Source organism: Podarcis tiliguerta (assembly GCF_965153285.1).
Source record: "Podarcis tiliguerta genome assembly, chromosome: 11".
NCBI classification, from domain to species: Eukaryota; Metazoa; Chordata; class Lepidosauria; order Squamata; family Lacertidae; genus Podarcis; species Podarcis tiliguerta.
In genome coordinates, this window is record NC_139544.1 from 40,660,126 (window position 1) to 40,721,073 (window position 60,948).

The 60,948-nt window shown below is 42.6% G+C and overlaps 1 protein-coding gene across 2 annotated transcripts; it reads right to left on the reverse strand.

Moving 5' to 3' along the window:
- Positions 1-36,930: 36,930 nt before the first annotated feature.
- Positions 36,931-59,151, reverse strand: GPBP1 (GC-rich promoter binding protein 1). Of its 2 annotated transcripts, XM_083404152.1 has the most exons (14): positions 58,661-58,849; positions 56,476-57,490; positions 51,832-53,233; positions 48,960-51,347; positions 48,589-48,709; positions 44,404-44,527; positions 43,440-43,663; positions 42,650-42,716; positions 41,625-41,809; positions 41,102-41,239; positions 40,754-40,903; positions 39,872-40,059; positions 38,803-38,905; positions 36,931-37,811 (listed from the first exon to the last, which is right to left on the reverse strand). In XM_083404152.1, the coding sequence occupies exons 5-14, from the start codon at positions 48,649-48,651 to the stop codon at positions 37,653-37,655; spliced, it is 1,401 nt and encodes a 466-aa protein (XP_083260278.1). In that variant the 5' UTR covers positions 48,652-48,709; positions 48,960-51,347; positions 51,832-53,233; positions 56,476-57,490; positions 58,661-58,849; the 3' UTR covers positions 36,931-37,652. The 2 variants fall into 2 exon arrangements, with proteins under 2 accessions (XP_083260278.1, XP_083260277.1); XM_083404151.1 differs by lacking the exon at positions 48,960-51,347 and having other exon boundaries at positions 53,164-53,233; positions 58,661-59,151.
- Positions 59,152-60,948: the final 1,797 nt, after the last annotated feature.

A 60,948-nucleotide genomic window follows, 5' to 3' on the forward strand; every position in this document is an offset into this window, starting at 1 on the left:
GGCAACAAACATGATGCTGGAGCAAGTCTGATATTGCTACCTGAGAGGACACAGTGATCCACATGCTAATATCTGCCCAAGATTTAATAATATTTTTTTTATTGTTTATTCCCCGCCCATCTGGTTTGGTTTCCCCAGCCACTCTGGACGACTTCCAACACATATAAAAACATAATAAAGCGTCAAACATTAAAAACTTCCCAATACAAGGCTGCCTTCAGATGTGTCATAAAGCTATGACAAGGCACCTCTTTAATTTTTCTCCATGGTTCAGCAGGAAAGGAAGGCATCAGAAGGTACTCTGCTTCCTTGGGAGAAAATTGCTTTCATTCATAAAGTTTCTCGGGGGAGGAGGGGAATGCAAATTACACCATTTCAGGACCACTTCATACTTGTCAAGCCTAATAATTTGTGTATTTCTATGGGACGTGGGTGACGCTGTGGGGTAAATCACAGAGCCTAGGACTTGACAATCAGAAGGTCGGCGGTTCGAATCCCCGCAACGGGGTGAGCTCCCGTTGCTCAGTCCCTGCTCCTGCCAACCTAGCAGTTTGAAAGCACATCAAATTGCAAGTAGATAAATAGGTACCGCTCCAGCGGGAAGGTAAACGGCGTTTCCGTGCGTTGCTCTAGTTCGCCAGAAGTGGCTTAGTCATGCTGGCCACATGACCCGGAAGCTGTACGCCGGCTCCCTCGGCCAATAAAACGAGATGAGCACCGCAACCCTGAGTCGGTCACGACTGGACCTAATGGTCAGGGGTCCCCTTTACCTTTATGTACATAGCTAAAGAGTGTAAAGAGTGACCGTGATAAATGCACATTTTGAAACAGATGTCATCATGCAGATACATACATAAGAAAGCAACAAAATTTATATTCTGGCCAGGAGGGTTTCTGGGGTTTGCTACTATGTGCAGTGGCCCTCAGCAATTTGCCATCATCAATAAGCTGGCTTGATCTCTGTTTAACTTTTCTGATTCTGAAGCATTATTTTCAGTCAAGTATCAGGAAATATGTCCCTTATCTAAGAGATGTATCTAAATCAGGCATGCTGGATGATGGGAAGTGTCCCTCTACCTGGGGTGCTGCATTTTGTGAGACATACCTCCCTGCATTAAATGAACTGAGGCTGAGTGTGAAAAAACTGTTTCTCAATCAGAAGCACCCTTGAAAACCAACCTGCAGCAGCGATGCATGATCACTGTGGGTGGGAGTAATCAGAATTGTCCATTGTCCCCCTGGCAAGGCAAGTAATTGATTTCCATGGGCTTCAGAAGCCTGCAATGACTACTGTCTCAGCCGGAGACAGACTGGTTATAATTGATATTGATTTGCCAACAGCTAGAGTAAGAAAAAACTGCCTTTCCAATGTGAGCCCACTGTGGAAAGACTGCCCATTTCTTTTATGTTCTCAACAATGCATATTGGCAGAGAACCGCTGTCAGACTCCTTTCTAAAGCCAACAGTTCCATCAAGCTGGGTGGGAAGCTTTTAGCATTATTATGAAGGAGAGGGTTTTTTTGATGTCACTGAATGATCCTTTCTTGCCAAGACAAGAAACCCATCTTATATACACAAACTGCTTATTCTTTCTCTCCTGTTAGGTAGATGCAGAATCCGGAGATTTGCTAGGTGAGGCATATTATGACAGTCTTTGCCCATGTCAGTTGTAGGAACTAAATTAGCATTAGCAACATGCTTTTAAGAGTTTGGTGACAATCCCTTTTGTGCAGATGTGATCCAGGAGACAGGGAACTCTTCTGTAATACTACAGTGACATGTTTCCTGTGGAAGGCGGAATAACTTTGATCTCCTTAGTAGTTATCACAACAAGCCAACAATGTACTGCTTCAAGAGAAATGCCAAACCATGTTGGATGAATGCAGTGCTCACAGGTTGTCAGTTGGGGGAGGGGGGGACACAAATCAGGATGGTATATTTTAACACAGTAACACATTCATTCTTTTCCAAACAAATTCATCCGCTTGTCAGCCTTGATGTCTCTCTCATTAGAAGTACAGTTTCCTTGTGGACATGTTCCTTATCTGAGATGAGGGAACCTGATGCTAGTATCATTGCATGAGTTTCACATTACAGTGGTACCTCAGGTTACATATGCTTCAGGTTACATACGCTTCAGGTTACAGACTCTGCTAACCCAGAAATAGTGCCTCAGGTTAAGAACTTTGCTTCAGGATGAGAACAGAAATCGTGCTCTGGCGGCGCGGCAGCAGCAGAAGGCCCCATTAGCTAAAGTGGTGCTTCAGGTTAAGAGCAGTTTCAGGTTAAGTACGGACCTCCAGAACGAATTAAGTACTTAACGCGAGGTACCACTGTATTTGTGAGCCATGATATTGTATGCTCACACACACCACCAAAAAACCCCAGCATATTTCACTTAATTTGACATTCTGGTCAACACAGTTATTCTACTTTTTGTATAGGAAATGTGTACCTAGTCTGCTTAGTTCATTTGTTTACTTCACATATATTCTGTGTCATCCATTTGTAGCCATGCTTTAAATTTGTATACAGATACTTGAACTCAGAAATAGCCAGCATAGTTCCCCCCCCCCCCGCTCCAATGTTTTGGACTCCCAATTTCCACCAGCCCTAGCCAGCTCACCAAATAGTCAGAGATGATGAAAGTTGTAGTCTACCATCTTTTATGCAGTAACCACGGGATAAGCATCTCATTAAACTCAGTGTGTCTTGACTTCTAAGTAAATAATGTGCAGTAGCTGTTTCTTCATAATGAGCAATCTGAGACAATTTCGGGAGGGAGGAAACACGCATGTATTAGTCTATTGGTTCAAATAAGTGCTTAATTCAAAATCTCTCGCACACACTTCCATTCAATGCCAATCTTCTCTTGCTACCCAGCTCCTTGCTTGCCCACTGCTGTGACCAACCAGAATGGCCAGGGACATTGAATTCCATTTCTGCTCTTCTGTTAAAGCAGAAATAAATTTCTCCGGGACTGTGAACTCCACAAACCTTAACTGAAATGTGGGAATGAAAGGACTTACAGTTGCAACAATCTTGTTATGTAAAACTAAACTACTCATTTATTTCTTCCATGACGGTAGAATTTAGAGATACTAATAGGAAATGCACATTGGAAATGCAGGGTGATCCTTTTACTGGAAACCCAAAATAGCTGAGCCACCTCTTACAGTGGAATCTTTCTTTCTTTTTTTGCTAAAGTTATTATTTTTGATTTGTTTATCGATTCTACCATCATGACCATTTCTGAAGTTTATAAATCCAGGCAAAGTTTCAGATTTCTTTCTGGGTTTGATGGGGATCCCATTGCATCTGTTCCATGTGGGTTGGATCATAGAATCATAGAATCATAGAGTTGGAAGAGACCACAAGGGCCATCGAGTCCAACCCCCTGCCAAGCAGGAAACACCATCAGAGCACTCCTGACATATGGTTGTCAAGCCTCTGCTCTGCTCTGGACATTTTTGCAGCATAGGATCTGGACTCTATTTGGGGAGCTGGTTTTTGGTTTTTTCCCCAGCACCTTCTCTCTCCACCTATCCATCAGAACAGAAGTGTTTTGTTCTATTGTTTAATAGCTTAATTGCTCTTCAGTCAGTTAATCTTTGCTCGGAGCACCGCGGAAGGCACTTCCAGGCGGATATTACTCATTTGGAGGGGAAAGAAAAGCAAGGAGAAGCCACCGACTTGCTTCCGCAGAAGGCTTTTATGTTCATGTATCAGAGCAATAAGCCCTTCTGGCTGTTAACTGTCCCCTCTGATTCAGTACACAGGATTAGATGTCAAGATTAAGAAAGGCACCTGGTTGCTTTTATTTCAGATTGTTAAACAATAGAGTTAAAGAGCTGCTGCACACACACACCAAGAACTATTTTTGACCCAACACTGCTCTGCTCTCAGTGTTAAAGAGCCAAGAATCTGGAAAAGAGATGTTAAATACTATCATCCAACTATCCATCATCTCAATCCTTTCCATCCACAGCTCTCCTTCTCGTGCTATTCCATGTGACACTGAAAGCAAAGTGCAACTCGCTTATTCCAAAGCATGGATAGAGCAAAGCTCCTTCAGCTACTGCAGCCCAGTTATGGAATGCCCTGCCCCTAAAGGCATAGCTGTCAATGTTTCCCTTTTTTTAATGGAAATTCCCTTATTCCGAATAGGATTCCTCGCAATAAAAGGGAAAAGTTGACAGCTATGCCTAAAGGTCCACCCAGTCCCTACATTACAATCTTTGGGGTAGGGGGCAGGCAGGCAAAAGCATTGTTCCTTTCCAGGCATTTTCAACTGCTGATGATTTCAGTTCCTTAAGGGTATTCATGGCCTAGTTCGCATGTCACATTAAACCATAGTTAAGCTTAGCTATGGTTTAAAGGGGAATGTGTGGCATGCTGGTGCAAGGAATGAAAATTACAGCCATTCCACTCATCTTTCCACTCTTGCTGCTTCACTGCCAAGAGGTAAGCCATCATTTGGCTTGGCCTTGTGTCTGGACCTGGAAAGACGCAATGAAGGTTTGCTCTTAGAATCCAAAAAAATGGGGTTCTAACTTGAGCAGGAACCTCCAGCGGTAGAAGAGTCTCCCCACTGCAGACATTCACCGTCCAGCTCATGAAGAGCAACAGTCATAGTCTTGTGGAGCCTAGAGATGATGCTGCTGAGTTGCTTTTTTCCAAAAAAACAGGTCACTCAAAGCAGCTTACAAAAACCATCACTAAAAGCAAGTGTAAAAGCAAAAGCAAGAATGGAAACAACCTAAAAGGCTTGCCAAAAATATGTGTAAAAGAGCAGGTCCAATTCACCCCTGTTAAAGGCAAGCAGAAAATGAAGATCCAAAGAAGAAGAAGAAGAAGAGTTTGGATTTGATATCCCCGCTTTATCACTACCCTAAGGAGTCTCAAAGCGGCTAACATTCTCCTTTCCCTTCCTTCCCCACAACAAACACTCTTCGAGGTGAGTGAAGCTGAGAGACTTCAAAGAAGTGTGACTGGCCCAAGGTCACGCAGCAGCTGCATGTGGAGGAGCGGAGACGCGAACCTGGTTCACCAGATTACGAGTCTACCCCTCTTAACCACTACACCACACTGGCTCTAGGTGACTAGATAAGTTTAGATTAGATAATTTATTACGGTCGGAGACCAGCTTATAACTAGATAAGTTTTTGCTTGGCATCAAAAAGCAGATTGTCTTGGCACCAGGCATGCCTCCCTTACTGAGCTCAGCCTTGCTTGTGCATAGTCTTCACCTTACTGTATGGTCTACTCTATATTATCTTAGAGTGAAATTCTACATGCCCCACATATAAAGGGCATTTGAAGCTAATTGCTCCCACCACCACCACCCCTGCAGGAATCATGGTAATTGTAATTCGTTAAAGGTGCTGGGAATTGTAGCTCTGTGAAGGGGAAACTACGGTTTCCAGGATCTACCCAGAACTAAGTCGTATTGAATTCAGTGGGGCTTGCCCTGAGGTTTGTGAGGTTAGGACTGCAGTTTTAAAGTTTCAATAGACATGCTATGATCCTGCTGTTAAGAACGTTGCCTGTTGTCTGGTGTGTGTCAATCGTTGCATTGTTCATATTACAGTTTCTCTGATCAGTCCATGTAATGTTGATACTGGAGACACTTGAACTCTTAACTACTCCACTGTCAGTTTCTTATGGAAGCAGAACATCTTGATAAATGGACTCTTGGGCCTCTGGGATGACACCCTGACTAGTTCTGAGTTTGTTCCAAAACAGATAAACAGAAGAGGTTACTTCTGAGGTTCCTTAGTAAGAAGAGGTTACTTCCTAAGGACAAAGACAAATTACTTGGAAATATCAATGGTAGAAGGGCCAAGAGCATTTGACTGGAAGATTTATGAACTTGAGAGGGGGGAGAACATACACTGAGATATCCTTGATTCATAAATCTAGCAACATGCCAGAGATGTGGGCGGCAGCCCTGGCTGAATTTTGTTAGTTGTAGGCTGTGTTTGGAAAAAAATGGAGAAAATGATGAGCTGTGAAGTTACTGCATGGTGTTTATTCTGCTCTTGTTCTGCCTTTGTGGATACAAACATGTTCTTTGTGGATGATTGGGTGCTCTTCCTGTTCCTCAATGACAGCATGCTTTGTTGTAGCTTAGTGAGTTTCTTAGCTGATAAACTAGGATCATTGTGGCTGCTTAACACTTATGGTTGATCGGTACATGTCATTAGTGGCAATGTGCAAATGCCTTCCATATTGTTATGTTCTTGTTTCTTCCTATATAAATGAAAATGTAAGGCTGTTGTCACTCTGCAATTTATGTGGCAAATGGCAGGCAGGCAGGTGAGCAAACAAGCGGCACAGGTGGCAGGCAGTCTTGGTGGGCCAATCAACAGTGTGGTGAGGTGCTTCACAGAGCAGTTTGGCAAAGCACTCTGTGACGTGCCTCCTCCTTCTCTGTTTAATTGACTGAAAAGAGTGTAATATAAAGTAAGGTTACTTTATAATCTTAGGTCCAGAGCAAGAAGCTGAACAGGCTAGCAGCACAACAGTGCAGTAAAATGAAAGTAACTACTCTAGCAAGTTACATGGAGGTGTCTTGGATCTAACCCATAATAGAGACAATACTGGAGACAATATTGAACTCTATATTTACCAATTTCTACATGTGCACCTAGATGTGTTTTGGATCTTCTTGGGGCTGTCAAGAGGGTTTAGGCCTCCAGCTGTTTGGGGACTACAATTCCCATCATCCCTGACCTCTGGTCCTGTCAGCTAGGGATGATGGGAGTTGTAGTCCAAAAACAGCTGGAGGGCCAACTTTGGCCATGCCTGGTTTAGGGCCTCCACAGTCATAAACCAGTTTAGATTTCCAAGAGGTTGCAGTGGAATTAGGGTACAGTGGCGGCCGGGGAAAGGGGGACGGACAAAAGATTTAGCAAAATCTACCTTTGTTTCCAGTTCCAGAAAGACATCTACTTCTGCTTCATTGACTATGCAAAAGCCTTTGACTGTGTCGACCACAGCAAATTATGGCAAGTTCTTAAAGAAAAGGGAGTGCCTGATCACCTCATCTGTCTCCTGAGAAATCTCTATGTAGGACAAGAAGCTACAGTTAGAACTGGATATGGAACAACTGATTGGTTCAAAATTGGAAAAGGAGTACGGCAAGGCTGTATATTGCCTCCCTGCTTATTTAACTTATATGCAGAATTCATCATGCGAAAGGCTGGGCTGGATGAATCCCAGGCCGGAATTAAGATTGCCGGAAGAAAAATCAACAACCTCAGATATGCAGATGACACAACCTTGATGGCAGAAAGTGAGGAGGAATTAAAGAACCTTTTAATGAGGGTGAAAGAGGAGAGCGCAAAATATGGTCTGAAGCTCAACATCAAAAAAACGAAGATCATGGCCACTCGGCCAATCACCTCCTGGCAAATAGAAGGGGAAGAAATGGAGGCAGTGAGATATTTTACTTTCTTGGGCTCCATGATCACTGCAGATGGTGACAGCAGCCACGAAATTAAAAGACGCCTGCTCCTTGGGAGAAAGGCGATGGCAAACCTAGACAGCATCTTAAAAAGCAGAGACATCAACTTACCAACAAAGGTCCGTATAGTTAAAGCCATGGTTTCCCCAGTAGTGATGTATGGAAGTGAGAGCTGGACCATAAAGAAGGCTGATCGCTGAAGAATTGATGCTTTTGAATTATGGTGCTGGAAGAGACTCTTGAGAGTCCCATGGACTGCAAGAAGATCAAACCTATCCATTCTGAAGGAAATCAGCCCTGAGTGCTCACTAGAAGGACAGATTGTGAAGCTGAGGCTCCAATACTTTGGCCACCTCATGAGAAGAGAAGACTCCCAGGAAAAGACCCTGATGTTGGGAAAGATTGAGGGCACAAGAAGAAGGGGACGACAGAGGACAAGATGGTTGGACAGAGTTCTCGAAGCTACAAACATGAGTCTGACCAAACTGCGGGAAGCAGTGGAAGACAGGAGTGCCTGGCATGCTCTGGTCCATGGGGTCACGAAGAGTTGGACACAACTAAACGACTAAACAACAACACCTTTGTTTCCAATCTTCTTTTCCACCTTGGAGGGTCTCCTGGGGCTACACCTGCCCTCTGACCTGATCCTATGCAGTTTGGGATGCTGGAGCTGGCTAGTGTTCGCTTATTAAAAACGATCTGTTGCACAAGAGCTTCAAATCCATTGTAATTGTGTGATCTGGATTTGGAAATATGCCACTGAATATCGCCCACAAAGTAGCATCAGATGATCACAGGAGGACCCCCCCATCCAGTGCCTTGAGTTCTGTGGAGAAAGGGTGAGATGTACATGTTTTCAATGTATTAGTTGCAGCTCCCAGGCTTCTCTAAGCATTCTCCTGCTGCACTTTACCCAATGTAAATCATCTACCACCAACCATAAAGTGTGGGTCATATGCATTAAGAGAGTAGGAGCTGGCTCAATTAAATTAATATGTTTCTGTAAAGACAGGAAAATAAGCAGTTCCAGGAATAAAGGGTAGGGGGACCACTTTCATTTTTTAAAAAGGAAATAATTAATTATGATGATGCTTTTGTTCAAGGGGTATTTTTAAATCTTCTGGGGGAGAAATTTTTAACTGGATGCTAGCTTTCAGTGTCCCTGCTATGAGCAGACTAGTAACCAAAAGAGTGTTTGTGCCATCTGGCGGTTTGTGAAACAATTACACAGATCATCGCTTCCAAGACTTTCATAGAGTTTATTATTGTTAACAAGTATAACCTGGGCATTCTCCACGGGGTTCAAGATGGCACAAGGTGGTGGTTCTTCCCCCATTTGCATTTATCTCCACAACAAACCTGCGAGGTAGGTTTGGGGCTGGCTCAAGGTCACCCAGTGAGCTTTTCCCCCAAAAAAAGAAAAGGAAAAAACCCATTGATCAAGAGTGCCTCAAGGTGTTTTCTGTTCTGTTTGGAAGCACTCCAGGAAATCTTCATGCAATAGGCTTGTTCACACTTTCCATTGAACCCAGGTAAAAGTTGTGGGGCTCCAGTCACAGCAGTCCAAAGAATAAAGGTAAAGGGGACCCCTGACCATTAGGTCCAGTCGTGACCCACTCTGGGGTTGCGGTGCTCATCTCGCTTTATTGGCCGAGGGAGCCGGCGTACAGTTTACGGGTCATGTGGCCAGCATGACTAAGCCGCTTCTGGCGAACCAGAGCAGCGCACGGAAACGCCGTTTACCTTCCCGCCAGAGCGGTACCTATTTATCTACTTGCCCTTTGACGTGCTTCCGAACTACTAGGTTGGCAGGAGCAGGGACCAAGCAACGGGAGCTCACCCCGTCGCGGGGATTTGAACCACCGACCTTCTGATCGGCAAGTCCTAAGCTCTGTGGTTTAACCCACAGCGCCACCAAAGAATAGTAGGCAAATTAATGGAGGAGAGTTCTATCAATGGCTACTAGCCATGATGGCTCTCCTCTGCCTCCATGGTCAGAGGCAGCAATGCTTCTGAATCCCTGTTGCTGGAGACCACAGGAGGGGAGGGTGCTCTCATACTCAGATCCTCCTTAAGGGTTTCCCACAGGCATCTGGGTGGCTGCTGCGAGAACAGGATGCTGGACTAGATGGGCCATTGTTCTCTTATGATGGCTCCACCGCCAAGTCCTGCTGTTGCCCATCAAGGCTATGGATTGTGCCATTACCTCTGAGCAGTATTACTCTCCTGCATCCTGCCTGCTTTCCCCATAGCCCACGGCAGTATACTAAGCTCTCTGAGCTTTAACTGGTTGATACTGTTGAATGTTCTTTGCTCTAAACTGAATGTGTGCCTTTGATCATGTGACAAAGGTATTTGGTTGTAAGTCTGCCATTTTGGAAGTGTTGTGGCTTAGTGGGAGTAAGATGTGTCAAATGAGTCTCCTGAAGAGAGACAAAACAGCCTGTGTGTGTGAGAGCTATGTTTGTCAGCTCTGATTATAATATATTTTATTTCTTGTAAGTTGCTGAGCCTACGCTGGACATGCTCAATATATTGTACAACGGTCTGGATGTATCATTTACTGGGGGTTTTTTGTTCTGTTTTGAAGAAAGTTCTGCAAGTAAAGTTTTGAATAATATCTACTGAGCCTAGACAATGTTTTATTACAAAAAGAGTCTGTTTTTATGCATTCAGTTGCTTTAAGCTGTGTAGTATTAGTATCTTCAATAGCACATACATAAATCCTTTTTAATATCAAATAAGAATCCCTTCTGAATGTAGAAAGGCTTGAGCACTTCCACCTTCAGCAGAATGTGTCAGCCAGTGATTAAATAGTGGGTGACATTCACAACAACTTACCGCTGGGCCTGGTTTTATTATTATCAGTGGCGTAACGTGGGGGGTGCAGGGGGGCCCGGCCGCACCGGGCACAACATCTGGGGGGGGGGCGCTCGCACTCGCAGCTCTCTGCCCCTACCTGGCTCACTCACTCTCTCTCACTGCAGTGCTGGCTGTGCGAATCCGATCCGAGCCGCCAGGTCGCCGCCCACTGTGGAGGGGAGGGTGCCAGGCGTGCGGTGCGGTGCGGAGAGAGAGCGAGGGACTATCTGGAGGAGGGACAGTGCAGCGGGGGGTGCAAATTACTTGCCTTGCCCCGGGTTAAGGGGCGCAAATTACTTGCCTTGCCCCGGGTGCTGACAACCCACGCTACGCCACTGATTATTATCTTGGTGGCCTGATCCCGGACCCTGAAATATGTATTTTGTCTATTTTCGATCAAGTTAATGCAGATCATACATTTAAACAGATAAGTATATCTTCTGGTAGTCATTCAGTTAGTGATTGCTCATGGCTGAAAAGATGCTTCCTGCTGTAACCTAGATAACTGGTTCAAGTCAGTGGTGCATGTGTTTTGCTGGTGTCCGGGGCACATGCGTGCACACAAGAGGGCAGGGGGCAGAGGGCTAATGGAGCCCACCGTGCCAGGCCAGGCCCTCACAGCTGACACCAGAGCAACACCAGCCCCACAAAGCAGCACAGGGCTAGCACGGTGGCATGAACAACACCCCCCAGAAAAATGTGCCCGGGGCCATCACCCTGGCAGCCCCCTCCACACTATGCCCCTGCTTCAAGTACATTATGTTCATTTCAGTCTCAGAGAAATTGGCATGTCATATTCAAGCGCCTTTTCATTTCACCTCTGTTGGGGGGTTATTTATTAAATATACGATATCACAAGTCACACAGCTGGCAAATCTCTTCAAAATATGGTTCTGTAGGCGGTGTTTTCATACCACATTTATAATTTCTGAATTGTATCCATTTCATTCATTCCTGATTTTTTTTATTTAAAAAATCCTTTTGACTTCATTTTCAAAAGCTCCTTGTCTTGAACTTTCCTTATTTTGTTGTTAATGTTTGGTTTTTCCCCCTCTTTGTATGCATTGTTTGTTTTCATTGCTCAATAAAGAATAAAAATAAAAAGAGAAAATAGAGCATTTGCAATTCAAATAGGCACATTGATCACATCCGATGTCGTGGGCGCTAATTAATTTGTTAGTATGATTTCCTGTGAATGTAGAAAGAGAACTGGAAAAAAATAGAATAATCATCTGTAGGCATCCTTCCCACATGAAATTCTGGTGTTTATGCAGTGTCTCCGGAAGATGAGGTTGCTTTGAATCTTGCCTGAATGCACAGAGGGAATCCACATCAGAAGAGACATATGCTTTCATGGTGACTGGCCTGCTTATGAACTTTCTTGAATATGTAATTACTAGCAGGAAGGTTGTTCCAAAGAGCTTGAAACCCGAAAAGACACAACTCAAAGCACTGACTGCCTGTGCTTGAACTATATCTGGATTAGCCTTATTGTTTTTGGTTAATTGAAACATTGCACTGATGAAGGCAGAGATAGCCAAGAAGATTATCTCCAGATGTTGTTGGACTACAACTCCCATCATCCCTGACCATTGGCCAAGGTCACAGGGGTCACCACAGCAAATCCAATTAAAAGACAGAGGGGACAAGGAAGACAAATAGAGCCTAGAAGAAGTAGCAATGATTTGTGGCTTGACAGCGTTATCAGTAGTGTTAGGGATTGGTTGCAGCTGTGAGGGTATTGGCGGCGAGCCTTTGGCTCGGGTGGCGGTTAGGCATTGGATTATTGCGGTATGGTGTGTTGGAAGGCTAGGTGTGGCCATCGCCTAAGCCTTCAATTTTGGGTATTCCGTTAAAGGAATCCGGCGGTCGTGTATTCCGTCCGATGCCTGCTTGGCGGGAGGCCATGGCACGACCCCCGGTGACGTCAGTGGGGAGCCTATAGTTGTATTATCATCAACAGGCTACGCCCACTGGTGATTCAACCCCTGTGGTGGACATCCAATGCCTAAGCCAATACCTTTTCACTGCTGTAACCAATAAAGTTGTGGCCTTTTCCATGCCCATAAACCATAATCACGTGTCCCTGTGTGTTCATTTCCACCACGCGGGGGTCGGGTCCTCGAACCACAAGGACTCTCCTCCTGAAAGAGAGGGGAGTGGTTGTGGGCGGGAGCCCGAGCTCCGCCCCTAGCAGGGGGCCACCGCCCCCTGCTCACCTGGCTTACCTGGCTGGCGCCCGCCCACCAGCCGGCACCCAATCAGGTGCCGCTGGGGGCGTAATCAGCGGACTCTAAATACGGGCGCCAGCCCTCTCCCCGGCCTCTTTTCACTTCGTCTCGCCTCCTCGTCGCCGCGGATCACCCACCCGCCACTCCCTTTAGCTTAGGTTCTTGGCCTTGCTATGGACCTTAGGTTGGTCGCCCTGGTTAGGCGGGGGGCCTGGTAGGAGTTTTTCCACATGACATTAGGCCATGGGGTTTTTTCGCCTACCTCGTAGCAATCGTCACAACTTTTGTGGTATTGGTGGGTAGGTTAGGCATTGGATTATTGCGGTATGGTGTGTTGGAAGGCTAGGTGTGGCCATCGCCTAAGCCTTCAATTTTGGGTATTCCGTTAAAGGAATCCGGCGGTCGTGTATTCCGTCCGATGCCTGCTTGGCGGGAGGCCATGGCACGACCCCCGGTGACGTCAGTGGGGAGCCTATAGTTGTATTATCATCAACAGGCTACGCCCACTGGTGATTCAACCCCTGTGGTGGACATCCAATGCCTAAGCCAATACCTTTTCACTGCTGTAACCAATAAAGTTGTGGCCTTTTCCATGCCCATAAACCATAATCACGTGTCCCTGTGTGTTCATTTCCACCACGCGGGGGTCGGGTCCTCGAACCACAAGTAGCAGAGAGACGGACAAATGCTAATACTGCAGATGTAAAAGAAATATAAAATAAAAACAGCAGGGGCACGATGGGAGTCTAGGGTTTTCCCCAGACACTTCTCCATTGCGAATCAATTGTACCTAACAGTTATTGTGCAGCTCTGCCTGGAATATTTGAATCAGATCACTAATTAGCAACTTTATATAACATTTGGATTTCTAACTGTTTGATCAGGTAAGATTCCATTTTGCTCCAAGCGAAATGCCTGAGTTCATTTGCAATTCAAACTCACATATTCATTGCCATCAGCAAAGCAGGAAACACCCACTGGGGAACAAATGCTGGGTTGCAAGAACAGCCACACAACCAAAGAGCAAAGAAACCCCCAATTTGGCACATGTATAACAAATCTGACTGTAAGGCAGTTGCTCAAGGCACAGTGAAGGTGTTCACCCACCCTTCTGTACAAGGAATGGTTGTCTGCTGCAGTGGTTTTCAACCAGTGTCCCGTGGCACCCTGGGGTGCCTTGAATGATGGTCAGGGGTGCCACAGGCAACACAGACCTCTGTCCCTCTTTCCTCCCTCTCTCCTCTGATGCCCTCTTGTGTCTCTGCCTCCCAAAGGTTTGCACAGCTGTATGTTGCAGCAGCCCTGGGTACAAGCTCCCCAGGCAAATGGTGTCTCTGGAGCTGGCCAGGGGGCGCTGGTGGCCAGGAGCTGAGGTGGCCTTGGAGTAAGCAAGCAAGCAGGCAAGGGAGCCAAGCCAGCCAGTCCTATAGCCCTTGCTGTTGGGATTGGATAGATAAGTCCCAGGCCCCTGTGGGGCAATGGGAGGAGGCACCTCTGTTTGGGACAGGGGAGTGCAACTCAGAGAGCAGGGGCAGCAGCAGCAGTTGCCTGGAGGACTCCCAAGGAGAGGGGAGAAGAGGCTGAGAGAACACACCACAAGCGAGGGTGTTCGAAAAAGGGTGAGGGGCTGCCAACTCTGCAGGAAAGGGGTGACATAACTGGGCTCCTGAGCCCCACAGGGGTGCCATAGGAAGAATGTAGTTGGTCAAGGGAGCCATAGACTCAAAAAGGTTGAAAATCTCTGGTCTACTGGAAGGGCTTTCGGTGTTCTATGGAGTCCTCTATTTGAAGGGCTCTCTATTCTAAGCCTGGTTTTAAGATTGCAAACCCTAAGATGCAAGAATGGGGGAGGGCATGAATAGTCCCACCTTCTGCTCACCAGCCTAAGCAGGCACACAGGAGATCACCTGCTCACAATTTCCCACACTCTGGTGAGATGCAATATTTGTTTGTTTATTAACAAGGTTGATATACCACTTACCTTTTTTTAATAAAAAAACAACAGCCTCAAGCTCTCAACTCAACTCAAGCTCTATGCAGTATACATAAAGCAATATAAAATAATCATAAAATCCAACTTTTAAAAAAGACATAATAAATTTCTGTCAAAATATGCATAGAATCAACAGTTTAAGGAAAACAAATATAAGTAATAAAGTGGCACATCTGGGTAGGCTTCACTAAACAAAACAGTGTTTAGCAGGTATCGAAAACTGTACAGAGGTGCCTGCCTCTTATTAATGCATTGTTTTTCCATTTAAATTACAGTCATTATTTCTAGATTTGCATCTATGATGTCGTTGGTTTGGTGTGGAGTCAGTCTGGGTGATGCCCTGAGTGCCCTCCAATTCTTGGAGTCCTGTACCTAGTGAGGTGGGAGAACAATGGAGAGTGAGCTGCTTGTGAGTGAGCTGGGAGCAGGCTGGGAGCTGGAGACACGGAGACATGCTTGCTTTGTGCTGGATCCAAAGCTTCACCTAATGAAGAAACAAGTTGTGTGTGTGTGTGTGTGTGTGTGTGTGTGTGTGTGTGTGTTTCGTAGGGTGTTAATGCTATGAAACCATCCATGAATAAAACCATATAGCCTGATGACACAACCACCTCTGCCGACCTTCATCCCAAGGAAAGAGAACTCTGGGTAAGCACCTGAAACTTCTGGATTCTTTCACCACTCAGAGATTGGGGTGGCATGGAACAATATCTATAAATTAGCACATATAAATTTCATGCAAATCTGTGTCTCTCTCTCTCTCTCTCTTTATTCGTTTCTCTTTTTGAGGAGGGGCAATGCCTAAGCAGCCCCCTAAGGCATGGTCCAAAAGAAACAGAAGAGGCACCCTCCTGTTTGTGGGGTTGGGCATCGGTGTAACAGAGGAACGTTCAGGACTTGAAACAGTTGTAAACAAGATGAAACTCCCTGCAGCTGCTTCTCAGGTTTAATCCACTGCTGGTCTGCAGGCTGCTTTGAGTGGATTTGATGTTTGCCTGTGGAGGGTGCTTGACGTGGGTGTGAGGCAGATAAACACAGCTGACGAATGACATTTGGGTCTGCTTCCCAGCTACACAGGAAGCTCCTCACTCACCGAAACCCAGGCTCCTTTAAAAAAAGCCCACGTGTTACTACCATATTTAGATGGGGAGATAGTTTGATTGTAATGTTGTAACAGATGTCTTCTTTTTTGGTGCACTCCATTAAGAAGCCCTTGCACTAAGTCAGATGATCGCACCATCAATCTCAATACTGTCTACACGAATTGCTCTTCAAGTTTCAGGCAGCAGTCCTTCCAAACTATACCTGGAGATGCCAAGGATTGAATCTTCCGCATGCAAGGCAGCACCTCTGCCACTGAGCTTCAGAATGAGTCTCTGTCCAGTTTCTGGTGATCCCGCTTCCTCTTCCCTCCCTGTCTCCCTGGACCACAGCCCACCCCATTGAAGAGCAGGGGTGGGGCTGACATACAGAAGGTGCTTTTCTGGGGAAGAAGAAGAGGAGGAGGAGTTTGGATTTGATATCCCGCTTTATCACTACCCGAAGGAGTCTCAAAGTGGCTAACATTCTCCTTTCCCTTCCTCCCCCACAACAAACACTCTGTGAGGTGAGTGGGGCTGAGAGACTTCAAAGAAGTGTGACTAGCCCAAGGTCATCCAGCAGCTGCATGTGGAGGAGCGGGGAATCGAACCCGGTTCACCAGATTACGGGTCCACCACTTTTAACCACTACACCACACTGGGGACTTACACCAGACCTTCTCTGGATATAAGACCATATGTTTAGAAAAGCATTATTTCTGCTCGAGTACTTTTTTCTTTAAATGGGTTTTCTATTCTGGGTTGTAGTCCCATTCTCAGAGTAGACCTGTTGAAATTTAGGAACATGAATAAAGTAAGACCATTAATTTCAATGGGGCTACTCTGTATAGGACATTGTTGAATACAACCCTCGGTTGTGGCTTAATTTATTGATTGTTAGTTCTGTCTCCATGTGTCCTCATTCCTTGATGCTGCTTTTAGTTGTATGGCTGTGTTTTTAATGATGGTTTATTTTCCATTTTATGCTTATAAGCAGCTTTGAGCAATCCCCTTTGGAGGGGAAAAATAGGTATACATTTTCATATATTATTATGAAAATAATTTAACAGAAAATAGGTTTTAAAACACAAATTCAAATATATTTCTAATTGCATATTTTTGTGCGGAATTTTTAAATGTGAAAATTGGACAGGACTAGTAGATGAATGAAACATGTGAAAGTGCCATGGAGATGAGAAATGCAAATTTTTCCACATCCTTAGTTGTGTAGTTTAATGCCACATTATGCCATACATTAAAGAGGTGTGATTTAAATGTATGGCTTCTTCCAAAGAATAATGGGAGCTGTAGATTGTTTAAGGGTACTGAGAGTTGTTAGGAGACCCCATTTCCCTCCCAGAGCTACAATTCCCAGAATTCCCTGTGAAGAGGGATTGATGGTTAAGTCACACTGAGAATGGTGGTTCAACAACAACAACAACTGCTCTGTTATAACAGCATTAAAAGGCCATGGACCTTCCCATCTAGCTCAAGGATTCCCTAAAGAAGTAAGTGGACTTTGGACCATGTGCAGGAAAGGAAAGATCTCCCAGGCTGGGAAGCTGGGAGACAAAAGGGAAGCTCCCAGGTGAGAGCTTGGAGGATCCACCTCTTCCTGTGTGAAACAAGGGTTAAGATCCGCCTGTTTGTTCCATTGCATTGCATTGCACTGTATTGTATTGTGAAAAGCCTTAATAAAATATTTTTTTAAGAGAGGTAAGTAGGCTTCCACAGATAGTACAGAATTGCGGTCTGATGCTGTAACCCATTTGTTTTAAAATTTTGCTAACTCTAAGAGCTGTAGACAAACAGCTTAAAATGTGCCTGCAACCAAGTCTTCAGGTTCTAAACCTGAAGAGGAATTGAAAAAAGAGCCCCAAATGTCCTTCTCGCTGGAGTTGTTAGACCTTTGCAGGGAAAGCCCAGGAAATGAGGGTCACCACTTAGGGTCAAAACATCTCGCAAAGCCATAACAGAACCCAAACCACAAAGCTCAACCTTTGCCTGATGTGGAAGGCTGTTGCTAATTAAAAGTCCTGTGAACCCTCCAGCATAAAACAACATTAACATTATTAATTATATGGTGACCCAGCAAGAAAGCCTTGATGACAACTGGCACAAAGGATGAATCAAAGATGTTGAAATCCTCTCGCTCTCTTCTCAGCCTAATGGCATTTCTCTCAGCTAATAAAGATGGTGGGATTTCAAAGTAATAACTTTTCCTGCTAAACAAAACAATATGTCAGATGGCTGTGATTGCTGCTTCCTGCTTCACTTCTTTTTTACCACTTCAAACGTCACACTAGATCAGAGTTATTTTGTGGTCTGGAGATATTTATTCACTGCTTTCCTCCCTTAAAATGTTTTAAACTCTTCAGTTAAGTGATAGGAATAATATCCTAGACATAATTCTATAGACCAGGGGAAGCCAACGTGGTGTTCTCTGTATGTTCTTAGGCTACAGTTCCCATTGGCCTCTACCACCATAGCTAATGGTCATAAGAATGTAAAAAAAGAGTCTGCTGGGTCAGGCCAATGGTCCATCTCGTCCAAGATCCTGTTCTCACAGTGGCCAACCATTGATGCCTGTGGGAAACCAACAAGCAAGATTCAGGCACAATAGCATCACCATGTGCATGATGGGAGTTGCAGTTCAATGACATCTGGAGACAACCATATTGGCTACTCTTGGTATAAACTATTGGTGGCCAACTGCTTATTATTGGTGGCCAAATGCCAACCATTGGTGGCCAAATGCCAACCATTGGTGGCCAACGCTCCCAGCTAACTTCCAAAAGTCATGGAAGTTCTGAGGTTTCACCAAGAAGACTCTGGGACCTCAAGCTGAAGAACCTGACAGGTCTCCTGCCCATCAGAACAACCAAGGTCATCCCTAAAGTCCACAGCAGAGGCTTCTAGAGCAAACTCACCAATGAATACTTCTAACCTGGAATAGAGATGAGCTCAAATGTTGCCCCTAGGCTGCCAGGAGTTACTGCAGACTAATGTTCTGCCTCCTTTGTTTGAGGCAGTGTTCCTCTGAATAAAAAGGTAAAGGTAAAGGACCCCTGGACGGTTAAGTCCAGTCAAAGGCGACTATGGGGTTGCGGCACTCATCTCATTTTCAGGCCAAGAGAGCCACCATTTGTCCACAGACAGCTTTCCGGGTCATGTGGCCAGCATGACTAAACCACTTCTGGCACAACAGGACACCATGAGAGAAACCAGAGCTGTTTACCTTCTTGTCGCAGTGGTACCTAGTTATCAATTTGCACTGGCATGCTTTCAAACTGCTAGGTTAACAGGAGGTAGGACAGAGCAACGGGAGCTCACCCCGTCACGGGGATTCAAACCGCCAAGCTTCTGATTGGCAAGCCCAAGAGGCTCAGTGGTTTAGAACACAGCGCCACCAATAGTCACTGCATCTGACCGACCAGCTCCTGGTTGGACTCTACCTATGGCAAGGCCTTGAATGACAGCAAGGGCTTAACAAGTGCAACCACATATTGACTCAAGGCTGGAGATCACAAAGACCACTGATCGTGGGAGTTATGCCATTTTCCACTTCCAGTCAAGACAGATAATGCATACATCAGAAAGCCATACATTAAGTGCTTTGATTATTATTATTTTATTGTACACCATTGTTTGCAGGTTTATAAATGTAACAAATAAAATAAGCCGAATCCTTATCCCCCCCCCCCAAAAAAAGAACCCACCTGTTCCTGGCAAAAATCTTTTCCAGAAGTTCAGGAAGCAAAAGCTTCATCCTTCAGGAAGAAAGTCAATTCCAAAATAAATTTAAAAGATCACATTAAAAGGAGAGGCATAATAAGGTACAGAAATCAATAATGTCATTAATATGTGAAGCACCATCATTGTCTTATTCGCTGTAGAAGTTCACGCTTCATTATCGTTCTGCAGAGGCCTTGGCACACAGTGATAGCACAATTCCAGATCGCAAGGGTACTTAGCGAGATTAAATTAGAAAGTGCATTATGTAGTGCCCTTTGGGAAGTCTGGCTGAGATATTTCGAACATGATTTAAGGCTGAAACGGTTTCTTCCAGTAACTCACGTGACTCCTTCCCTCATCTGCTTTGCTCTATGATTCCAAAGGGGAGGGAGGTTCATGTGAACATATGAACTGCCTGATAGGGAATCAGACTAGAGAAGAACATAAGAAGGTAAGAAGAACCGTGCTGGACTGGACCAGTGGAGCATCTAGTCAAGCATCCTGATCTCACAGTGGCCAGTGGGAAGCCCAAAAGCAGGACACGAGCACAACAGCATTCTGCCCACTTGTGATTCCCAGCAACTGGCCTTCATAGACACATACTGCCTCCAACAGTGGAGATACAACCTAGCCATCATAGCTAGCAGCCACTGACTGCCTTATCACCATGTTATGTGGTGCCATCAGAAAAAGCCTTCTCTCCCTTTTAAAGCTGTGCTTGGTTCCAACTTGGTGCTTCTACCCTGCATCCACATCAATTTTTACTACTGCAGAGCTGTTAAGGAACAAGTGTAATCTTTGTTACTGTTTGGTAACCCTATCCACTGCACAGTATCGGTTGCCAGACTGAATTGGACAGTTGTCACAATTCTCCATCTGCCCTTTATTGTGTAATTCAGTGGTGTTCTTGACTACTATGGTGTTAAAGATGTGGGAGATTGCAGTCAAACATAACTATGCACAGGGGCTGCTTGGTGCATGAAGGGGTAAAGGACCACAGAGTTGTACTAATAGAGGGACTCAGTTAGGTGACTCCCCCTTCTCCTCCAGAGAGGAAGGGGGATCTTGAATCTGTAAGTAAAACATTTTAAACTTACTTAACAATGTTTTCTGCTCATTACAAGAGGTTTATATTCCTAATGCTGTACTGCTGCACTAGTTGTGAGTTAAACTTTCCTGGAGTTCTCTGTGTGCTAGCCCTGGGTTTTGAATCCAGTCACCCAGCCTATTCTTTTGTTGTTGACCCACACACATGAGTCCACAGAGATGCATATATTTAATTTCCCCCACATAGAAGACTGTTTGACTGTCATGCAATAACAAAATGAATGAATGTCTGATCAGCCCAAGTATTTAATATCAGCTGGAAAGGCCCTGTTTTGGGGGTCCTTGTTAAGTGTGTCCCATGGGGAAACCACACAAAGCAAATCCTTCACTGTAGTTATCTGACTATCCCCAGCACTGGTATCTCTTATATATCAATTAAAAGCTTACTTATTTTTGCAAGTCTTTGGCACGTTAATGTGAACAACATTACCTGCGAAATGTATTGCTAGTGGTTTATTGTATTTCTATGTATATGTTTTATGATGTTAACTGTGATTGTTTTACTTTCTTTTAAACTTCCTTGGGCTCTTATGACAGGAAGGCTGGGATATAAGGAAAATGAATAAAGAAATAGTCCAGGGAGTTGGGTCAAAATTTATTTGATCTACAGCAGCACAAAATCAAACAAGGCAGTCAGACAACAGTTGAATGGAAAGTTCATTACTTCCTAGCCCATCCAGAAGTTCATAGTCCTGTTAGTAACATGGAGCTCTCTTGCCATATTGCCTTAACTACTGGTACATTTACAAGCCATAAACATTGCAGATCCTTAATTTAGGATCTAATTAAGAGTCCATATAATAACAATCCAGCTACCTTGCAATATATCGCTGATAGTTCCCATTATCAAGACTGCCATTAAACAATGGTCACATAAAGAAGACTCAGCAAGGACTTCATTAGCAGGACATCTAAATCAGCATGAGAAACTGTAAGCACTCTTGGCAAGCAAGAAGAATCCATTCAAGACATCGATATTTGCTTATGCTTAATTATCAACCTCTCTTGAAGCCGGACATTGCCTTGGAAGACCTTCCTGATCTCTCGGATGTGTGGGGACTGCGCTGAAGAAAATGAACTCAGTATATGTTCATGAGTGTTTGTAATCATGGATCTGAAAGCCAACAAAGGCTCTGATCCTCACATTCCCCCATTATTGGGCAACTGGGAGTGAAAGAGATACCACTCGTCTGTCTGGCCAAAGACTTCTAAGGCTCCTTGTAACATCAGAGCAGCTAAAGTTTCCCAATAGCAGCCAGAGGAGCTGTGCATTCTCTGCTTGCGCAGATCTACTCTGACATCAGAGCAGGTTAGCCATTCACTGCCAAATGGCGTCCACACCCCTTGGGTTGTGAATAGTATGGTATTCCATTCTACCGTATGTATCAGATGGAGCTCTGAGTAACATGTCCCATCCGTTCAGCGATATCCGCTTGCACAATGGGACTTTTCCCATTAAATCTCCTTAAATCTGTTCTAGGGGTTCCTCAACCCTCTAGAGAAGATTTGGGAAGGCCCCACAAAACATGGTAGCAGAGAGAGGAGGGAAGCCCATTGCACAAGCGGAAATCCTTGCACTGACAGAACACATTAGTTGGATACTGATTTACTGTTATCATTATTATTATTATTATTATTACTGTTGTTATTTGAGCTTTTCAGAATGTTGACACTCAAACATGTGTAAATTATGAGACCAGTGATTGTCCACAATCACTGTTGTTGTTGTTGTTTGTCGTCGTCGTCAATAAGATACTTCTATTACATTTGTCGCTTGGCTTCTGTTGGTCCCAAGAGTCTACCCACAGCATGTGAAATGGCCTTATTAACCAAGCATTGGCAAGTTGTCCCAGAGGTATTGTGGCTTATTAAGCAATGACTGCAAATCGAAGGAAGGACAAAGGACAAGAAATACTTACATACACAGCCGCTCCAGGGAAGGAAAAGCTTGCTGAGTCTTTCCAAGACCATCTGTTCCTTAAGAGAGCCATAGGCCAAGATACATACAGTAGGTGCTTTCTATTGTTGTTGTTGCAGACCCTCTGAGTGTCCCTATTTTCCAGAGACAGACCCGGATTTACAGAAGCCATCCTGGTTTCTGATCTGATTCCTACTTTCCCTTAAGGTAAAGGTAAAGGGACCCCTGACCATTAGGTCCAGTTGTGAACGACTCTGGGGTTGCAGCGCTCATCTCGCTTTATTGGCTGAGGGAGCCAGCGTACAGCTTCTGGGTCATGTGGCCAGCATGACCAAGCCGCTTCTGGAGAACCAGAGCAGCGCACGGAAACGCCGTTTACCTTCCTGCCAGGGCAGCACCTATTTATTTACTTGCACTTTGACGTGGTTTCAAACTGCTAGGTTGGCAGGAGCAGGGACCGAGCAATGGGAGCTCACCCCGTCACGGGGATTCCAATCGCCAACCTTCTGATTGGCAAGTCCTAGGCTCTGTGGTTTAACCCACAGTGCCACCCACGTCCCTTTACTTTCCCTTAGGATGTCCCTATTTTCATCAGAGAAACATTGGAGGGTATGGAAGGTATGCAACCCCCAAACCAAGGAGATAAGATACAACCATTAGAAGACATCTGAAGGCAGCCCTGTATAGGATTGTTTCTTAATGTTTAATGTTTTATTATGTTTTTATATACATTGGAAGCCATCCAGAGTGGCTGGTGCAATGCAGTCAGATGGGTGGGGTATAAATAACAAAACTTATTATTATTATTATTATTATTATTATTAATTGAATAAGGTGCCCCTATTTTCATCGGAAAATGTTGTAGGGTATGTTTGTTGCTGCTGCTACTGTTGCTGTTATTTCCTGGATCTTTACCCTAAGGTTACAATAATTTAAAATACAACATTAAAAGCAGTTTAAAACAACTTGCAGTCACAAAAATAGGGTAAATATACATCTTGGCATACTGAGTGAAGAACCAAAAATTTGTGTTAGCATAGGAACATAAGAAGCTCCCTTGTAGCAAGTCAGACCCCCTAGCCCACCTAACTCAGGTACTGCCTATGTGGACTGACAGCAGCTCTGCAGGGTTTCAGATAGGGGACAATTCCCAGTTCTATCTTCTTATAACTTGCTAGCTAGCCAGATAGCTGGATGCAGAATAAACAGGAATATGTACACAGCCTGAAATAAAGACACACCCCTTCTCCATTTGCCTATGGCTGGGACCATTACTCAGGGTAAGGCTGAAGCCCACCTTAGGAAGCTGAGTTGGGGGCATGTTGTGAAAGGGCAGCAGATTGCCAGTTTTCTCATTCACTACTATATTTTTTCCGCCATGGGGAGGGGATCCCATTTGGATTCTCTGCCTCAGGCTCTGACATTAAACTGCCATTGTAGGGCGGGGAGTCATTATGTTGATGAGGCCTGTGATTATCTCTGAAGGGAAGCCAGCCCAACCTGACGAGAAAAGGCGGGTGAGTCAGCCGTAGCTGGGAGAAGTTTGCACCTGCGGATCCCAACCACGTCAAGGCAGCGACCCTAAGCCTTAATAAGTGTCAACAGAGTGAAGGGAGGAGATTATGGGGTTTGTGTCTTCCCAAAGAAAGTGCAGTGCTGTTGAATGGATGGGAAGCAGTAGGCAGTTGTTAAACAAGGTTGCCCAACTCTGATGGTAATTTTGAACAAAACTAGGCTGGGCTATTGAAACACGAGCCTTTATTTTTTGAAAAGAGCAATGCATGGATACTATTCATTCATCTTGCCCAAGTTCTTGTTTTCTTTTAGTCATAGGTTTGAAAGCATGTGTAGTATAGTATCTAAAAGGTTGAGCAGTGAGCCAGAAAAATGGTAGTGGATTCAGAAGTCCCAGGTTCAAGCCTCCATATCTCCAACCAAAAGGACTAAGGAGATGCCTGAAACCCTAGAGGAAGAATTTAGGCAACATTTTCTTCTATTCAAGACATCTTGGAGTAATCTGTCAGAAGCCACATAATGGTGGCAGGTGGAGCCAAAGTCAAAAGTATGTCTTGAATATTAACAGAAATTCACACAAAAATGCATGCAAATTTTCATGCAGCCCTTTTTGAAAAGCAGGGAACCGACGGGGGAAATATGAACTAAGGTTCATACACAGCATACATTTAAAGCACATGACATCTTTCAAGGTATCCTGGGAACTGTGGTTTATTAAAGGTGCTGGGAATTGTAGCTCTGTGGGGGCAAAAGTCTGACTCCCATCATGCTTTTGTGGTGGGGTAGCTGTGCTTTAAAGTCTGGGCTGGGCTGGGCTGGGCTGAATCCCTAGCCGGAATTAAGATTGCTGGAAGAAATATCAACAACCTCAGATATACAGATGACACAACCTTGATGGCAGAAAGTGAGGAGGAATTAAAGAACCTTTTAATGAGGTGAAAGAGGAGAGTGCAAAATATGGTCTGAAGCTCAACATCAAAAAAATGAAGATCATGGCCACTGGTCCCATCACCTCCTGGGTGATAGAAGGGGAAGAAATGGAGGCAGTGAGAGATTTTACTTTCTTGGGCTCCATGATCGCTGCAGATGGTGACAGCAGCCACGAAATTAAAAGATGCCTGCTTCTTGGGAGCAATGGCAAACCTAGACAGCATCCTAAAAAGCAGAAACATCACCTTGCCAATAAAGGTCCGTATAGTTAAAGCTATGGTTTTCCCTGTAGTGATGTATGGAAGTGAGAGCTGGACCATAAAGAAGGCTGATCGCCGAAGAATTGATGCTTTTGAATTATGGTGTTGGAGGAGACTCCTGAGAGTCCCATGGACTGCAAGAAGATCAAACCTATCCATTCTAAAGGAAATCAGCCCTGAGTGCTCACAAGAAGGACAGATCCTGAAGCTGAGGCTCCTCGTGAGAAGAGAAGACTCCTTGGAAAAGACCCTGATGTTGGGAAAGATTGAGGGCACAAGGAGAAGGGGACGACAGAGGACAAGATGGTTGGACAGTGTTCTCGAAGCTACCAGCATGAGTTTGACCAAACTGCGGGAGGCAGTGGAAGACAGGAGTGCCTGGCGTGCTCTGGTCCATGGGGTCACAAAGAGTCAGACACGACTAAACAACAGATGTGCTTTAAATGTATAGTGCATATGCAGCTTAAGAACTGACAAATGAGAGAAACTAAAATTGACAAATGTGTCCATCCCCACCAGAAATGAATTCTAATACTGGAAAGGCAAATGAAAGGCGGCTTGGATTTTTTTTCACACTGCAAAAATGAACATAGAAACAACAATTTAAAAAAACAGAAGGAAAAGATGTGTTCTTGGGCCAGCTGAGCTGAAGCGTTAACATGAATTGTGAACAGTTAGGTCGCTAGTTCCGCCTATTAAAGCACTCAGCCCCAAAGTCATTCTTCTGAGATCGTTTTCAAACAAGGACTTTTAATGCATCTTGAAGCAGATGGTCTGTGGTTAATGCTTCCTGTATCGAAAATGATTTAAGCATGATTGCAGAAGAGCAGCATCTGAAAGCTGCCGGAAAGCAAATATTAATTATAACCATAAGAACTGTGCCATTCACTAGGGCCCCAAATCGTTAACAAACGAATGTAGATGTTTAGAAGAAGCTAAGCGTGGATGGGCTCTGTGGCATTTTGTGTATCTTTAAAGTGGGGCTTGCTTAGCCATCTGTGATTAATTCTTCTGGGATCACAGCCATCCTTATTTTCCCATTCTGTTATCTGGTCTTAACAAATTAATGAAGTGTTAACAAAATATTCAGCTCAATGGGGAGAATATGAACTACTGTTTATAGAGATAAACGTCTTTCTATCTTGAGTCTGTTGTTTTTCTAGTCCACCATCGGGGTGGGAAAAGTCTGATGAAGGTAAGCAAGGAGCAAGGATAAGATGCAGTAAAGAAAACTGCAGCAGCTGGATAACTTGTGCAAACAATCTATTTAAATCCCTGGGCTTTTTTGCCTGGTTCAGATATAACAGAGAACTATAGATGTAGAACATATTGAGCATTACTAAGTTAGGTTTATTAATTTCAATGGGTGTACTGTAAGTGAAACATAGCTGAGTCCTACATCCATGAATGAGTCTTGGAGCCATTGCACTGAGGACTCTTCTCTGCCCCCCCCCCCTCTTTGCTTTCCTATATTTTGTCCCCCGATGGATGAAAAAAATACTTCGGGAAGGGATATTTTTAGTTAAAAAATGACACAAAGGGTCCATATTAAGCATCTTGCCTCCAGCTGTTCTTCTCCCACTGAGATTTATGTTTTTTTTAACAACAGAGAAATGAATCACAGAACTCTTTTTAATGCCTAACCTGAGCTACAGAAAAATTTACATATCTGAGGTGCATGAACTAAAAGATACAATCATCCAAAAGCTGTACAATTAATTCCAGTCCATGACAGGCCTGCTTCACTGAGATTACCATTTCTAATGAGAATTTCCCCCCCTAATGGCACATTAGAGATTATGTTCCACCATTTAAAATTAATTGAGGCATTCATTTATTTAAAAATGCAGTGCTGATAATCAACAACAGGCAAACAGTTTTGCAGTCAATGCCAGCCAGAATTAAAACGTGTGTTTGGTCTTTAAACTACAGATGCAACCATTCTAATTTAAATTCTCTGGTATAAAATTAAGAATGCATTTAATTACTTTTAGTGGCAAGCAGATGGTCATCACTGACAGGTTACAAGGTAGGGGGAGAAAAAGAGGATGCATAGATTTTGCTTTTCATTCTTTACTGTGCAACAACTAGGGATGAACCAATCTAGCAATTTCTGTTTCTCTCAGCTTCTCTTTTTCCAATCTTAAAATCGGTTCTCCAAATTTCTACTGCAATTTGCAATTAAAAAAAAAACCTCATGAAAATCCATCAGCATTTTAGTGTGAATTTATCATAATAAAGACATACTTGTATGCTGTTCTAATATACACATTTTGGAAGCAACATCTCATAACATAATGCATTTTGATTTTCACTGATCTATGCCATCTTATGCACATCTTGAATACATGCATTTTTAATACCGTATTTTTTGCTCTATAAGACTCACTTTTTCCCTCCTAAAAAGTAAGGGGGAATGTGTGTGTGTCTTATGGAGCGAATGCAGGCTGCGCAGCTATCCCAGAAGCCAGAACAGCAAAAGGGATTGCTGCTTTCACTGCGCAGCGATCCCTCTTGCTGTTCTGGCTTCTGGGATAGCTGTTTTCCTCCTCCAAAAACTAGGTGCGTCTTGTGGTCTGGTGCATCTTATAGAGTGAAAAATACGGTACATGCATTTTTGTATGTACACAGTATTTGGTTGGAGAACTGCATTGCAAATTCACAAGAGTGCAAATTTTGAAAGATTGCTGTGTTTCTGTTTGCGTATTAGTTCAAGAAGTGTGAATTAGGTAGTTTCTCATTAAAATGCACATGACATTGAATTCATCCCCCTGCCTAGCAACAACTCATGGGAGGAGAGTAATCCTGAACAAGAAGCCCATTTCTGTGGATCACTCTTGCTCACACATTGAAACTGCCTTGGTCACCCTGGTTGATGTCATTTGTTAGGTGAGCGATAGGGGGAGTGTGACCTTGCCTATTCTCCTTGATCTCTTGGGAACTTTGGATACTGTTGACCATGGTGTCTTCCTGGAGAGTCTCTGGGAATTCGGTGTTGGGTTAACTGTGCTTCACTGGTTCCTTTCCTACCTCCAGGGCCATTTCCATAAAGTAATTATGGGATGCCACAGTTCAGGGCAATGGGAGTTGTCCTGTGGTGTCCCACAGAGTTCAGTCTTGGCCCCCATGATATTTAACATCTATATGAAGCTGCAGGGAGTTCTCATCAGGAGTTTTGGAGTGATGTCTCATCAGGGGGAAAATCAATATGCAGATGAAATCCTGCTCTATCTCTCTGTTCCATCAGAAGAGGCAGTTGAGGCGTTAAGCCAGCAGCCTCCTCACCTCTCAATTTTCTCTGACTGTGGGAGTTACTTCTTTTTTTAAAAAAAATACATGCATTGTATTTTTTCAAGTTACCTTTGCATATGGCATAAGGTTGGGAAGAAAAGAGGGGGAGGGGGGAAGTGGGGTGAGGTGATAATACTTCTGTTCTTCTGCTTAATGTATGTGTGGGGTTTTGTGTCAGCGTCACTTGTGTGGGTTGTCTTTCTGTTCGCTTGTTTATTTCTTTGGTGGTGAGGGAGGTTGGGAGTGGCCTAGGATTTGGTTGGTTGTCTTTGGTTGGCTGTAGTGGGATTTGTTTATGTGTGTGAGGCGGTGGGTTAGCCATATTGATTCGCATGCTGTTGGGGGAATTCCTGTTGTTGTCTTGTTATGTTGTGTATGAGATGAATGGGAACCATACCAGAGTGATGGTGCCTTCTTTTATTTGTTGTGAGAGTTAGTTCTGACTCAAGGGGCATAGAACACACTAAATCATAAGTTCCATTGTTTTCAATGAGCCATTTTTGTGCAATTTTAGCTGGAGCATTTGCTTTTTAATGATCCTGCCATTTACGATAGTGAAGAACCTTTTCTCAGCCTAAGGGCCACATTCCCTTCTAGGAAATCTTCCAAGGGCCACATACCAGTGGTGGACAGGGCCAGAGGCAAAAGTAGGCAGAAATTTTTACAGGTAAGCAGTAAGCTGATCTCTACACCCTTCTACCAATTTGTGACAAACTTTCACCTACTTTCTATCTACAGTGGTACCTCGGGTTAAGAACTTAATTCGTTCTGGAGGTCTGTTCTTAACGTGAAACTGTTCTTAACCTGAGGTACCACTTTAGCTAATGGGGCCTCCCGCTGCCGTCACGCTGCCGCCACGTGATTTCTGTTCTCATCCTGAAGCAAAGTTCTTAACCCGAGGTACTATTTCTGGGTTAGCGGAGTCTGTAACCTGAAGTGTCTGTAACCTGAAGCGTCTGTAACCCTAGGTACCACTGTATTCATTCTCTGCCTGCAGATATCTTTAAATTTCTTTTCCTAATCTAGAAACAGTGAAGAAGCCTCGGCCTTTTTTTATTTCATTTTTAGCCCAGACTTACATATAACTCTAATGGGTCTTGCAGAGAGTCAACGTGGGGCCAGTTCAGGGACGGTTTCATGTCACGTGTAAACACTTCAAACACATGTAAAGAAGGTTAATCCAAAGCAAAGCCAGCCACGTCCAGCATCTGTCTGCTGCCTCAACATATGGTTGTCACATACTGAACAAATGCACATGGCAAGAAACAGGCCGGCCGGCTGGACCAAAAGAGCATCCTGAAAGGGAGAGAGCAAACATGAGCAGATTTGAAAAGGGGGTTATGACAGCTAACTCTGCACTTCCAGATGTGCAGATTAAAAGATGGTGCAATTTGCATACGTAAAACTGTTTTCAACTTGAGTGTCATTAAATAAGTTCTGTTAAATTTATAATATTTTAGGAGGACCTACAATGAATAATCAAGCACATTTACAGAGCAATGGTCACTGTTTTGTAAAAAAAATAACATAGAATCATAGAAGGGATCCTGAGTGTTGTCTAGTCCAAAGCTCTGCAATGCAGGAACCATATTTTTGTATAAACTATCAGGAATCATTTTTTGTATCGTGCAAATATTTAAATCAACATTTTTAGTACAGGTTTTGCTGTACTAGTTTAGAGCAGCCTGTTAAATTTGACAGCTCATGGCCCAGTCAACGGCTTATATCCATCCTGGCTTTTGGTACAAGTGCATTGTTTAGACGTGAGACTGAAAAGCTGTAAATAAATAAATAAAAATTAGGAGAGGGGGTTAGCATTGCCGCTGCATAATATCCATTACTTTCTCTTATATAATCAGATATCTCTCAGCCAACACCAGCCATCAATATTGTGCAGCGATTTCCAGAGAGTTAGCTGTGTTAGGCTGCAATGCATGTCAGCATTTGCTCAGATTCCAGTGCATTCCCATCACTGGTGTTTGAAGCTGACTACACATGACATTAGCCACAATCCTTTTGTACCCTATCGTTCCTTGAGAAATACTCCTGTGCGGTATCTTTTCCCTCCAACCAGCTTCCATGCAATCTGAAAGTGCAAGCAATGTTCAATGGTTCAGCTGGCATGTAGACAGTTCATATAGCTTTTGTGCATGTGCAAATGGTAGTGTCATTGAATAGGAATTCAGGGGGGTTGCAGGTGCAGGGAAACAAACCAGACAATATGCATCAGGTGAAGATACTCCATCTCCTCTCTGGTGTGGGCAGCAAGCCTCTAATGTATACTGTGGTACCTCGGGTTAAGAACTTAATTCGTTCTGGAGGTCCGCTTTTAACCTGAAACTGTGTTTAACCTGAAGCACCACTTTAACTAATGGGGCCTCCCGCTGCTGTCACGCCGCTGCTGCGCAATTTCTGTTCTCATCCTGAAGCAAAGTTCTTAACCCGAGGTACTATTTCTGGGTCTGTAACCTGAAGCGTCTGTAACCTGAGGTACCACTGTACGTAGCCTCAGTCTGTTGCACATCAGGCATTAAAGCACATTTTTACCCAACCCAAGCCCAAATAATCCTAGGAACCATGGCTTGTTGAGGGTGCTGGGAATTGTAGCTCCGACCTGCCACAAAGCTAGCATAGATACCCTGCCCCAAATACGCGAGGAATACGTGAGGAATGCCATTTTTGAATGCAAACTTTGGGGTAGTCAGAGCCTGAACTTTGGAAATATTAGCCAGGGTGTTCATCTTATTTCCCAGCAACAGTAAAAAAAGGCTTTGATGGGGCGCAGGGAGGGGGGGTGCACAAAGTGGTGATTCATGGGTATAGATGTTTGAAGCATCCTTCACTAACCTGGTGCGTTCCAGATGTGTTTTGGTCACCAGGTTGGCAAAGACTGAACTAGGGTGGCCTTGAAGTTTGTAGCCTCTGAGGCTGCCTGAGAGAGCAAGAGATGAAAAGGAAAAGGGAAGGGAAGAAAACTTCATTCTTTCAAGGAGCTAAAATCCTTGTGAGCATGTGTACAGTTTGAACCTAACAATCTCACACATGTCTACACAGTCAAAACTCCCACTGAGCTCAACAGGGCTGACTTCCAAGTAAGCGATACAGCGCTGTTGCCTTAGTCAGCAGATGGGTTTCTTTTTCTTTTTAAGCTAAGCCTGTCATCAAATGCTAGTATTTGGTCCAGTTAGTCCTTTAATGCAATCACCCCCGACAGGGCGCTTTGTATCAGCATCCTGTTTGCACAGATCGTAAAGGAAGCAGGCTGCTCTGTAATGAGGAGGAAGAACGTCACCAGAGTATTAGTGTTTTGTTTTGTTTTCATGGCCTCTGTTGCTTATGTTGCTTTTTAAAGAGCTTCTGGCTGCAACCTGGTCATTTGTCATCAGACGAGATAGTAAATGCCATTTAGAGCAAAAGAAATATTCCCTTGCCACAGCAGGGTTCACAGGTGGGAGATTTTATTTCCACCAGCCATGTGTTTTTCACACATGGGTTGTTCAGCTCTTGTGCTGCACTGCATTTTGCTCTCAGACTAGAACAGAATGCAACTAAATTCCCATAGATTGTGGCTGCATGCACACCATACATTTAAAGCACTTTACTTTCCCTCAAAGTATCCTGGGAGTGGTAGTTAAGGGTGCAGGAAATTGTAGTTCTGTGATGGGTAAACTACAGTTTGCAGAATTCTTGGGGAGAAAGCCCTGAGCCCGGCTTCGGCTGGGGAGGGCGGGATATGAATAAAAATTGTTATGATGATGATGATGCAGCCGATTTAAGCCGAACATATTTGGGCCAAAAGGTATAAAGTTGAGTTTTTATACAATGGGTATGTAAAAGCAAACCCCGATTGCTATAGAGTTTTTACTATTATGCACATTTTTTGCAAGTAATTCCTCCTAATGCAATGCATTTCTGCAGGTCATTTTCACTAATATATGCATTTTAGTAAATATCTTTTTGCTGGAGAACTGCATCATAAAATCCAAAATGTGGATCTTGAAAGATGGCTGTGTTTTGGTCCTGAGAATAAGCCTTGTTGACCTCAACAGAACTTTCTTCTGAGTAAACAACTTACTACAGAATCAGATATCAGAATCAGCTTCTTTCTTGCATAAGACCTTATTATTATTATTATTTTGCATTAAAGGGACTTTCAACTGCGTCAAAGCACTGATTTCTAGTAAAGTTTACAACTGCCCAGAGATATTGTATCAACAATGGACAGCTTAAACTAAACACAAATGGGCCAAACCCAAGAGCCGGGGGGGGGGGAGGTGAAATGGCTTTTAATGTTGTGTGATTACAGACTCTGCCATAGGACCATCTATGAATCACCTTGCTTTGAAGTATAAACAGGATATAGCTCTTTCAACCACTGCACTGTTTACTAAAACGCCTACAAGTAAACCGCGCAGTGGTTTATGGTTAACTTAGGCAAAGCAATCATTCTAATTATACCAGTTTTGCATCTGCTTGCACCAGCATTCAGAGTTCAGAGCTGATGCCTACAGCTGTTCCAGCTTCACCCAAGTATTTCTGTGCAAGAGAAAACTGTTCAGTGTTGCTTCTTGAAATAAGACTGTGTGGAGGGTTCCCTCTGTGCACAAGCCATACACAAACAGCTCATCATATGGGTCTGGTGGTTTGTGATTCCACGCCAAGAATTAGCAGAACTGTACATGCATGCCTTACTCCATGGTGTTGGTGGCAGAATGCCTTTGACTACCAGTCGCTGGAGATCAAGGTGGAGATTGCGCTATTGTGTTTAGAATCTGCATGAGCATCTTGGTGGCCACTGTGAGAACAGACTGCTGGACTAGATGGGATGCACCTGCTGCAAGATTGCTGAAGACGTTTCTCCCAAAGAACTCACAAAACATTTAGATCCTGACATGGATTTCAGACACTTGAAAATGCTGACTTGAAACATTTCCCCACCCCCACATCTCCCCGAACTTCTTTTTATGACATCCTTTGGCCATCTTCTTCCAAAGCATAGGCAATGAAGAGTGATTACAACTGAGGGTATAAATCTCAGCATAAGGGGGCGGGGAGAGGAAGTAGAGCAGAAGAAATATTATGAGACAAGAAGAAAATTGGCTAAAGAGATTGACAGGAACGTCAGCACTTCAAAATCTAAACTGCAAGTGTGTGTGTGTGTTAGAAATAAACCAAGTTCTCAAATAGGCACAAAGGCAACCAAAATACTTCCTGGATATTATTTCTGTGAAGAGGCTACTACTGTGCTGACATCTTCTGGCCGTTTTGGACTCAGCAGGAAAATCCATAACTGTCTGAACCATCTATTTTAACCTGTTGTGGGGTTGGGCATAGAACAGTGTTATTTATGTTAATCTTTCAAGAACTTGTGGGATTCTCATCTAAAAGAGAGTGGTGTTGTGGCATTTTTATTTTATATAATAATAATAATAATAATAATAATAATAATAATAATAGTAATAATAATAATAATATTGAAGCCTACAAGCCATGATTGACCACAGGGATCGGGAACCTCAGGCCCAGAGCTCAAATAGGCCTCTTTATTTATCCCTCAAGACTCTTGCCAGACACACACACCTCACCAGCCCTGCTTCACACCCTCCCTGAGTGCTTTTGCCTGGCTAGAATGTGTCCCTGAACACAGATCCTGCCCCTTGTTTGCCTGGATACAGGGGGCTGTGTGGCAGTGCATATAGAGACTCGCTTGAAATTATATTTGTTGCTCTGCCCACCACTGTGGCATGTGGCCCCTATAAGGAAGGAATGTGGCCCTCCAGCTGAACAGGGCTCCCTACCCAATTCACCATATTGTAGCCTCTGCAGTGGCAGAGTTACGTCCCAAGAATCTTCTTCCTCTGGCTTACGGTGTATTCTCTCAGTCACCAATACCAACCCTCCAACCGGCTGACGAAACAGTGGGACAAAGAGCAATTTGAACAACAGCAGCTGAACCAGCAGAGGCTGGTCTGTTAGGATATGCCCAGCACTGCCCCACCAAGCCCAGTCTGCCCTCAGCCTGCTTCTCTCCTGATATACTTCCTACCGGTCTAGGGGGAGGTATTGGCTGTCGGCTTCCTCCTCCTTTGTCTCAGCATCATCCTTGCCGAATTCAGCAGGAAGGAGGACAAAACCAAAATTAGTTGGCTCCACGTATTATTGGCCTTTCCGTCTTCTGCCCTCCCGGTCCCAATGGGCAGTAACCTCCATTGGCAGCTGTTATTGTACAGTAATACAGAGCCAGGTCTGCCAAGAGCCAGAATAAAAACACATTTTACAAAAGAACAACTTCAGCACCACTTGGTGGTTAGCGAGACTCATTCACCATCAACTAGCACATCTTGCAAAGGTACACATTGGCTGCAAAAGGGAACGTGTATCATTTAGAAATGGAATGTTGAGATAAAAGATGGATTGTAGCGTCTGTAGTCCTTACAGCATACAAAGGTGGGGCGGCAAGTCAGTCTCTCTTTCTCCTTCACCTGGCATCAGACTATATTCAATGTGCGGTTAAGAGTTATGCCACGGGAGCACCTCTCCTGGTTCATGATATAAGCACGCATACACCCACACCATTCCTAAAACTGGTTGTCCTGCCAACCTAGCAGTTTGAAAGCATGCCAGTGCAAATAGATAAATAGGAACTGCTGTGTCAGAAAGGTAAATGGCGTTTATGTGCACTCTGGCTACCGTCACGGTGTTCTGTTATGCAAGAAGTGGTTTAGTCATGCTGGCCACATGACCCAGAAAGCTGGCCACATGTGGACAAACACCGGTTCCCTCAGCCTGAAAGCAAAATGAGTGCCGGAACCCCACAGTTCCCTTTGACTGGACTCACGATCCAGGGGTCCTTTACCTTTACCTTTTAAAACTGGTTGGCAAAACAGAGCTAGACAAAAAAAACGAGCCAAAGTTTCGCCATCCCAGTAACAGAACAAACCCCGCAAAAAATCATGAAAGTGCAAGCTTCCTGCACACCTGGCATTTTAGGATACTTGATTGAGAGAAAATGTAGCCACCCATGCTTAGTGCAATTCAAGGAGCCTACTGGTACATCTTCCTATGCCCCTCACCGCCCAATTCTTCCTCTGCCTGCCTACACCTATAAGGCTGCATTACATGAACCTGTCTGTCCTGTGCAGTGGGTGGAGATAACCCACATCTTGATCTGAAAACACATCCAGTTTTTAGTTTAGCACAATGAAGTAATACACTTCACAGCATCCACACTAAGGGTAAAAGTGTTCAGTGTGTTCTACTTGTTTCACTTTGCTCCTTCCCCTTCTGGCAACTCTTGATTTGGAGACTAGAATATTAGGCAGCATTCAACTTTAACTAGTGCAATAACTCTTGGCTGCACACGGTAACTTTGCCACCCTCTCCTCTCCTCACTGGAGACACGGGTGGTGCTGTGGGTTAAATTACAGAGCCTAGGGCTTGCTGATCAGAAGATCGGCGGTTCGAACCCCTGCAACAGAGTGAGCTCCTGTTGCTGTCCCAACTCCTGCCAACCTAGCAGTTCGAAAGCACGTCAAAGTGCAAGTAAATAAATAGGTACTGCTCTGGTGGAAAGGTAAACGTGGTTTCCGTGTACTGCTCTGGTTCGCCAGAAGCGGCTTAGTCATGCTGGCCACATGACCCGGAAGCTGTACGGCGGCTCCCTTGGCCAATCAAGTGAGATGAGCGCCGCAACCCGAGTCGGTCACGACTGGACCTAATGGTCAGGGGTCCCTTTACCTTTACCTCTTCCCACTGAGTCATAGTCTGCTCCAGAGGGTTGGGGGCACCATGGGCTAGCTATGCTTTAGCTGAGTACTACCAGTGATTACTTACACCAGGTAAGTATCATCTCTAGTTCAAGATAAAATCTATTCAAAACAAATGTAGTGGTAAGTGCGTCATACTGAATTAGAGGCGCATGGTGACGTTCACTTGTAATATTTACAATATTTATAGCCTGGCTCTTCCAAAGTGAATACAAACCAAATCCATTTCCAAAGATCATCCAAAGCAACACCTTTAAAGCACAATTGGTAAGATGGCATGGGGTGTAAGCATATCCATCTGAGAAGTCCAAAGGAACACTCTAAGAAGCATCAGGTCTAGGTGTTTTGTCAACAATCCTGCTTTAAAACTAGTTAGTCAACACTAAACTTGAAAACCTACATAGTTAAAAGCTAACTTTAATGAAATGCTTGGGGTATAAATAATAAATTTATTATTATTATTATTATTATTATTATTATTATTATTATTTGCATAGGATAAGATTAGTGTGAATATGGCCACAGCCAAATTCCATACAATTATTTAACCATGTGTACATTAAATAAGATTTCATATTCAAAACCTTGTGCAGAAACACAAACCAGAAGTTAGAATTAATTCTCAGAAGTGTGGAGGCAGCAACCCTGGATAATTAAAAGAACCACAAGGTATACACAAGTATCTTCAATGGTATCTTCCAATATATTAAGTGAAGACATTTTATTTTGCATGTGTTAAGATGGATCCAGTCAGAGAAATAAGCTTTCTGCATCTGAATAATTTATCAAAATAATGTTTATTTTCCCCACAAAGAATCAGCACTCATTGTGGAGGATCCAGATTCCTGGGTCTTGCAGCATCCAAATAAAGCTTTTGATTTACACCAGTTCTGTGAAGTTTAGAATTGAAGCAAGTCTTTTCATAATTACTGTAGTACAAACTGCTAGAGAATTACTGGTATGTGGAACAATTACAACAGTTCAGGAAATGGATGTCTTAGTGCACTTATGTCATATTTTTTTTGTTTAGCAAACATGCTATATTGTCTATTGTCTGTGCACAAAGTGAAAACTGTAGATTCCCACTGTAGAAGAAATCCGTCTCAGTAAGCAACACACTGTGTCAAGCTGCCCTTTTCTCCCTTAGACCTGCAGTCTTAAGACAAAAACTTTGCCAAACATTACATAATCTTTTTATTATTATTAAATGAGAAAATCTCATTCTCTTACATTGTCACATTGCTCGTCAGAGAAATGCTGCAGTGATGAAGGAAGTCAATGTTGGGGCAAAGTCCTCATTTCTACAACATTCATTTACAGAAATTATAGTCATGTTCAACACAGCTCATCAACACAACATTCTTAGGTTCCTTCACGAGGAGTCCAAAAGATCCTTCCTCTTAGGGGGCATGTCACTATGTAAAATTATAGTTCTCCCCTCTTTTGAACGATTCATTCTCAAACTGCACAAGATGCAAGGCAGACATCCTCTAGCAATCTTCACACATCGTCATCATCTGATGTGTCACTGCTGCTTGTCTCCGTGTCTTCATTCTCAATTGTTGGTTTGAAAGTGCTGTTTTTCCAGGGACTGAATTTGAAGTCACAGATGAGGCCGTTTTTTAGAATACCATTTTTCCTAAGGCCATTTTTTTGTAACTGAAATTTAAAGCACAAATCAATTTAGCTATCTGAAAATGGCAGATTGAAAAGCATTTATTTTTGTACAAGGTGTTAAGCATGTGTATTTCATCTTTGACAACAAAAATTAACTTCGCAGGATTCAACAATGGCATTAGTACTATGTTTTGTAGATGCTTGCATTTCCAGTTTTTTTTTGTTTGTTTTTTAGTAACAAACATGAAAATAAGCATGTAATTAGATTCCTGTCATTAGATCTCAAATCAAAGTATGAGGTTAAAGAGAACCATGAACATAGATGTAAATCTCTAGTTACAATTCCATTTCCCATAAACTGAGTGTGGTTTACATATTGTTTGCATATATACAGTAAGTTGTCTCTACTGCCACATCCCTGATTCTATAAAGCTGAACTGGATAAAGGGGGGAGGCTACTTTAATATGAATACACAAAACTTTCTGCAGCCATTAGTAAGCTGAAGCCCATTTCAAACCCAATTCAAATAGTTCAAACATCCCTTTCAAATAGGGGTCTATGGTCTTATAGGAATTACCTAGTTTCTAGATACCCATCTTCCCCTCCTGTATCTCTGAACCAGTAGATTTACAAAATATTTCCTCAGACTCAACATTGGAAATTCCCCCTGCAATATTCAAGGCTCAAATCCAAGGGATGGAACAGGATGAGAAAAGTTTAAATAAGAGGTCAACCAACAGTAAGAAACTTCTTACCCTTGTAATTTAAAACACTCACCAATGTGTATCTAACAACCAGGCTCTTATAGGAAAACAAGATTCCCATTGCCACTATAAATAGTTGTGCGGGCAGCACAAAAATATGGAGGCTTATATGAGCTATCGGCTCTCTCAGGCATTAAGAAGGTACTAGTTGATCATTTTAACACTGAAATGCTTCAATATAGAATGTAAGAAAGATGTCCAGCTCAATAGAATATTTCACTTGAAACATAACAAACTCAAGTTATGTAGGGCTAGCTTTTGCTCTCACCTGTTCACTAATGACCTGAAATTCCCTCATTTCATCCTCAGTTAGCGGAGCACAGGTCTCATCGTTTTCACTGTCTTCCTGCCAACCCATCTCCTTTAACAATCTTTACAAAGGAAATAAAAATGTGGACATTTATAAAAAGATCAGCAACTTTCATTCTCCAGACCCAATCTAATTGCTCTGAAGGGTGCAATTTAATCCATCTTCTGGCCAGCTCTCACAACCTTTCATTCTTAAGACTTTTTGAAGAAAGTGATTGAAAAAGCAAAAGGTTTGCTTCACTTCCCTGCCCATTTTTTCTTCATGCCTCTCTTCTTCCCAGTCGAGAAAGAACAGTGGCACATCAATACATCAGAAAACCCAGTGCACGAAAGGGGTCTGTACATGGATGCTTATTTAAATGTATTTCTAACCCATTCTTTAGGATACAACAGAGGCAAATATTCAACTTAAAACAATATAAATAAAACAACACTTCAAGGACCATACAGCTGAATGACAATAACTCCATTCAAGAAACTGAACATACTATTTATATGCAGTATGTGAAATACTGGATCAAAACGATCAAGTTAATTCCTATTGTAAGCCAACTTAACCTTGTATACAAGGGGTGGGGAACCTTCAGCCCTCAAGTCAAATTTGGCCAGGCAAGGGGCTAAATTTTGCCCATGATACTATTTTCCCCAAACCAGAGACACCTGTCATTATGTGACATCAGGTGTGGGGCAGGTGGAAGTATGGCTTAATCAGCTGTGCTGTTGTTCCCCTGAGAAACTTGATAACATAGCTGATCCTTGCAGAAAACCAAGATGAAGTCACTACCCATCAGCTGATGTGCGCTGAGTTCAAGCCTACTGGATCAACTGCATGACTGAGTTCCACTGGGAATTGATGTCAGTCGACTGACAGGTTGTCCCGCCTACCTGTCAAAAGTTGGCCCATAGACAGAAAAGGTTCTGCTCCACCAGGTCAAAACATTTCCCTGCCGCTGCTGTATACCTATCCTTCCAGCAAGCAGTATTTTTCAACAGGTTAAAACCATGTAAGTAATTGGAAAAATACATACCGATGCTCTGCTTCAAGTGAGCTTGAAAGGACATCGGTCTGCGGAAATGTTGAAGACCGAATGATCTGCTGAGACATCATTATAGCATTTCTATTTTCTTGAGGAATTTCATTTTCAAAGTTTCGGTTTATGTCCCTCTCTTCGTGACCATTGTTGCTGTTATGTAAATTAAATTCATCATCATCATCCTGTTAAAGAAGTCACATATTTGAGTAAATTCCAAAAAGATTTGTCCACGATTTGCATGAATATAAAAAGATGCAACAAGCCGACATATTGCATCCCACTGAAAGTTAAGCCCATAGAAGAGCACTGCTAGAGCTTGTCCAGCATTCCATTTTCCACAGAAGCCAATAAGATGTCTCTGAGATACCCACAAGCAAGACATGAGTGCAATGGAACTCTGCTGCTGTTGCTCCCACCTAAGCAAGTGTCTTTCAGGGGCACACTGCCTCCAATTCTGGGGAGAGCAGATAGACATTGTGACTAACGAGACTGTTATCTTTGAATTGTGAAGTACAAATACTTATGTTTACTTTTGGGGTGTGGTACAGGACTGACTAAAACAGCTGAATTTCAAGCTACATAGGATAGAGTCAGTAAGTTCTGATGACCAACATATGCTAAGCTCACTATGGAAGATATTCCTTAGATTCCCAATAGAAGACAATCCTTATCTACATTTTACATCACTCTTTATGATCAACACTGCATCACAAGTCTTAAAGAAGACGCTAGCAATCCCACCCACCACTGAACCCATTGACTATACACGATTTTGGCTTTATGCACTATCCTCAGAACACAGCCCCCATGTAAGCTGAAAGTCATCTGTAGTAAAAAATGAAACACACATGACCCTCTGTACAAATTTTGTAGTACCTTCTCTTGCCCATCATGCTCCTCTTCCACTCGATCCCGTTTCAGTGTCTTCAAGAATTCACTCTTCTTATCAGTGCGCATTCGAGTCAATTTGGTTAAGCGAGGCTGGCCAAGTTTATCAACTGGAGATGAGGAATTTGATCGATTACACTATGGTGGAGAAACACACAATACTGAGATGAAGAAAAACTTCATGGCAATGTTTCATTTTGTTCAGCTGCCATTATTTCTGCTTTATTTAAATATAGTTTCAGGTTTCCATTTAATTCTCAAAAATCACAAGTTCATGAAACAGCTTCTCAAAACTAGAAACACCCCAAATAAAAAAAGTAACCAATTTAGCTTTACCTCTTTCACTGAATTCTGTGATCCAACAGCCTTAGCAGTAGATTTGAAAGCACTAAAGTTTCCAATACCGTATGGAGAATCATGAGGAAATGGAGGGCCAAGTTTGTTGTCTTTTGTTTGGCTTTTCCACTGTGTTGTCTAAATAAATCAAAATGATAAATAATTTTTGACCAGGTTAATAAACTAAATTCTTTACATTATTTAATGTTTATGACAAGAGCCTGAACATGTTTATATAGCACAATCAGTCTACAGGACAATATATGGGGGGGGAAATTAATTAAAGAGAGGGGTTGGCCCTTCCTTGAGAAGCTTGGAATCTAAATTTTGACAAAGAGAAAGAGAAGGCAATGAGAAACAGAGAGAGGTAACAAGAGATAAAGGAGTAAGCAGGGTTGCATTTATTTTGGTTTAATATGTGTCTTACATGTAATGCTTTAACAGAGAAAGTGAAAAACATTACAAAACAAGTGAAGAATCTGCAATCCCCTCCTCCAAGACACATTACTTATACGCATCTTACCTTTGCAGGTGGAATGACAGGTTTAGGAACTAAACCTTTATAGACACTTGTACCAGTTCCATTCTTGACTGACTGTGAATGAATATTTCCTGCTACAGGGAATCCAGATATCTGTAAATCTTTCGTACTGCCTTTTTTTATAACCAGCATTCGTGGAGATCTAGATTTTGGGTTCAGAGGATATTCTGCAAAGAAACAAAAGTTTCATCTTATATATTGCTTTGATATTTTTTAATTCTGGAGGAAAACACTCAAGAGGCTCAGGTGATACAGTTCTCCTTATACTCTGTAGATCATCATAGCAAAACAAGTGTTCATGTTTATAACCAGGTACCATGGAACTGAAAGAAACCATCTGACCTAAGAAGAGACAGTATTTAAAAAAGTCCAACAGCTTTAGGCACAGAACATCGTCTTGACCCCACCAAAAAAGACTGCCAGCAGGACATGAAACAAAACAAAATGATTTTTAAAAGAGGGAGGCATCAGCATATTTGAAGGAACCCCAAAGTCTTTGTGAAGTACAAAAAAAATTAAATACAAAACCTAAGGTGAGGAAAAACCCAAAGCATGGCCCAAGAATAACCAAGGATGCTTAGTAACCATGTGATGCTACATGATAGTTAGAAAATAAAAACAGAATGGAGCATGGAATGGACTATCCTGGGAGGAGGGCACTAATTCTTGCTAAGTGGCATGCATATACTGTAACACTCTGCTGCAGGCCCCACTTGCATCAGAAATTTTCTCCATCAATGCACAGCCATCATGGTTTCAGGAACACTAACATGTGGTGGCTATCTTTAGTGCAAGAATGTGAATATGCACACATTATAACTCCTTATGCGCAGCACAGCTACATTATTCTGATAGTTTTCAATGCTCAATAAATGCATCACAAAAATCAAACAGAATCACAAAGTACAGCTGACTTAAAGTGCAACAATAAATATCACTTCAAAGGCACTTTCTAACAAAATGACACTCAAAAAGCTTTACTGTAATTTAAAGGCCAGTGCTCTTACCCCAAACACCAGCAGCTAATGATTTATTCTGGTTTGGTTCTCTCTCATATTCAGGATTCAGGGATGGCTGAAAAGAAGGTGGGAAACAAAATACAGCTTGATTTAAGATCTGCTGGAAAATAACCAATATTTAAAATTTAACGTGTCAGATCATAAATATTACAATTTAGAGAGATGATTCAGATCTGGCAAATGATGTTTACCAATGAGGGTGCTGAATTTTATTTCAGAATCACTCAATGAAACCTACATCTAACAAAATGAAATGTACATAAAACCACCAATAGAGGTCACCCAAGGGTTTGGGGGTTCAAAGTCATCACTATGCAATATCCAATGCTAGCTATCTTTACTTTCCATCTCACTCCAGGGAGGGCTGTAAAGCAGGGTTTGGGAACAGGGTTTGGCAGACCAGATCTTGATGTCGCCTACACCACACAGGCCATTTTCACAGGCTGGCAAGGCCACTCACCTGTTAATCATCTGGAACCACCCTGAAATCATAACTCAAGCCAGGCTGAAAGTTAAGATCCCTATTGAAAGTAGGGCTCAGCGCTGACTGCTTTCACCAGATTGGCTGCACTAAGAAGTTCCCAAATGGGAACTCCCTACTGTAAGCTGATCCCAGTGGGGGCTTGCTCTCAGCACCTATCAGCACTGACACCAAATTCCCATTGTCAAGTAAAGGTCAGGGGTGCACTTCTACCAAAGGAGGTCTTGATTAAAGCTCAATGAAAGCACATAAATGATTCACTTCTGCGAGTGAGTGAGTTCATTATGATTAACTTACAAAATCTTCGGCTTCAAATTGTTTGGGTTCTTCCTTGTCTTCCTTTTTCAGAGTCTCACTTTCCGGTGCATTTTTTTCATGCAGCCCTTGGCTTTTTCCAGACTGAAAGCTACTGGCGCGAGCACGTGAACCTCCGCTATGATATCCCGCTCGGTGGTGTGTGTTTTCAGTGCCATTTCTACCTTGTGAGCGCCAGCCATTTCTCTCCTTTCTTCCCAAATGCCCTTGGATTTTAAAATGGCAAAGTTACAAGCAGTTTCCAAAAAATTTACTTTGCAGAAAAAAATTAAAATGTAGCGTGCTTAAAATAACTGAAGTTTGGTGGAACTGTAAATAATTGGAACTGAACTGAAATAACTGAAATGTTTGATGATATTAAAAATTAGAGTAAGATCCCATGGTTAGTCACTCAGAAAATCTAAGAGGAGTAGTGTTGAAAAAAGACAAAAGTATGTTGTGTAATAAGTGAACTGCAGCAGAAGTATTAATTTCAAAAGAATAAACAGAAGCTATCATCCATAGAAGAATGGAAATAGGCAATCCAGCATAGGATTTTAAAGTATAAATTTTCTTTAAACTTTTGGAGAAGGGACAATGAACATGCAAAAAAACTCATTGAAACTTTGAAAAAGTTTGTTTTTTCTTGGTGTAGTAATATGCAATATACAAATACTGGAAAGTAAATTTGGGGTGGTAATTTTACAAAATACATCCAAGTATCGCTCATCCTCCTATAGCTATACTACAGAGGATAAAGCACAATCTATGGCTCTTCATCCAAAGAGCAGTTCTGTAGTTGTGCTGCATGGAGTTTTCAGTTTATCCAATACAGTCACCCATATCAATTTCAGCTTACACAGTGAACTGTTCAGAGGGTTTATGAACTAGGAGCGGCTCAACACTTAAAAAACAGTAAAAATAAAATAGGGTTACACTGTATCTAGAGGATTAAACACATACAAACCTCCATTTGAACGACCACTACTAGGATCAAATCCATCAGAAGAATTGTGTCGCCTACGGTTAACTTCATAACGATTCTCTGTCCATGAAAAGCTGTCGGAATGCTTCTCAAAATTCAGTGATGACTAAAAGTAAACACAAATATTAAGTGAGGTCTACAACAGCAACACTAAATAAATCATCTTCAGCTACTGTGTTGGCATGCAAGAGTGCAAAGGTTTGGTGTTTAAACACTTTTCAGTTTTTCTAAATCTGAAGGCACTAAAATCATCCCCAAGAATATTACTATTATTTATTGAATTTATATACCACCCTATACCAGGGGGTCTCAGGGCGGTTTTAAGAATAAAATTAAAATATAAAACCACAAAATACATAATCAAAATAAAAACAACAACCCAATAACCACCCCAAAAGACCACATTTTAAAAGGGCAAGAGTAAAGGTGGGGGGGAAGTCATTATAAACTTCCAGAGCAACTGACAAGCAGCACACTGCCATTTTACCTGCGTTCTGTAGCTGCCAGGTATAACTGTCATGAAATATATTTGTCTGTATTTGCACGTCTGTGTTTACATATATTTATCAGTGCATTTCTTCAAAAAGCCTCTAAGGCAGTATACAGATAAAGAAACTTCATTAAAATGCATTGTAAGTATATACATGTATTTAAATAAAAATAAGCAGCAAAAAAACCTAATAAGCACAACAACAAACCAGAAGAATGAAACTGCTCTACAGTAAAAACACCTCACAAAGCACAAATTTTAAACCAACTATTAGAATACAGTATCTGTAAGATGAGCAGCAGACTGGTTTCCTAAGTGAGCAAGTTTAAAAGCCTAGGCTCCACTATCAAAAAGGTCCTACCATATAGCCTCACCTACACAGTGGTGAAGACACACAGTACAGGGTCACTAACTTATTACGTCACCTGGCAAGCTAGAGAATCTTTTGAAACAACTGGGTCTGAAACTGTAAATGCTTTTAAAGATAATGACAAAATTTAATTTACCTTCTTAATTCAAATTGTTCATAAACTAAGCTGTTCTTAAACCAAGGTACCACTGTATTGGCCAGCTAAAACTGCCAACTATTTGTAACCTCCTGCATTTTCATCCTCATGACCACCTATTCTTTGAGGTATGTCCTATACAGGCGTACCTTGGAAGCTGAATGGAAGCCGTTCCAGAAGTCCGTTAAACTTCCAAAATGTTTAACTTCCAAGGCACGGCTTCCAATTGGCTGCAGCAGCTTCCTGCAGCCAATCAGAAGCTGCAGAAGCCCCGTCGGACATTCAGCTTCGAAAAGAATGTTGGCAAACCAGAACACCCACTTCTGGGTTTGCGGCGTTCAGGACCCAAAATGTTCAACTGCTAAGGCGTTTGTCAACCAAGGTACGACTGTTCAAGTCACTGAAAGATCTGCTACCTTGTGTTACTATTTCGATACAAGTTTCAAGAAATCTTGCACCGAAGTGCAAACATGCAGTCTGCAATTTCAGCACATGGTGGAGCTAGTGTTCCATCAAGCATGCTGATATTGCAAAGTGAGTTGTTAAAAGTTTGGTTGATTTATGACCTTTCAAGCTATTATTGATCTTTACCCTATTGCAAGGTAGAAAACAAGTTGATACCAAAGAACAGGGGAAGAGAAGTATTACATCTTGCAAACAGAATCTGGTGGCATTTTCACTTAAAGGTTTACAAACCAAGATCTTTTCTGGGTTTTGTTGGGGGGTTGTTTCTTTACACACCACCAGAAAGTCATTTTTAGCTTAAACTACTCTACACATTATTGGCATCACAACGTATTTCTTTGCTTTTCCCATTCCCTCATGAGGTTTTAAATGAATGTTAAGATAAGGTCAATGAGAAACAAATGAGCACTACAAAACATATATTTACACTGACCAGTCACTTTAGTGACACAGCCCCCAGCCCTGATTTGCGTGGGGGTTGCATTCCAGGTCATTGGGTGCAATGGCCACTTCCAGGTTGCCACAATGTGTGTGTGTGGTTGCGCATCAATTGGACACACAAAAAACCTCCATTGCCTGTACTATAATAATGCAGCTGATGTTGCTTTGCAGTCACACCAAATACCAAGAACTCATGTCCAGAACAAGTCAGAGTGATTAAAAACAATACATTACATTCAAACCCACTCACACATCACACTTCACTTCCTCTCCATCTTACAGGCCCCTCAAATTTGCTCCAGAGGGTCCTGAACCCTTAAGCCAACTTGAGGGTGCAGATAGAAGGCTGCAGGAGGGAGGAGAGGAAGATAGAAATCCCACTGCATGAGTGGAGCTCCACTTGTAAGAAGTTGGATTCTGCCCAATGTGATGAACACCAGATTTAAAACGTACATTTACTTTCAGGCTCCAATAAATGTCAAGAAATGAAGGTTAGGCAAAATTATTTCTCTACAAGTCATCCATGCTGCTTAATTTGTAGAGTTTGATTATTCATAGTTAGAGAATTTTCAATCACATGTAAATGGCAAGCATAAAGCAGGACAAGAACTTAGTGAGCATTGTCTCTAAATGGATGTCAGTTCCACTGCAAAGTCCACATTAACACAACGTATGACTTGTTCTTTTAAACCATGGTGATCTTTTGGGGGCATCTGACTAGTCAAATACCGAATTTTCCATGTATAACACGCCCCCGTGTATAACACGACTCCTATTTTTTGGGACTCCAAATAAAGAAATCTCCCATATGCACTATCCATGTATAAGATGACCCCCCCCCATTTTAAACTTGAAAAATAGGGGGGGAAATATAATCTTATACATGGAACAATACAGTAATTATCAAGTATTTTTCCAGCAAAACACTATGGGTAGGATCCAGAGACAATTGAGTGGAACTCTGTTCACACATCAGTTCTTCTGGCTCCTCCCTAGATCCAAATGCTGTGACTGAAGATTAATGGACCCCTGGAACAGAGTGGAGTGGGACAAAGGAGTCAGGAAAGGGAAACTGGACAAATCAGGCAGATCTACTTTGTTCAAGGTGAAGCACTTTTCCACTTGTACAAAAAAAATCTCTGTATCCAAGCTGATGAGATAAACAGGGTTGACACTTATGCCAACTACACACACACACCACAAAACCCCAAATTACACAGCTGTTACTGCGAAACAATGATATAAAAAAGAGCAATAAATTATTGGGCAGATCTGAGCATTACATGAATGGACTTCTGCTAACAGAATGGGGCTTTGCCTTCCCAAAATCTGCTCCAGAGTTCACCAACCCTCTAGAGCAGGTTTTGAGGATGTGTGGAGAGCTGCAGGGGCGAAAGCGAGGAAGGTAAAGTTCATTGAACTTGCACAAACTTTTTAAACCAGTCCTTCCTCCAGAGAACTTACGGTGGCAAACATGCATAAGCTGAAAACTATTCATAAAAATAAGCACCACAATGCAATTTGGGGAGGCAAGAAGGTAAGCTCTACAGAGTGGTATTCCTACTGCTGTAAAATAATGGCCAATTTACAATGTTTTACCTGTTTAAAACATAATTCTATTAACATGCTTGTATCATAATAATGATTCATTTAAACTAGGCTATTTTACAAAGAGGGACATACACCAATAGGATTTTAAACAAAAAACCCCAGAAAAATCTGGAAGAAGATGGGGTCAGGACCAGCTGACCACTTTTCTTCCCTGTTTGCTTGCTTACTTATTTTAAATGAATTTTACAGTCAAAAGGAGGTGAGCCAGGCATGCACTTTTGGTGATTATTCCCAAGTTAATTGTAGTGTTTACTATTAGGGCAGCAGAGACAAATTACATTTGATTGCTGCAGTCAACCGCCCTGAGACCTACAGGAATAGGGCAATATACAAATTTAATAAATAGTAATAACTATCATGGGGGCATAATCTGTTTAAATTGCGAAATTTAGGCTCCCTTTTGGAAAACAGTTTTTCTTTGAGATTTTTGTTCTAATATCTCTTGAATATAAAAACCAATGAAAAGCATGGGGTTTTTTGGGGGGGCGGACGGACGAGAGAAGGGTTGGAGTCATTACCTCATTAAGTCCAGGATCTAACAGTAGCTGCACTACTGAGTCTAGTATACTAATGAATTGTTTACATAACCTCTGCTAATTTCAAAGCTGAAAGATAAGTTGGTGCTGATACTTGTAATGAACTGTAAGAACAGACCTTTGATGATGATGGTGGAGTAGGGAAATTAAGCCAGGCTGGAGCAAAGTCATGCTGCGCCATTTAGGTCCAGTCTCTCCAAATCAGTGAAAACAAGGCTTCAACACCTCATGGCAAATACCTATCAGAGAAGGGAAATGTAGGATATATATTTTTAATCACGTATCATACAGTAAGACTAATATCCCCAAAGAAACTTAACAAGTGAAAAGAACCACAATAACATTCAAGAATCACAGCTAACACAAACACAAATTTAAAAAGCTATTTACCAAGTGTACTTGGAAAAGCACTGAAATAAACTGGGAGTCAGTGAAGATTTTAACACCAGCAATCTTAATGTCTTAGACTGCAATTCTAACCACACTTACCTGGGAAAGTCCCACTGAATTCAGCAGGACTTGCCTGTAAGGAGACAAAGTTAGGATTCCTCTGTAAGTTCCGTAAGAAGCCACTGCTTCTGTGTGCCTTCCTCCTTGCTTTTCACCTCCTGGTGCTGTTGTTGCTACCACAAATTCAGAAGCAAGCGGAAACAATTCCTCCTGCCACTCTTTATAGCAATTCATGGCAGCAGCACCAGATTTCAACATCAGCCACAGACAAGGAAAGTGGCCAGTAGCAGCACCAGCTGGCCTGTGGATCTGGATCCTGGGCCATGAGACTGACAGATGAAGGAGCTAGCAGAGCTGGAAGACCACTGCAGTCTGTTCTGGGAATCCCTCTATGAGCTACCTATCCATCACCTCCCAATACACTGAATTTTGGATTGCCACTTATCTAGTCAAGCAAACTGCAGTGTGAGATTATTACATTTTTATTATATGGGCAGATATATTTTGAGCTTAGCCTGTCTGCTAGGTTAAAGGCAGAAAGACTGAAGAGAGGCATGCTCTCTACCACAAAAGGCATGTCACAGTTTTGCAGCAACTCAGTGAAGAATATTCCCTTCTATCATAGGAAAATGAGGATTTTCAAATGACAGTAATCTTAACTGCTGAGCAACAGTATGTGACACTATCTCACACCTCGCGATGCCAAGGCCAAGCTCATGTAGTAGTTTTAATACAAGCATAGGCTAAAATGCACACCAGTATACAGTCATTTGACAACCAGGTTGCTTCCCACCCTTCATATTTTTAAGGGCAGTCTCTGCATACAGTCCCTTCTGCAAGGGTTCCATTTACAGAAAATCAAGTCTGGATCTAACCTAGTATAAATAAAAACAGTTTATTTTATTTTTTTTAATTTCTAGTTTAAAATAAAACAGTCTTCATCATTAGAAACTGTAAACTCTAGGGAGAGTGAGCATATCAGGTTACAATCAAAGTTGACAACCCAATAAAATGTCGCCTAAGTTTAATTTCATTCCACATCAATCCATACAATCATGGGTGCAGTCATTTAAACTGCATCTCACAGCTCTAGAGTTGAAGGTCACCACTTTCTGGAAAATGCTACAGCTCAGTCATGTCATCATACCAGCTGCACTACACAATTCAATAGCAAGATGGATGGGGTTTTCTATGAAGTATCTAACGGCATGGAGATGTTGTCAGTGGAGTTCGGGGGGGGGGCCCTAACATCTTGTAAGCAGCAAGCTATATTTGATGTGTTTCCAAGTCTCGGTTGAAAAGCACTTAAAAGCTGTTAATGACTGCATGAGTTAATTTCTATAATTATTTACTGAATTTTATGCCCTTTAGCTTGCAGGACAGTTTACAAAAATATAAAAAACTATTTATAATCAGAAGAATAGGGTGAGCCCATATTTTGTGTGTGTGTGTGTGTGTGTGTGTGTGTGTGAGAGAGAGAGAGAGAGAGAGAGAGAGAGAGAAATTTCAGGATATAGAGTACCCAGGTACTTATCACCCTGAAATGACTACTTTCAACAGTTACGTTACTAAGAATTAAGAAGAAATGCATCCCATCAAGTCTTAGGGGTTGCATAAGAAAGGAAACGCAGTTCAAAGAAACAGAAGAACACTGGAGCAATGGAGAGCCTGGCTTATGACCATACCATGCACACTTAATTTGCTCCATTGCTAGAACAAGGTGAAACAGCCCTGAAAAGATATCCAAAGTAGAAAAAGAATCACGATTATTCCACCCTTCAACCTTGTGCGCCTCATTTGCACCACACAGTAAGCCACACCATGGCGTGATAGGATCGTGCAAATGTGCAGGACCACGGAGCTAAGCCAAGGTTGGCACCAGTATTTTGTTTGTGGACACCTCACAGGCTACAGACTTGCACTCTCTAGCACTTGTCGTGCAGCAGTTGTCATTTGTAGTGTCTTCATCATGATTAGCAGAAGGACACACTTATAAGCATACTATGCATATATACAAGACTGGCCAAATTGTGTAGTTTCAAAACTATTTTTTTGTCAGTAAGAAACAAGAATGCACTTATAATAAAAATCATAGCTCCTTGGGTGTGCTAAATTTAGTTATAGTAGGAGTTTCACATTTCCCAAGAATAAAGCAATTAATGATAACATTTTTAATTATCAATCCACAACTACACCATCCTAGAATGAACAACAGTCTTCTCATCACTGTCCTACATACAAAGATCCTTGCAGTGCCTAACATTTCTAAAATAGCATTTACAGTTCTGTGGAATGTTAGGAGCCACATATACTGTGAAGTGCTGGGTGAACAATTTATCATGTATGCACTCAATTTGGTCCAAAGAGAGAACCTGAAGGAATCAACTACAAACCCCAATGGAGAACACACTATGATTTTGGAGAACACTAAAAAGGAAAGATTTTTAAACTGTTTTAAAAAATGTATAGCCCACCTTTTGGCCCAAATAAGGACTGCCCCTCCCCAGGCTGTATGCAAAATGAAACATTAAAACCAAATTTAAATAATAAACCAGATTAAGAGCATGAGAACCCTGCTGGATTAGACTAAATGCCCATGTAGTCCAGCATTCTACATGCCTATGAGAAGCCACCAAACCAGGAACACCACAAGCAGAACATAGATGTGATAGGATTGCCACTTATGCTCCCCAGCAATTAGTGTTTGGAGCCTATTATGATTCTGCTGAATGAACACTAAAGTCTTAGAATCAAGAGGAGCAGGTTCAAATCTAAACATAATAAAAAACCAAGCCATTAAAACCTGTGCTGAATAGAATTATTTTTTTACTGCTTGCCTTATAGTAAACAGATACAGTAGTACCTCGGTTTTCGAAAGCCTCCATAGCCCAACGTTTCAGAACTCGAACACCGAAAACCAGAAAGTAAATGCCTCTGTTTTCGAACGCGCCTCAGAAGTCTAACAGGAAATGCAGCTTCCATTTTGAGTTTTCCATTTTGAGGCTTCCGCTTTCAGTTTTTTGAACATTTCGGAACTTGAACAGACTTCTGGAACTGATTACATTTGAAAACCAAGGTACCACTGTATAGGGCCAATCTCACCCTTCTTAAGTGGAAATTCCACAACTGGAATGCTTTGTGCCATGCTTCCACCAACTTTTATTCTTTAGGTGGTGGTACATAAAACAAAGTCTCAGAAGACTATTCTACAAGTAGGTTCACAAAGGAGGAGGTGACCTTTCAAACCCTGGCCCCAAGTCTGTTTTATAGGTCAACATTAGCTCATTGAACTGGGCCCAGAAACAAATTGGAAACTATATAACTAAAGCAACACAGCCTACAAAATACACACCAGAAAACAATTGTTTTTACATACATTGGGATTCTAATACTGTAAAAGCAACCACATGAACTCACTGAGTGCAATGGGGCTTACTTCCAGGGAAGTGGGCACAATAACTCAGGCTAAGACACGTAACTTGCATGGAATTGTTTCTACACAACACAAAAGTTTCAGTTGCATAATCAGAAGCTATCATTCTATGACTTCTATCAGGATTTGTCATCATTGAAAGATGCGGCACACATTCTGAGGCACACTTTTTAATGCTTCTGTGGAAGGAAAATTACAGAAAATCCTGTTCGAGACCAAGATACAATCTATGTAGCTGGTTCTACTTCAAGCTGCAATTAAAATTAAAGACCTACATAGTAAGAAACAGCATATATTATATACATACTGTACTATATAATTCAAATTCTTATTTTTGATGCCTGAATTAAGTCTGAAATTCTTGCCTAATCATTTTAGCATGCACAGCTATGAAGATTTCCTTCACTTCTGTACAGAAATTGTACAAAAACTCTATTGATGTCAACATTTTAGACCTCTAGCCAAAGATCCACAGAATCGTCAGGGGATTTCTGCAAGCACTTTTAGGAAAGATGGGAAATGTCTGCACTGAGCTCTCAACCGAGCATGATGTACAAGGGGAGATTCACTATCATATCAGCAGACACAAAGAAAAAGCTAACTAAATAGAATTTTCAAAGATAAGTAGTTCAAGTCAAAATATCAACAGAGATCAAAAAAATTGTTTATTCACTGAAGAATCTTCACTCCCAAGCTTCACTTCAATCTCTGATTTAAGGTTTTAAATTGTCAAATTGCGGGGGAGATTAACATATGTAAATATGCTGGAGTTTAAGGTGATTTGAATAGTGCCAAATATCAGTCACTTACTTTGTAACTAGGTTGTTTTGTCCATCTTATATATTTTTTGAGGCAGCACTGGATTCTGTTGAAAATAAACCTGTAGGAAATTTAAAATGTTATAATTAAACACAACTGTATTCTCATTGCCCTAATGAAGCTATCCAAGTTTTACTTCTAATAAAGTACAGAGCAAGATAAATTTAGAAGTAGTTAATCTACTCTGTTGACTCAAGTATTCTGCTGGAGAAGAAATTAAAACGGAGGATCTAAACAGCCAACTAAAACAGAACATTCTGTAGCCAAGCTTAAGAGGCCAATCCTATTTGGTATAGAGAAACCTTTTGCCCATCCTATCATGTATAGAGTGACACCAAGCCCTTGGTCCAGTGCAGACCAGCCACCACCATTACTGCATAAGCACTAAGGCATCCAACATCATCAAAAGGGGTTTCACATCTTTAGCACAGCCACATCTTTAGCACAGCCAGTGGGATTGCTTTGGACCCTAACAGGTGTTTGAAGTATTTTGAAATATATATTTTAGCATACCTGAACAATGTCATAAACTGCAGTATCCTCTTGAATGCCTTTGCTTTCTGCACCCCTCAACAATTATTGGGGAAGTTGTCTTATACCATTTCAGTATTCCAGCATCTTCTTTTTTTAAAAAAAACCTAACAGTGCAAGCCTGTGTCTACTCAGAAGCAAGTTCTACTGAATTCCATGGTACTTAGTTCCAATAAGAGGGGCTAGGATTACAGCTAACATAGCAGGGGTCCAATTTATCCCAACTGAAATGAGCAGGAAAATGAAACTATCAAATGTGTGTTTAGTAACAAGCCACTGCAAGGTACAGTACAGTCACACCTCAAGCACATTTAACTTGTGTTGATTTCAACCATACACCACATAAGTGCAAGTGAAATCCAAGCAAGGAAAAGAGATTAAAAGTTATTTTCACGCAGGGTCCACTTGGGTTACCCAGCAAAAAGAGTTTTCAAACACTCCACCTTGCTTGCTAAGCAAGGCCTGCTGAGTGTGCCAGCTCCGGAGTACTAGGAATTCTTTCTCTCTCTCCTCCACCCTGCCCATCTGCTATCCATTTGGGTTTCGATATATGTGGAACCACTGGAACCAAACCTCTGCATAAGATGCAACCCTACTGTACTGAAAAGGCTCATTTGACCCTGGGGTAAATATTCTTTAACATGGTGGCTCTCAGACACTGGAGTATAACTGCTACCAGTCTAAGACCACATGGCTAATTATCTGGAATAATAGGAGGGCACTATTTAGGCTAACCCTAAGGGGGTGAATTCTTCTTCAAGCTGGGCTTTATCTTAGCGTAAAGAACTATTTAACTATACAACCAGATAAAGAATTATGCAACTTTACTATAAGCGCAGTATTTCAGCTAGGTATTTTTTGGTTTCAATTTTATTTTCTCTCCTGTTACGAGTCCAGTATTTCTCCTGTGCATATTAAGTTTCTGTTTTACTTTCTCTTCTGTTTCTCCACTCTAACTTCTAAAGAGGATTGCTTCTAATTTATGAGTTGTATCCTTTCCATTGTCACTTGTCACTGGCTTGTCAACAAAATTAACAAATGCTCAGCTATACATCACCAGACACCAGCAGTTGCTTGGCATAAACAACTCTCTGTATGTGCTTTTTCTGGAGATGAAATATAACAACGAATAATCAAAAATATTAAGTTGATGTTGGCCAGTTTGAATGTTAGCAGTAAATCATGGTGTAAAACAAAGCACATCTCACCACAAACAAGTAGTGTGCTAACACATATGGATCAAGTGTGCCTGCCCCCCTCTTCTTGTGCATATCATAAGGAAGCAAACCAAGCTAGAAGCTAGAAGCAAAGAACAAACCTTGGCTTCTTGAGTTAAATGAAGCACAAGTGCTGTAGTTTATGGCTTACTATTAACTAGGCCAACATGGGGGCCAATGCACCTCATTTTTTGTGGTAGACTACATCTCTGGAAAGTGGCACCAAAATCATTTCAGGATCATATACAGTGGAACCTCGGTTGTCTAACGTAATCCGTTCCAAAGACCGTTCAACTTCCAAAACGTTCAACAACCGAGGCACAATTGCCAGTTGGCAAAATCCATTGAAAAAGTGGGGAAACGTGCCTCAGAAGCCATTCGACTTCCAAGGTGTGTTCGAAAAAGGAAGCATTCCGAATCGTTTGACTTCCGAAGCATTCGACAACCAAGGTTCCACTGTATATATTGGCAGCTAGGGCTTTAAAAATGATTTCTGTAAAACATCAAAACAAGTTGTGTACAAGGTTAATGGGCATTTAGAGGCAAAAGGAGCAAAGCATCACACATCCGCACTGGGGGACAGGATATGCCAGTATCCTCTTGTAAAAAAAATTATTGATATCAGGTGAAGATCTGAGTAGGATCAGGGTTCCATTTTAATAATCTAAAATTGTTTTAAGTGGCTATGGACTATCATATTGTTATTTATTTAATTTCTATACCGCCCTTCATCCAAGGATCACAGGGCAGTTTACAACATATAAATGTATACCATAATAACATACATACCATCGTAACAAATAAAAACAATAATCCCACTCGAACACAGTTTAAAAGGCCATAGATTGGGTAGTTAAATAAAGGCCTGTCTAATTAAACAAAGGCTTGGGAGAAAGGGAATGCTTTTGCCTGGTGCCTTAAGATGAGGGCACCAGGCGAGTCTCCCTGGGAAGAGCATTCCACATTCACAGAAGTGTTTCTACTACATACACATAAGAGACTAAACAGAATGAGGATTCTATCTAGACAGCTCACAATCAATTTTTTATTTAGTGGCCAGTTGCAATCCTCTCTTGCCAAGCTTTAACGCATTGGATTAAGCTATCTCAGATTAAGCTAACCAGTTTTCTTACATGAAACTAAGATATTAGTACTAAAATCAGGTGGGGGTGTAGAGGAGAAAGACAAATAAGGCTTAATCCTGGTCCAAAACTATCATCACAGCACTATCAAGATGCCTGGCACTGACCTAATGATCACTTCTGCACATGGTTCAAATCCTAAATAGGATGCAAGTCCATTTAAGTTCAATCAGATTCATTTTCAAGTAGTCATGAATCAGCTGAAACTTCAAATTTAAGTAGTAAGTATAAGCTTCCTTAGAATCCAAGCAAGTTCTGATATAGTTAAAATAGATTTTCATGTGTTAACATGCCTCTCAAACTTTTGATAAAGAAAAATATTACCACAAGCAAAACAAAAAAGGAACATCTTCAACAGTTTACCTCACTTACAATTAATATTTGTAACAATTGTAGTTTCAGGCAATACTTACAAAATCCAAGAGAACTGCACAGATTGGCATTAACTCTCCGTGATTTGCGTTTTCCAGTTTGCTTCCCTTGCAGTAATGATCCGAGTTCCTTAAAGATACTACATCCGTAGCTATGCAATACAAGGGCTGATTATTGGAAATCAGCTACCCATTCTTCACATTTAAGGACTCCAAAAAGTTATTTTCAAAAAAGTCAGACAAGTCTGGTTTTAACAGCCTGTCTTATCTTCTGACACTTCTTCACTTTCCTATTCCGCGTATATCTTACTATCATAAACATCAGTTCCAAAAGAAATAAATACACCTTTTATGACATAAAGAATAGAACTGAGAAGTCAAAGTCTGCATTCAAAATGAAGTTCATTTCTAAGAGTCGATTCAGACATCCACACACAGCAGCTATCTGGATATTCCCATATTGCTTCTTCAGAACACTACAAAAAAGCCCCACTAAAAATGAAAAATAAAGCTCTTTGTCTCTTCATTTAGGAAACAGACATCATTGTAAAAAGTAATTCCAAATTGCCTAAAAAATGAAAGCAATATTTGCCATAAATTCTACATCAATATTAGAAAAATTGGGAGCTACATTTAATATAATCTTCTAGACTTAGTTGACAAATCAAGTCAATCTCTGTTTTGACTGAAATGTTTGAACTAGAAAGCAAAAACAGTTCTTGAAAGTAGCATGCAGAACTTAAGAAGTTTATACAATTATCCATTCCATATGGGGAAAAATTAGTCCAAGATGATATCCTGAATTTAAGGGGAAGCAGAAGAAGAATCTCAAAAGTTCATAAACCGGGTTCTGCAGGCTTCAGAAGTGTTTGAAGTGGAAAAGCAACTGAACAGGTTATAATCCCAATTCCCTTTTTAGTCAACGTTTTCCCTTGCAATCGAAGCAGACTCTGCAGGTCAGCATCCAGCTACCTTTTTTTCACAAGCTGAGGCAACAGGTTGCAAAATATCCAAGCTCATGTTCAGAATCCAGATCACCTAGAAGTGGGGTAGGAGGCTGGGAAAAAGAGACAAGACATACTGCAATTAATGTTCCTTTCTCGAGACATCTAGGAAATCTGCAACATTATGAATCTGCTCTCTTGAGAATAATGAACACCATGTACTTGTGAACAAGGAAGCCTTAAAATAAGGACATGCAACGAAATCCACGCGGATTGCGCTGGAAGCATATGCTGGAGTCAGCAGCGAAAACGGGAGGGGAGGAGGTCCTACTCCAGGGTGAAACGGCGGTTGGCGTAAGAGTACTATCATGGGAGGCAGGCGCGAAGAAAACCGGAAGAATTAAAAACTCTCACCAAGCACGTTCCTTGGCCCAATTTCGTACCAAAAACGAAAAAAATAAAGAATAAAGATAAAAGCCACAACGAACCAACCGAGCAAAAGGAAGATCGGTGAAACGGGAGGACTTGCAGCTGCAACCCCTAGGCATAGTTAGTCGGGAGAAGTCCCCGCTCCGCGCCGCGGAGATTTCTTCCGAGTAAACACACGATAGGACACCCCCCGGGGGGGGGCAATCTCGGATCCGGGACCCGAGCAAAGTAGGAGGGGCGCGAGGAGGAAAGGCGTCCACGGCTCTCCGAGCGTCTAACCTACGGGAGTGCGCACGCGTTTCCTGCCCAGGTTTCGCTCTCCCTCCTCCTCCTCCCGTCCCATTTCATGGCCAGGTAAAGTCGGGAACGAGTCCTCCCGCTGGAGGTTGTCATATTTACACCCTCGCTCGATCGCAATCCGCCCGCAGGGGGTTCGAAGCTGCTGCCTCCAACTGCCGCCCCTCGACCAAGCCGGGGCCCAACAGAGCTAGTGTCCCGTTTATTCCCCGCCCCCCCCCCCGGTTGGAAGAGGAAGGGAGACGGAGAAAGGACGGAGAGGCCACATGCCCAGGGCTCGATGCAGGCCAGGGGGCGGGGGGAAGAGACCAAACTACCGGAGCCGCGCTCCGGCCGAGAATCCTTCGCAGCCGCGGAGCCTCAGAGCCGCGCTTCTCCTGCCTCTTCTCCCCCGGGGACGGGCCCGCTCGCCTCCCTGGCTCCGGAGCCCCACGCTCCGCACACGCAAACATTGTTTCCTCCGCCACCTCTTCCCTCAGACCGACCGACCGACCGGCGAGGGGGTGGTATGGAGGTTGGAGGAGGCAGCGACGTCGCCGGCGTAACGCGGCTCTAACCTGCCAGCCAAGTCCCGGCCAAGCACAGCAGCTCCTGCGGGGTCCCGGATTTGAAAGCTCCTTTTTGCCGCCGCTTCTCCCCCGCCGCGCGCACAACTACTCGCTCCAGTCAGTCAGTCAGCCCCAAAATGGCGCCGCTCCGAGCCGCAGCAGCGATGCCCTGCGCCCAAGCCTCGCGAGAGTTCGCCGCCAACAGCCGCCACGAGCAGCTAGACGAGGCTGGGCTTGTGTTGGGGGCGGGAGGGAGCGCGCGAGCGCCCGACGTTCTACAACACTGTGTACATGTGCGAGGGAGGGGGGGGGAGGGAGAAGATTCTGCCTTGTGCGAAGCGGAGAACTCCCAACGACAAGACACATACGACAGAACGCGCGCGGAAGTTTTAAGGGCCCCCCGAAAGGAGAGGTTTCGTGGAACCCCCGCTTCACGCCTCGCGCTCCGAAGCGCCACCTTTCTCCTCCTGCCAACAACCTTCGCTTGCGCGGCGCTGCTTCGGCTGAAGGCGCACCAGCCCGCAAGCAGCGCCCCCCTCGCGTGACGTCACTCGGAACAATCCCGAACGTTCGGAGAGCGGCGAAAGGGGGAATCCCCTCAGCGAGCGCGCTGCTTTTTCGAGTTGGAGGGAGGAGGGGATCCCCGGCTGCCGGCTTCTGCAGCGCGGCGAGCGAGAGGAAGCCAGCGGCGGCTAAAGTGGATGTCGTTTCCCACCCCCCGCGACAGCAGCTGTATATTGCATGAGATAAAACGCGCCCGTCCCCGCCCCCCTCCCGCCGTTTTATTTGGGGATTTATTTATTTTGTTTCGTTTGTTTTTTTTAAAAAATCTGTTTAATCTGCTGGCTCCCAGTTTATTATACTGCATTTTGCATTTCGGTGGATATGTTTTTGTAAGCCGCCTTGAAATATTATTTGTATTTTAAAAAAAAAAAAATAGGCTGATGGCGTGCTTCGCCAGCCTCCCTTCCCACAGCGTTCATTGTCTGGCTCTGACAGAAGGAGCGTAGTGACTCATTATTCTGCGTCATGCTATGCCGAAAACATTTGTTTGTTTTTAAAACACCATACCCTGCCATTGATTAAATAGTAATAAGGCAGCTTTATTACAGAACACTGAAACAGATTGGCCATCGTTTTAAAAACAAAAACAAACCGCAGAACAGCAAATCCTATTCTACAAAGACAGCAAGTCAGGGTTACCCACCCATAGGTGCACCAAAGCGCACGTGGGTCACACGGATTCACTTTTGTGCACATTTATCCATGCATGAGCACTTTCAATTCAATTTCCCATGCACACTAGGGGGGCGGGGAATCTCAATTTTTTTATTTTTTTTTGCAAAAAGAAAGATGTAGGTATTGAGCAGGTAAAGAGTACATTTGCTTCACTATTGGTTTGCTTCACTGAGTTTCCCTTTACCTCAAGACATTAGGGTAGTGGTTCCCAATTAGGTAAATACTGCAGACCCCCTGTTTTTCAAAAGCCAAGCAATGGACTCCTCTACTTTTGAACATTGTAATACCTCCATGGTAGTTGTGGTTATGTGAACGGTGCCATGGACACCCTAGGTGGGTTATGCGGATCCCCCTGGGTCCACGGACCACCAATTGGGAACCAGTGCATTAGGGGAAAGGACCCAGGCAGGACTCTGGAGGCAAAAGTCCAGCTCCCCACTTAGCATCATGAGCAGTAAGAGCTCAAATGCAACATGGCTGGTTTATCACAGTAACACAGGGGCCCCTCCATAAAACAGTTCTATCCCGAATCTCAAATTGTCTATCTACATTGTTGTTCTTGTTAAAGTCCCATTATCTCATTTTCCTACAAAGCACGGAGTAAGCAGTTTGAAGCAGAAAGACAGCCTTGCACAGAATGTCACTATAGCAACAGTGGTGCACAACACTCAGTGTACTATCCAGGTTACTTACATGTGCAATAGTGGGATGAAAGTCCTAGGACATCAGATTTCATTCAGAATTGCAGTAGTCTTTAATTTGATTAGGTGGTGGATACACACACACACACACACAGTGAGAAAGAACACTTTCTTTTTGTTTTTAAAAAAGGTGCCAGTATTCCTACCTTTATAAAAGTGCTGTGGGTGCCAGCACAAAGTGATTAGCCTGGGCAGCAAAAAAAGGTGAAAGTACTCCATACCAATGAATACCATCACAAAAAGCACTACACACATGTAGAATGATTGCTCTTTTTTTCTTTATTTTCAGTTTCCATTGGCTTTGTCAAGGGATGTGTGACCTTTCTATCACTCTTTGCATTCTTGGCAAACAAGAAT

Excerpts from the sequence above, each read along its gene's own strand:
- GPBP1 (XM_083404151.1), bottom strand. The coding sequence starts at position 48,651 with ATGGCGCAGCATGACTTTGCTCCAGCCTGGCTTAATTTCCCTACTCCA. Across the intron at positions 44,528-48,588 it reads CTCCACCATCATCATCAAAG|TCATCACTGAATTTTGAGAA; the intron begins GTCTGTTCTTAC and ends GTTTACTTTTAG. Across the intron at positions 40,904-41,101 it reads CACAGAATTCAGTGAAAGAG|TGTAATCGATCAAATTCCTC; the intron begins GTAAAGCTAAAT and ends TCTCCACCATAG.